We start from the raw sequence: 62699 nt of genomic DNA on the forward strand, positions 1-62699 counted from the left end.
CCTATGGAACATTGAAAATCACAGACACAGCTCCCATTTGTGGCTGGCAGTTGTGTCTCTCAAACTAGCTCTAATGGACAGTGCTGGTCTGGGATCATGCCATTGTTTGTCATGAACAGGCTGGGGAGGTTGGATGCCAACACACACACATACACACACGGACTTATGCACACTCAAGATTTCAGGACAGGGTAAGGAGTGGGCAGCACGTGGACACACTCCCTCACCTTCTCATCTTTCTCCTGTTACAGACCTGCCTCTGAGCCATCATCAACTGTTGCAGCCTCCGGAACCCAGAGATCTGAAATCAGGGACATGGTGAGAAGTCCTCAAAGGTAGATCTCTGAGTCATAAAGCAGTAGGGTGGGGTGAGCGTGAGTCAGTACCGAGCCCTTAGTCATCCAGGTTCGGTTCTAGAAACTTCTGAAGCTACAGCTTCTGGGGACCTCCGGGTAACAGCCAAAGCTGTGGTCTTCAGAAACTCACTATCCTTTTCACCAAGCCTGTCTGGACAAAACAGGTAAAAACACAAAGGTGTTTCATAACTGCGCTTTCTAAAGTACTGATCTTTTTCTATTGGCATTTGTAGGGCTCATTGTATCTTGAAACCCTTTGTGTCCTCACTCCCTGCCCTATTGAGGGGGACAAAGGGAGTACTCACTCCGAGGCCACAAGTTAAAATCCTACCAAACTGAATTACTTGAGGTGCCTAATTGTGAGTTGCTGATGGGGCAGAGTTGAACCCCTAAAATCTAGCCACATTCTGCTACTTTGCCAGTTCTGGTGAGTTCCAGCATCTCCGAAGTGGTTTGAGTAGGCATGTGTTCCATATCTCTGGGTTCCAGCTAGGTTAAGGTGTTTGGTGTCATGGCCAAATAGATAACATTTTTGGAGAGATTCCACACACATTTCTACAAACTTGGAACATTCTGGAATTCACCTTTTAGTATATGTGCTGCTGAAGCGAGCACTGGAATTCACCTTTTGAGGCTGCTTTCCTGAGCCTCGCAGTCACTCAACAGGCATTATATCATTTTGTGAACCTACTATGCCATATGCCAACTGTGGAATACAGATAATTTTCACTCCCTGCTCACCTATAAGAAGCTCATTGAAAGGCAGGTCCCAGCCTCCAGAGGAGAATTCCTGTTTTTTGGCGAGTGTTGCAGGAGTAAGGACACCTTGTTGGCTTCATCTGGCTTCCAGTAGCCAGGCTGTCAGCAGAAATCAAATCCACCCTCAGCGTGAAGACTGGCCACTTTGTTCAGCCATTCATGACACTGTACTGTAGCTCAGTCTGTGACTATCACTGGGGACAGCTAAATCGTGCTTGTATCCTCAGCATCGCCAACACAATTGGCTAATTCATAACAGTGACAAGTAACAACATTTGGTGTTTGCTGAGCAGACTGTAACAAGCCCCTGAGAGCAGTTTCCAAAGGAAAAATTCCAGAAAGGGGTTGCATTTGGCAGTACTGAAAGATAAGGGGTGCCTCCTGGGTCTTGGATTTGGAGGACCCCACAGTCGTTTGTATGTCGAAGATCTGGTGTGTTCTGTTTTAGTCAGCTCACAAGCTCCTTTTGTACTTCCCACACGTGGTAAGGTAGGATCTTGATTTTTACTAGAACCCGGTTTGGCTGGTTTTAGGGTACATGATTGAGCTGATTCAGAGTGTGTGAGGGAAGATGAACCTGAGAACAGACAAGCTGAAGCTGGTTAGCAACTTTCTGGTTGGCTGTGTCAGGCGCCCCAGAGAGAACTTTCCCAAGCCCTGCCCTGTTTTGCCTTTTTTATTTTTAGTGTGAAGCCCACAGGATGTTTTTTTTCTTTGTTTTCTATTTATTTTTTTATCATGTTACCAAAATGTGTGTTATAGAGAAGAATTAAGGTATATTTTTGGAGTAGTGAGTAAATACGAGTAAGGCCACTTCCGTAGATCATAGCTGAGTCAATAATAACAACAAAAATAGAGTCGATTCACTATATTTGGGCCATAATCTCTATCAAATGATTGTAAGGATGTATAGTCAGCCCTAGAAGGCTATTCATTCATTGACCACACATATGTTGAGTGAGTTCTAGGTGCTAGAGTTGTGCTGGATGCCAGAGCTGATAAAAATAAGAAAAAATACAGGGATAAATGGCATTGCTAGAAGGAGTTCTCATGCTTTAGTAGTATTCTTTAAATCAGAATAGCATTATGCTTATGGTAATTCCCCTAATTTTTAGCTGTCATACAAATTGTGGTCTCAGGCCGTTATTTCAATCTGAATACAATATACAGATCTAAATTTTGGTTCTCAAGGTAATTCTCAGTTCAGAACACCTGGAATTCAAGGTTCTCATTATGGATTATCATACAATACCATGGAAGAAACAACCAGTTTATCACTAAGCCTATTTTCTCCTCTTCCTGACTACATAGTTAGTTACTACATAGTTAGACTACATTTCCCAGCCTCCCTTGCAGTTAGATATGGCCATATGACTGAGTTTTAGCCAGTGGAAACTACCCGTAGTGATGAGCACCAATTCCTTTTCCGGGCCACAGACATCTCTCAGGAGCTTTCCTCTATGTTCTTCCTCTTTGTTTTTTATTGAAGTATAATTTACATACAGTAAAATTCACCTTTTTCAGTATCTAGTTCTGAATACAGACAGTGGTATAACCACCACCAGTGGGGATAGAGAACATTTCTATCATTTCAAAAATTTCCCCCGTATCCCTCTATAGCAGATCCCAGCCCCTGGCAACCACTGATCTGCTTTCTGTCCAATACTTTTGCATTTTCCAGAAGGTCCTATAAAACAGCATCACACAGTATATAGTCTTTTGAGTCTGGCTTCCTTCACTAACAATGTAGTTGAGGTTTGTCTTCATTGTTTCCTATATCGTAACTTATTCCTTTTTATGGCTGAATAGTATTCCATTGTGTGGCTAGATCACATTAGTTTATCCATTCACCTACTGAAAGACATTTAGGTTTTAATGGCTGTCAGTAATTACGAATAAAACCTTGATAAACATTGGCTCATGGGTTTTATGTGAACATGGATTTTCATTTCACATGGGTATTCTACTAGGATTGGGATTGCTGGCTCATATGGCTGTCATGATTTTGAAGGCCTTTTTAATAGTAAGAGTTGAAAAGAGTGGTGATGCTTTTTCTTTAAATTAAGGTTTTATCATCATCTGAATCACATCTTGCACTTACCAGAAGTACTCAGTGTGCCAAACACTGTACACTTAAAAGCATTTTACTCCCTGGGTGGCCTCAGGCAAGTCACATGACCTCTCAGAATTTCAGTTTCCCCACTTGTAAAATGGAGGTAACACTAGGCCAATTTCCTAGGATTATTGTGTGTTAATACACACTGAGCTTGGAGACGGCTTGACACACAGTAGGGTCATATTCATGTTAACTGTTATTATAATGTGCATTTCCTGGTCCCTCAATTTCATCCACATAGCAACCCTGGGAGATAAGACCTACTCTTATCCTCATTTTATGGAGGACACACCTAATGCTCCAAGAGATCGAACAAGTTGTGCAAGATCTCACAGATAATAAATAAGTAAACAGTGGGTCCAGGATTTCAACTGAGGCTGACTGATGCCAGACTCACCCGCTTAGTTCCTGTATCAGCAAGGGGTCTACCAAAGAAATAGAACCAGTAGGCTGTATGTGTTTGTGAGTGTGTGTGAGTGTGTGTGTGTGTGTGTGTGTGTGTGTGTATTAAGCAATTTATTTCAAGGCATTGGCTTACACAGTTATAGGGGCTGGTGAGGCAAGTCTGAAATCTGTAGGGCAGACCAGCAAGCTGCATACTCTTGGTCAGGAGCTGACGCTGCTTCTTCAGGGAAACCTCAGTATTTGCTTTTAAGGCCTTTCAATATTTGCTTTTAAAGCCTTGCAACTGATTGGATGAGGCCCACCCTCATTATCCAGAGTCATCCCCTGTACTTAAAGTCAACTGATTGGAGATGTTAACCTAACCACATCTACAAAATACCTTTACAGCAACACTTTGATTGTTTAATTGAACAACTAGGTACTATAGCCCAGCCACGTTGATGCATAAAACTAACCATCACATCTTCTCTGGTTGAGAGCTGAAGCTCTGCTGAGGTTTCTGGAAGTGGAAGCCACTTTTCCAGTAACATTCTAAAGTGCCCAGTGAGTGTCCAGGTCAAAGAATCCTAAAGAAGTGTTGGAGAATTTTTTGTGGGGTTTTTTTTTGGGGGAAGGGTGGTTAAACAATGAAAACTTCCTGAACATGAGCCACGTTTATTAAAGGAAAGGGGAGGCCCTAAAGTTGCCCCCAAACACAACAACACCCAGAGCCATGTGAAGATCTTTGAAGGCCATCACATTTGTTAACTCGAAATTAAGTTTATCCTGTAAAGTAAATACTACCGTGTTTCCCTGAAAATAAGACCAGATAATCAGCTCTAATGTGTCTTTTGGAGCAAAAATTAATATAAGACCCGGTCTTGTTTTACTATAAGACTGGGTAGAATATAATATAATACCGGGTCTTATATTAATTTTTGCTCCAAAAGACACACTAGAGCTGATTGCCCGGCTAGGTCTTATTTGTGGGGAAACACAGTAGCATGTAAGTGTGACGAAGTCCACAAACTCTGAGTTTTTCTCCATGATGATTCTCCTGCTGTCTATGTACGTCACTTTTTAAAAGTCAAACTCTCTCCCTTCTCCATGACTGGTTCAGGACCCCTGCTATGCTGTGCCTGTGGACACCCATCCCACACTCATCCTCCCAGGTTGGCCAGTGTATATCCTAGTCTAGAGTCCTTACTGACACGGTTACCCCAGGGTCAGTGAGTGGCCACAGAGGGCCGGAGTCCTTCTGCTGGACTGCAGGGAAGGCCTTGGTTGTCTTCCTCAGGAGTCCCAGCCTACACAAGGGCAGCAATCACTGGACTTTTTGCTGCCCGGAATTCTGCCAGGAATTGGGTAGTTCAGCAGCCCCCCATTCAACAAGAGGGTTTAGTTACCCCTCTGAAAGTGCTTCCCGGACCTATCCCAGGCACTTTACAAATGTTGATTTATATCTACTTCGAAGGCCTACGAAGTGGGTACAACCACTACCCACATTGTACAGATGAGGAAGCTGAGGCCCTGAATGGCTCAGTAATCAGCCCAAAGTCACACTGCCAGGAAGTGATGGAACCAGAACAAAACCAGGCTGTCTGACTTCAGAACTAGTGTCACACAGCCCTGACCTCCCAAGAAGTACCTCCAAGAACCACCCTCCTCAGCAGCCACCACTGCCTATACCCCCCCTTTCCTTACCCCCTTCCCAGGTGGTACCCCTTTCTGAGCCTCCTTTCCCAATCAGCCCTGTCCTTGACCACAGGCACCTCAGACTCTCAGAGCCAGAAGGAATCATGTGCCCCATAGAAGAGGAAACAGAGGCCCTAGAGGTGTAGGACCCACCCATGTCCCCCCAAATCATAAAGGTAATGGAGAAAAAGAAGCAGGTGCATTCAAAACAGCCAGAAATATTTATGAAGTGTCCACTGCAACTGGGTGCCAAACACTGGAGGTGGGAATCACAGGCTGGGAGGCAGGTGACATTTAGCATGAAAACCACGGAACAAGATAATTTCAGATTTTATTGGCAGGTGTTCTTAAGAAAACGGTGAAGTGAAAGGCCTGAGGAGCGCGACTGGGAAGACCTCTCAGGGAAGTGACCTTTGGTCCCTAGTCCTCAGCTCGCTTTACAGAGGGACCTGTCTGATGAAAACAGGCATAGTCCTAGGACTCCCAATTGCACTCTCCCCATTGCAGGGACAAGAAGGCGGGTGGGTATTTTTATTCCTAGAAGGGGGATCTGGGACAGAAAGACATTCACCAACTTGCCCAAAGTCCTTGGCCGGGGCCCGACCCTGTGAGATGCGAGCCGGTAGGTACACCTCCTCCGGGGAAGGGGCGGGGCCGCCCTTCCCTAGCAGTGCGTCGAAACCTCTTGATCCACGCAGGGGGCGAAGCGCGCGGCAGGGGTCATCCCGGCCATCCCGGACAGTGCAACCAGGTCGCGATTGGCAACTCGCGCAGGGTGGGCAGGGCCTTCGAGGTGCGCGCGCCGTGGGGAGGCGTTGCCGAGGACCGAGCGGGAAGGGGCGTGGCCACGCGCGGACAGCCGTTGGCGGCGCGGCCCCCTCCACGAACGTCAAGCGTCGCGGGCTGGGTGGCGACGATTGGTCGGTGCGGTGCAGGGGGCGGGGCGGAAGGCTCTGGAGGGGGCTGGCGGGCTCTGGAAGCTTCCGCCGGACGGGTATATAGAGTCTGGGACGGGGCGGCGGCGGCGGCGGAGCTTGGGGACGGCTACAGCTGGGCGGCGGACCGCAGGCGTGGGCCATGGGCAAAGACTATTACCAGACGTTGGGCCTGTCCCGCGGCGCGTCAGACGAGGAGATCAAGCGGGCCTACCGCCGCCAGGCGCTGCGCTACCACCCAGACAAGAACAAGGAGCCCGGCGCCGAGGAGAAGTTCAAGGAGATCGCCGAGGCCTACGATGTGCTCAGCGACCCGCGCAAGCGCGAGATCTTTGACCGCTACGGGGAAGAAGGTGCGTGCGCGCGCGGCCGGGGGCGCGCCCCCGCCGTTTGACAGGTGGGGAAACAGAGGCACGGCGGCAAGGCTGCAGCATCCCGGGGGGGCGGGGGGTGGCTGCCCCAGGCGGCGAGCATCCCCCGCCCTCTGGCCATGGGCGCCTCCGTCCTCGGATTGGCAGCCGCCGGATGAGAGGTGGAGCTCTGGCCGTGCCGCTGGCGCAGAAGCTTCTAGCATGTCAGAGGCTGCCCCTCCCTGGATGCTTCCGCCCACGTCCCCGATCGCCCCCGGGTGCGGATGGAGAAGGGAACGGAGGCTTCTTCAGCTAGTGGCGCTGCGTACCCCTGGCCCCAGCTCACCTGGGAGAGGTGCGGGGCCCCGCCACGCAGGGGTGCAGGACGAGGCCTTTGGCTGATAGCCGGCCACCACCTGCGTCCAGTGAGACTGCAAAGGGGACCGCCAGTTGTCCCTTATCTCCCTCGTGGGCCCCTGGAGGGCAGAGTGAGCTAATTCCTGTAAAGTGCTTACCCAGCCCCGCGCCGGGGAAGCAAATGGCTGCCAGCGCCCACAGTGGCCGTCCAGGTGCAGGGAGTGGAGGGGACCCACTCTGCCCAGCCTCGTAGGGTAGCTCTCCTCAGGAAAGAAAAAAGGAGCTTTCCTTTTTGTCCAATTGCCCGTGGATGACTCACGCTGGCTTTTGGGCTTGGTGTTAACAAATGAAGTGACTTTTCACATAAGGATAATGGCAGCGGTGCCAGGGTGTGAGAATTAGAAAGCTGAAAGCTGGCCCTGGATGTGCGTTTTTCATCTGATCTCAGTGAATTCTTTGTTAAGTCTTTGTATTATTGTCGGGAGGGTAGGTCAGTGAAGAAGTGGCAGGATGTGGGTGGGCCCTAAAAAAAGTCATGTCAGAGCTTGAGCTCCCTCACCTCTGCTTTGCCATACTGAAGTACTTGGATAGGGAATCTGTCTCTGCTGCTACTGTGGGAGGTAAAAGCTCAGGTTCTTCCTTGTTCTTTACTGAGAGGCTAAAAAAATTTCTCTTCCAGTGACCCCCAAGCACTTTTCCCTTAAGGAAAGCTTTTGGCCAGTCCTCTGACTTCTTGGGATTTTGTCTTTCAGGCCTAAAGGGCGGTGGTCCCAGTGGTGGGAGCAGCGGTGGTGCTAATGGTACCTCTTTCAGCTACACATTCCATGGAGACCCTCATGCCATGTTTGCTGAGTTCTTCGGCCGAAATCCATTTGACAACTTTTTTGGGCAGCGGAACGGGGAGGAAGGCATGGACATTGATGACTCATTCTCTGGCTTCCCTATGGGCATGGGTGGCTTCCCCAACCTGAGCTTTGGACGGTCTCGCCCTGCCCAAGAGCACACCCGAAAAAAGCAAGACCCCCCTGTCACCCATGACCTTAGGGTTTCTCTCGAAGAGATCTATAGCGGCTGTACCAAGAAGATGAAGATCTCCCATAAACGTTTGAACCCCGATGGGAAGAGCATTCGCAATGAAGACAAAATCCTGACCATCGAAGTGAAACGGGGGTGGAAAGAAGGGACCAAAATCACCTTCCCCAAGGAGGGAGACCAGACTTCCAACAACATTCCAGCCGACATCGTCTTTGTTTTAAAGGACAAGCCACACAATATCTTTAAGAGAGATGGCTCTGATGTCATTTACCCAGCCAGGGTCACCCTGCGGGAGGTAAGGCACTAGGTGGGGCAGTGTCTGTGGAGGGAGATAGCAGATAGCGCTTTTTGCAGCAGTTTGGGGTTTTTTTTTCATATCTCTCTTAATTTTTTTTTTTTTTGGGTAACAGTGTTTTCTGCAGGACCCATGAGCTCCAAGCCAAGTTGTTGTCCTTTAGTCTAGTTGTGGAGGGCGCAGCTCAGCTCCAAGTCCAGTCGCAGTTTTCATTCTAGTTGGGGGTGGGGGGGGCACAGCACACGGCAGGGCCCTCCTTCAATTCCATGTGGGAATTGAACCGGCAACCTTGTTAAGAGCTTGCGCTCTAACAAACTGAGCCATCCGGTTGCCCAGCGGCAGTTCCTTGTCTTTAATGTAGTTGTGGAGGGCATAGCTCACTGGCCCATGTGGGAATTGAACCGGCAACCCTGTTGCTAAGAGCTCATGCTCTAACTGAGCCATCCAGCTGCCCCGGTATTTGTTTAACAGCTATTTCTGAGTGTTTGGTGCCTCCAGACTTGGGGGTGCGGCAGGAGCAAGGCTGGCCAGGACTCTGTTTTTCAGGAGCTTTCATGCTGATGACCTGGGTAGATCTGGAGGGCAGGGCCTAGCTACAGAGGTCTGATGGCTCTTACTCTACCCAGATAGTTTCTGGGCAGGAGTGGAGCTTCCTAAGGTAATCTCCATCTAACACTGTCACTTTGCTTTCGAAGGCTCTGTGTGGCTGTACTGTGAACGTCCCCACTCTGGAAGGCAAAACCATACCCGTCGTGTTCAAAGATGTCATCAGGCCAGGCATGCGGCGAAAAGTTCCTGGAGAAGGCCTCCCCCTCCCCAAAACACCCGAGAAACGTGGGGACCTCATTATTGAATTTGAAGTGATCTTTCCCGAAAGGATTCCCCAGACGTCAAGAACCAAACTTGAGCAGGTTCTTCCGATGTAGCCACCTCCGTTCCCCAAGGACTGACCAGGGACCTTTCCAGAGCTCAAGGATTTCCGGACCATTCCACCAGTAGTGGACCCATGAGACAGCGGGAGGGCCCAGGGAGGGCTTTCGTCCTGCTGAATGTTTTCCAGAGAATATATTACAATCTTTCAAAGGCGCGAACTAGACTTCAGTGATTTTTCGAGCGATAGGGCAGCAAGTGGTGGGAACAGCAGAAGGCTTCCAGTCTGCCCCATAGGTCCTGCAGCCCTCCTGGGATGGGCCCACCCCTCCCCGTCGAGGCCCTGCTCAGGACCAGGCGCAGCCCCACCACTGGATTTGAGCCCTCTGTCGTCCCTTTGCTTGTGACCGTTAGGTGATGTCAGTCTGCTATCCTGCTTACCAGACCCTGTACTCTCTTCAGTTTCTGTTGTATGACCAGTTTATGTTTTATTCTGTATTTGTCTCCCACATTTTGCTCTTCCTCTGAAGAATCCCATCTTTTGCCATCTCAAATTGAGAACCTAGACTATTTTTGCAGAACTGCCTGGCCGGCACCCACAAGCAATACCTCGTTTCCAGCAGGACCAAGGAAGCCAGGCTCAGTGAGTGAGAGTGACTTGTGCAGCCATCTCTCCCTTGTGGGTCAGGGGCCCTCTCAACCTCTGGCTCCCGGGGCTGAGTACGCTCACTTACGGATCACTCTTTCCTTTCCTATGAGGTAATCTTTGGTACACTGGGGCCTCCCAGTGGCCCAGATCATTTTTTGTTTCATGGACTCTGGACTCTTTCAAAGGGATCTGATCCTTTTGAATTTTGCACAGCCCTAGATATAATCCCTTTTGATAAAAGGGTCTTCACTCCTGATTACAGGAGCACTGTGGAACGTCTGTAAATGTTTTTATAACTCTGTAAAGTTCGTGTACACTCAAAGCAGTCCACGGCAGCTGCTGCTCTCTGTACAGGCCCATGATGGAATTCAGGAGGAACTTGGGAGTGCGGGGGTTGGAACCAGTGTCTGTTTCCTGCAGGCCAGTCTGGTGCTCAGACTTTTAGACTCATTGTAAGTTGCCACTGCCAACACAAGACCAAAGCGTGTGACTTGTCCTTGTGCAGCCTGACAGCATTAAAAACTGATGCTAAACCTCAGGGGAGAGGTCCTGCGACTCTGTTTGAGGGTTCTGCTGAATGGGGCTGGAGCGGGGCTTGGGCATTCCACCAAAGGCAACCTGTGAGAGAGAGAACTCTTCTCTCGTTTGCTCAATGTGGGGTGGGGGACGTCAGCCCACCTGGACTTTTGGATCCAGTCATCCAGAGACCCCAGTGCATTCAGAGCCTGTTTTTTTGTGAAGGTTGGGGCCAAAGTTAAGCATGTTTCCTTCTGGTCTTCCAGGACCTGGTGGCAGGAGCCCAGAGGCGGGCATGGTCTGCCCTCTTAATCCCCCTCCACTCCTTTCTTGCTGGAACAAGCTGGCTAGCAGGCAGGCCCTAGCCAAGCTGGACAGTGATTCCAGCCCAGTTCTGGTGGTACCCCCCCCCCTCCCGCCCCCAAGAGGGCGTTTCCTGCCCTCATTTCATTTGCAGGCCACTGAAGCTGCTTTTACTTTGTAACTTTTTTTAAGGAACTGGTTTTATTATAAGGTAAGTAATTACACAGGCTGTAAGCAACATATTGCTACTTTGCTACAAAACATCTTAAACACCATATTAAAGTGAACCTAGGAGTGGCTTTCCCTTCCCACTTGAAACAATTTAACCACTGAAAACAGTCTAGGGGTAGTACTGTCCAAGAGAACTTTTTGCAGTGAAGGGACTGTTGTCTAAATGGAAATTAAGATTAAATAAAATTAAAAATTCAATTTCTCTGTCATTTCAGCCACATTTCAAGTCCTCAGCAGCCACACGTGGCTAGTAGCAACTATAGGACAGCATAGAACTAGAGAACTTTGCACTCAAATCTCAGACACCAGTCTAAGACGGGCAGAGACATTGAGTCATTCTGTTTTGGATGTGACTCCATCTATCAGAACCAAAAGAGACTCATCACAAGAAATGTCTACTGAACTGCCTCAGGTATCAAGATGACATTTACTGCAGAATTGGCCCTGGCTTCAGTTGGGGTCACAGATCCCCAGGGCTGCCGTTCCTCTGCCCCCAGTCTCCATTATGTAGCAGGTCCCTGTGAACTTCGTGTCTAAGTGCCATGGGCATGAAAGTGCACAAAGCCTGAATGTGCACAGTAAGGGGAACTCACAGAAATAACCTACTGAGGGCACGGGGGGCAGTGTGATTGTTCAGGGAAGTGGCCGTGGTAAAAAAAGACAAGACTCAAGTGGACAGAAAGCCTGCCTCAAATGCATATTTTTTGCCTACACTGGGTCTGGTTGTGTGTGTCCAGAGTTGGGTGGGTCTACGAGCAGACCCTTCCTTTCTGGGCTGCCCTTTGTTGGATTCCTTCCCTACACTGCCTCTCACAGCGCGTATCAGAGTTTCTTCCCTGTCAGTACGTGCAGAGCTGCCCCTTTGACCCATCTTAACGCATTGCATCAGCAGTGTCACATTTTAACAGGCTTTAAACATAGTACAAAAGTCAAAAGTGTACATCCAGCTTGTTGTGAGAAGTCGAGTGGCCTCCCACCTCGGCCTGCAGCTCTTTCCTTCTGTGCCAGGGTAGACAAGCCATGGCATCAGAGATGCCCTTTATATTTTTTCATTTTTTGTGCATCCTCAGGGAGTGCTTATGTAAGCACAAGTATAATTTCTAAATTTTCAGTTGAAGTTGTTGGCTGTGGAATCGCAGTACCAAACTTCTAACGGCACATAGAGGGAGAATCCCCACTCCACTATTCAATCACCCACAACAAATGTTCCCAGTGTCTCCTGTGCTTTTCCTGAGATGTACAAATGCAGTTTTCTGTCTTTACACAAATGGTACATATTGTACACTCTGCATTTTGTTCTCTCATATTGTGGAAATAAAGAGCTTCCTCATTCGTTACTCGACACCTTTATTCTGCCACACCTACCCAGGTGGGTGTGAAGATCCAAGGCAATGGTGGCCCATTTCCCTCCCCTAGCCATTGTTCTCACTTCCAAGTTTGAGTCATACAGTTCAACCACTTTCTAGCTGTGTGACCTTGCGCAAGTGACAACCTCTCTGTGCCTCGGTTTCTTTGATTGTATAATGGGCAAATGATACAGTAGGTACTCACTTCTCCAAGGTTTCACTTTCTATGGTTTCAGTTAACCCCAGTCAACCATTGTCCAAAATATTAAATGGCAAATTCTAGAAATAATTTCTGTTTTAAATGCCATTCTGAGTAGCTTGATGAGGTCTCCATCCTAGTCATTCCTTTGTCCAGCTTGTCCACACTGTATGTGCTCCCTAACCCTGTCCCTCACTCCCCACCTCCACCCCCACCCCCGTTACTCAGCCATCTCTGTGATCAGATCGACTGTCATATCTCAGTACTTGTGTTCAAGTAACCCTCATTTTACTTAACAATGGCCCCAAAGCACAAGAGTAGTGATGCTGGCAATTTCGTATATGCCAGAGAAGCTGTAAAGTGCTTCCTTTAAGTGGAATGGTGAAAGTTCCCAATAAGAAAGACCACGTTCACATAACTTTTATTACAGTGTATTATAATTGTTCTATTTTATTATTGTTAATCTCTGCTGATTTGTAAATTAAACTTTATCATAGGTATGTAGAGAGAAAAAGTATATATATGTATATATATAGTATATATAGGGTTCCATACCGTCTGTGGTTCAGGCATCCACTGGGGGTCTTGGACCGTTATTTCCCACGGATAAGGGGGTACTGCTGTAGAACCCCTTCTAGGGTTGTAAGGACTTCCACATACAGATACCCACACCCGAGGGCCTGGCGTAGAACCAGTACTGTGTCAGTTACTAGAATACTATACACCCTTACGTGAAGCTCTCTCGGCCCACAGCCCTTAACCCCAAAAACCAGGTGTCCCACATTTTTTAGGTCAGTGCTCTCAGTCAGCTTCAAAAACCAAATCCCCAGATGAGCTGCTGAGACCCTCAGCTCGAGCCCTGGACCCCGCCCAGCCCAAGGACACTCTACCTAAAGCAGGCTCACTCCCCAGCTGTCTTGAGACAACCTGCTCACTCAACAGAGGTAGAACAGCGAGCTGTGGGGCTGAGCCGCCCTGGCTCTGAATCCTGGATCTGCCACTGCTGCTGTGTGTCCTTGAACAAGTGACTTCACTTCTCTGAGTCTCAATGCCCTCTTTTGAAAACCAGGGTCAAGTGAAGGTACAGACTTCATAGGGGTGTTATGAAAACTGGGAGAGGTAATGTATCAGGAGGCAAAAGAATATGGTGTTAAGATCTTGGCTTCTGGAGGGTGGCTGTGCTGAGTTCAAATGTTGCTCACTGGGTCCCCCTGAGCAAATGACAAAACTTCTCAGAGCCTCAGTTTCCTACCATTTGAAACAGGACTAATTATAGCAGCCACCCCTCTTCACTCCCCCAGGGTGAGAACTCAGACAGCGAACCCCCAAGGAGGACTGTACACAGGCCTGGCCCAGAGCAATTAACAGGCAGCATTTCTAAAGCACTCAGCAGAAAACCTGCCCCAGGTCTCCTTGAATATTACTTATTCTCATTAGTTACTAATTATTGAAGCACACAGTATGGTGCCTGACACATCATAAGCACTTGTCCATTCAATAAACATTTATTTAATACCTACTGTGTGCCCAGCCCTGTTCTTGATGCTGGGGACACAGCAGTGAGTAAAACTGGACAAAATCCCTGCTCTTGTAGAGACAACAGTTGAGTGGGGTGGGGGAGAAAGAAAATAAGAATAAATACGTAAAGCATCTAATATGCTAGATAGTGATGAAAGTGATGAAGAAATATAAAACAAGCGGGTAGAGTGTTGGGTGCAATTTTAGGTAACAAGGTCAGTAAATGTGTCACTGAACAGGTGACATTTGAGCAAAGACTTAGAGGTAAGGAGGAAGCCAGGTGGATAGTGAGGGAAGAACATTGCAGACAGAGGGAACAGCCTGTGCAAAGGCCCTGAGGTAGGAGCATGCCTGAGTGGTTTAAGGAACAGCCAGGAGCCCAGTGAGGCCAGAGCAGAGTGAATGAGGGAAGATGAGAGGAGGGGAGATGGGAAGCGATGAGGATAGGGGGGTGATGGGACAAATGGCACACGGCCTGGTGGGCTGCAGGGAGACCTTTGCCTTTTCCCCTGAGTAAGGTAGGCGCTTGTGAGCGTTTTGGTTTTGTCTTAATATTCCTTCCCCGGGGGTGGAGAGGTGGAGTGTCATTTGATTGTAAGAAAACTTCAAGTTCCTGAAATCTGTCATCATCAGTCTCTGGAAATTTCAATGCACCAACTTTCCATCTTAAAATAGCACAACACAAACAACAAGTGTCTATATTTTCTATTAAAATCTAGTCCTTAAAGTACACTTATTCTTGTTCCCTCTCACAGACCTGACAACATTTTCACAGTCTGCTGATTCCATACTTGTCCAAGATGAGGTGGGGGAGGGAGTCTGTAACTCTGATTATTCAGTCAGACATCTTCCCTCTTTGTCATGAAGGGAGGAGAGACAACCTTAGGAACACTCCAGAAAGTACCCCTTCAGAGCAATGGAGTTTCCTTGAGGTCACCCACCATCTTTGCGTCACCAGTGCCCAGAGTGGTGCCTGGCCCAGAACTGACTCTTTTGAGTGTTTGTTGGATGAATCATTGAGTGACAGATGTGATTCAGACAAGAGGTCCTGTAACATTCGTCCTATGACCATGTCAGGGAGTGTGCAGAGAAAAGACAACCCAGGCCAGAGGTCTGCCGTGGTCCCTCCGGGAAGGGCCCCCCACACACACTCCACTTCCTTCAACTACCTGGGACTGGACGTTCTCTCTGGCTCCAGGAAAGCCCCTCTTTCCTGGGGCCCTGCTCCTATGTCATAATTCACGTATTCGTCATTGGGCACAGCTCCTGAGGGCCAGCTCAACAGTAGGCACCGGGGCAACCGAACCCAGTGAGCAGCAAAGACAGCAATCTGGGGGTCTTCACAGTCTTCTGGGAAAGACTGACCTAACTATGAAACAAAGGTTTCAGTTTCTTGCAGCTGACACATCAAATTACCACAAACTGGGGGGCTTAAAACAACAGGAATTTATTCTATCAAGTTCTGGAAACCACACCCAATGTATGGGCAGGATGGGTTCCTTCTGGAGGCTCTGAGGGAGAATCCATCCCAAGACCTCGCTCCTGGCTGCTGGTGGCTACCAGCCACCCTTGGCTTTAGCTGCATCACTCCAATCTCTGTCTCCATCTTTACATGGCAACTCTCCTCTGTGTGTCTCTGGGTCTTTGTCTTATAAAGAAAGACACAATGTCATTGGATTGAGGGCCCACCCTAATCCAAAATAACCTCATCTCGAGATCCTTAATTATGTCTGCAAAGACCATTATTCAAACGAAGGTCATATTCGCAGGGCCGGGTATATAAATGTTTCTTGGGAGGAGAGGGGGTGCACTATTCAGCCCATTGCACTGGGCAGGGCCCTTCCTATGACCAGAGAGGTTGGAGAACAGAGGCCTGGCCGGCCCTGGGCACACAGGCCAGGGGTCAGGAGCTCGTCAGGGTTCAGTGATGAACCACTGGAGCTGAGGCCCATTGGAGGAGACCCCTAGGCAGATGAGGGGTGTGGACCCAGAAAGCCTAGGGAGCATGAGGCCCTAAGGCTGGGTGTGGCAGGAACAGAGAAAGCGGGAGAGTAGGGTGAGGCGTGCCCAAGAGTAAGACAGGCTAGGCATCAGGGCCCTGCTGAGACAGGCCTGGGAGCCTGAGGTGGAGGAGAATCAGGCTGAAAGAGTTTTTGAGTCAGGAGAGACATGGCGTGATTTGCTTTTACCTAGAAGTTCGCACTGGGACCTGGGCGATTTGTTTCACTGGGGGCCCAACTTTCCTTAGGAAGGTTATGCTGGACATCAACGTGGCCTGGCCTGACTCCAGATGAAATACTTCAGTGAAGGGTATTTTGAGGACACATGGACGCATGGTGGGGTTGGGGGAGGGGCATGAGCAAAGAAGGAGGGGACCTGACTCGGGTGCTCACGGGCACCCTCTGGCTGCTATGAGGGGAACAGATTTAGGGTGCAGCAAAGGCAGAGCTGGGAGACCAGAGAGAGAAGTCGACTGCTGGAGATGATGGATCTGGACCAGGTGGGGACCAAGGTGGTGGGAAATGACTGGAGATGTATTTTGAAAGGCAATATGCCATCGGCACTCCAGAAAACAGCACTGCTGCTATGTTTTATCGTGACTTCCTAAAATCAAATAGCCAGGGCAGGTGCCCCAGCCGGTGCTCTGACCTGAGGCCACAGGACCTGGGGCCACCTTTTCTGCTTCCCCTCCAGGCATGTCCTGCTGAGTCTAGTCCTGCTGGGCTATAGGGGGAGCCCAACCTACAGGCCACAAAGCCAGGCAATCAAACTCCAAGATCACTCTGGCCAGGGTAATGTCCCTCCTCGGTCTGGCCTACTCCCCACCTCTCAGAGTCAGGCTCCGAATTGAGGAAGGTGAAATCCACAACCCCACAGGGATATTACATGTGCTGGGGTTGGAGCTGAAGCCTCACATTCATCAGTTGCTGTGCCACTTTGAGCCAGTGGCTCCCCCTCTCTGAGCCTCAGTCTCCTCCTCTATATAATGGGGACCATATCCAGTGGGATTACTCCTGAAAAGCAGCTAGCACAGGGCCTGGCACACAGTCAGAGCTTAATAAAAGTTTCTATTTCTATCATGTTTCTATTATGACATACAGTGTTTATTCATCCTGTGCTCTCAGTGCAGTTGAATGATAGCAGCTGGTGTTCACTGAGTACTTCCTATCTGCCAGGCATTTGACACAGAATAGCTCATTTCATCCTAATATAATGGTAACAACTTTAGAATTACTATATCCATTTATTATGATGATGATCCCCATTTTAAAGATGAGGAGACTGTGGCACAAGGGAGATGGGGTTCACCCAGGGGCACACAGCTGGCAAGCAGTGCACATTATGAAGAACTATAACTGTACGCTACCCCACAACCCAAAGTGGACTAGAGATGGAATAAAGACACAGGGAAAGTAAAACCATTGAATGACTAGGAGGAAATGTAAAAGAATATCTTTGTGATTGAGGAATAGAAAGGCCCTCCTTAATGAAATTTCATGGGCACAAACCACAAAATGGATAACTTCTATTACACTGAAATTAGGAATTTCCTTCCAATGAAGAATATCACAAACAAAGTGAATCATCACATGACAGAAGGGGAGACTATATTTGCAAAGTGAAACACTGTAGCTACCTCACAGGGTCATTAGGGGAGTTACATGTTTTAATAAATATAAAATTCTTAGAACAGTGTTTGGCATATAGGAAGCTCTATCTAAACATTATCTATCATTGTTGAAACTGACAGGGCTCAATATCCCAGCTTTATTCAGTAGAACTATGCAAGAGCATATATAATTTTAAGTTTCCCGGTAGAGATATTAAAATAGTAAAAAGAAACAGATAAAATTAATTTGAATAATACATTTTCTTTAGCCCAAAACATCCACATTATTATTATGATGACGTGTAATCAGTATAAAAACGAGTTAATGAGATGTGATATTTTACATCTTCTTGTCTTTCTACTTAGTCTTAGAAATCTGGTGTGTATTTCACACCAACAGTATATCTCAATTTGTATTAGCCACATTTCAAGTCCTCAATAACTACATGAGAGCGGAGCATTCACGTTAGACAAATCCAATTGGACAGTCCAGATCTAAACTCTGAGGAACTCATGCAAATAGACAAGAAAAGATAGTAAGCTCAAGTGCAAAATGGGCAAAAGCTATGAACAGGCAATTTACAGAGGAGGCGATCCAGAAGGCCATCAAGCAAACGAGGACATGTGCAAAATGATTAGCAATCAGAGAAATGTAATACAAGCAATGGTGATGTCACTTGACAGTGAGTCAGATTGACAAAAATTAGAAAGCTGGAAAATGCCAACAGCTGGCAGAAATGTGGGGATATGGGACCCTTCCACACTGCCAGTGGGTGAGATGGGGGCAGCTAGTCTGCGGGGAGGGGGGGCACTCAATAGCAATTGAGTGACTCAGCATCTCTGCATCCAGGACTCTCTCCTAGAGAGAATCTTACCAGGTCCCTAAAGGGCAGGTCCATGGCTGCCCACTGTGGTGTGGAGATCTGGAGGCTGCCTGGAGACCAACCTTGGGAAACAAAAGAGTAAGATACGAGGGATGCATCTCATGGAGCATCAAGCATAAGTTAGAAGAAAATAGTCAAAGGGAGGCCGGATGGCTCAGTTGTTTAGAGCGCGAGCTCTGAACAACAGGGTTGCTGGTTCAATTCCCACATGGCCCAGTGCAGTGAGCTGTGCCCTCCACAACTAGATTGAAGGACAACGACTGGGAGCTGATGGACCCTGGAGAAACACACTATTCCCCAATAGTCCCCAATTTAAAAAGAAAAGAAAGAAAAGAAAAGAAAAGAAAAGAAAAGAAAAAAGAAATTAGCAATACCAGATGGATCTTCAAGGTACAGTGCAAAACAAGCAATACTGTGCTGAGTGTAAAAAAAAAGTAAGAAGCCCAATACAATAGAATGCCCACATAAAACAGTGCACATTTTCAAGGAAAGACACAAACACAAAGGTGCACATTTTTAAACCCACTGGAGGGTCACTTCTGGGGATGGGAGGGAAATGGGAGTATTTTCCCCCAATGTTTATTTTGAAATTTTAAAAGCTATAGAAAATTTAACAAGAATAATATAATGAATACCATATACATGTACCACTCTCCTGGATTCAGTGGCAATTGTTACTATTTTACCACATTTGCTTTCTCTATGTATTAATACTAATGTATACCATATTTTATTGTATATGAAATATTTTATACATATATAATTTTTTTCTGAACCATTTGACAGTTGCAGCCATCACAAATTTACCACTAAATAATTCAGCCTGTAACACCTAATAAGACGATTCTCTTATGTAACCACAATACAATGCTCACCCTCAGGAAATTTAACATGGATACAATGTTATTATTTAATATCCAGTCAACATTGAAATATCCCCAATTATCCCAAGAATATCCTTCATAGCTGGGTTTTTTTTTGTTTTTTGTTTGTTTGTTTTGTTTTGACATTTTTATCAAGGATCCAATCAAGGATCACACAACGATTTTGGTTGTCATCTCTCTTTTGTCTCCTTCAACCTAGAACTTCTCACCAGACTTTTATTCATTCATTTAATTAAGGGATTGATTTTGCCTTTTATGACATAGATCTGTTTGAAGAGTCCAGGTCAGTGCCCTTCCTTCCTTCCTTCCTTCCTTCCTTCCTTCCTTCCTTCCTTCCTTCCAAATGTCCCTCAGTCAGGATATGCCTGGTTGTCTCTTCATGATTAGATTCCAATTAACCACTTTGGGCAGGACTAAGTACTTTGCAGGTGATGTTGTGTCCGTCTCAGTACCACACAGCAGGGGGCACGTGACATCAGCCGGTCCCATCACTAGTGGTTAATTTTGATCACTTGGTGAAGGTGGCGACTTCCAGGTTTTCCCACTGGTACCTCTTCCCCATTATAATTAAAAAGTAATCCTGTGGGCTGGTCCTTTGAGACCAAATATTAACTTCCTCATTGATGAGCCTTGCCTGAATTATTTATTCCTCTACTGGCTGCATAATTCCTCTACTGCTGTGATTTTCTAATTCAACCTTTCTTTCTGCATGTATTAGTTGGCATTCCAGAACTTGCTTTTTCCAGAAGGGCAGAGGCAATACTCAAATCTGAGCTCCTCACCAGCTGGGTCTCCCAGCCTGTTTTCAGGCATGCCTCTTGAGCTCTAAAATAGGGTAGGAGGAGGTGCCTGACACTGCTCTGTGCCCTTGGGTAACCCCCTCACCCTTTCCTGGGCACGTCCTCATCAGTCAACAGGTGGATTCAGGCTCAGGACTGAGCTGTCCCCGCAGCCCTCCATCTAGCCTTCTCCAGGTGTATAGGGGGCAACTCAGATGCGGGGTCCAACCAGGGCGGTGGGTACAGTCCCACAGAGGGCACTGGCCCAGCTGAGGCAACTGATGACTCAGTGAGGGTGGCAGAGGTCAGCAGAACAGGAAGTCAAGGACAATAGCTGAACCTGTTGCCGTGGTGATCTCTGTGTTTGCCAGCTGGGTGGGGCCAGCCACGCAGCCCGCATTAGCTAAGCCCAGGGCCGGTACTCCGCTTTCACTTTGCTCCTCTTCTGGACCTGGTGGGGCTGGGATTCACAGCAGCTCACCTGGGGACTGCAAAGGCGCAGTCATTCAATGAGGCTTGAGAAGGGTCGCAGCAGTTAGAGGCCTCCAAGATCTACAGTTCCCAGAACACAAGTGAAGTCCTGGTCTAGCCCCAGCTGCCTGAGTGGTCAGCTTTGAACTAGCACAAGGAAATATCATCTATCCTGGGAACGGAGAGTCTTGGCCTGTGTCTTGTTTCTTGAACCTGCTCCTGCCTGAGAAATCATGGTTACAAGCCAAACCTAGAGATCGTGAGATTACCTGGTCGTTTCATCCACACACATGTGCTCTGTGGGGAGGGGGGGAGGGAGCGGAGAGGGAAAGGAGAGGGGCGGGCTGCAATCAGATGGAGGAGACAGACTCTTGAAAGTTCAGCTCCCTGAGGGCAGAGGCTTGGGTTGCGTGGGTACCCACTGTAATCTAGCACTGAGTATGAGCTCAATAAATATTTGCTGGTCTAACGAACAAGGGAACAAGGGAACAGGGCCTCTCGCCCTCGTCTTCCGTTTCACTGCCCCCTTTCACACTGCTTGGCTAGCGCCTACGATATTGCATTATCCTAAAATGTGCTGTATATCTCCGTCTGGCCTCCAGACCTTTGCAGGCACTGTTCCCTCTACCAGGAACACATTCAGTTTACTAGCCGGTGTGTCTGTAGAGATAAGTCAGAGACTGGCACCGAGCAGGGGCACATTAAATATTTGATGAGTGAATGAATGAATGAATGAATGCCCTTGTCCATTGTACACCCCAGGAAGCAGGGACACTCGGGACCCTCCCTATTCATCTCAGTCCCCCTCCCGCCAGCCTGGAATGAATGCATCTTTTTATCCGCTCTGAGAATTGCCAGGCTTCGGCAGGGACAGGCGGGGCGGAGGACTGGATTGTGGGGCTGCCCTCGGCCCCTTCTCAAGTCTCCTAAAGGGTCTGCTTTTCCTGACGTTGGGAGTTTGCATCCTCTCCCCGAAACTCAGCCTTGTCACCTGACTCCCACGGTCAGCCCCTCGTCCCCCACCACCCTGTATCCCGGGTACCGACTCTCAACCAATAGCACGTGGTTCAGAGTCTGCAGCTTCCCATTGGTCGCTGGTCTCCTTTCTTCCCCGCGATTGGCCGAGGCCCAGCCGCAGCTTCCCCCCTACCCGCAGCCCTGCGATGGTACAGCCCGCCGCGGCTTAGGCGGAGCGGGAAGGTCCACTGCGCTGCGCCGCGGGGTGTCGGGAAGAGTCGGGAGAGGCGGAGGGATCCCTCTGGAATGTTTCCGTCTGCTCCACCCGGAACGGGGATGAGAGGCAAGGATTGGCCGCGAGCTGCAGGAGGCCGTTCCTGATTGGCTGGGAGCGGGCGCCGACCCCGCCCCCCGGCCCCGGCTGCGGGAGAGGCCCGGACCAGAGTTTGCGGAGGGCCGAGCTGGGCGCGCGCAGGGCGGCGGCGGCGGCGCAGGTGAGTTTCACGCGCGGGCGAGACGCGGCTGGAGGTCTAGGCTGGGCGAGGGTATGTCGGAGGCCTCCTCCCAGCTGGGCGCCTCCCTTCCTGCTGGGGGTAGGGGGCCAACGCCTCCACCGCCAGGATGGGGTCTCCAGCCGCACCCCTGACTCCTGCACCCCTTTGGACAGCCCCCACTCTGGCGGGCACAGACGCGGGGTCTGTATTTCTGAGCCCTATCTGGGGCACCTCCCCGGAGCTGGCCTCACCTCAGTCTTCCAGGGTTTAGGGAGGCTTGGGAAGGACCGAGGTCCCGATAATAACAATGAAAAAAATCGTCCTCACTAACATTGATTGAACACTTTTGTGTCAGGTAATTACTATGAGGATCGTTGAATTTAAACACCTCATAGGAGCTGTTACTTCTTTTAAGAGTGAAGCAGCAGACCCAGAGAGGTAGAGTGACTTGCCCAAGGTCACACCAGCTAATAAGTGGCAGATCTGGGACTCAGTCCCATTCCTCAGAGTGAAGAACTGGAGTCTCAACCACTAGACTACATGTCCAGTGGCTCCATGGCTCAGATGTTCCTGCACAGCTCCTCAGCCTACTGCACTTTGTGCTACCCTCTCCCTCCCCACCCCTCCACACACACACCATACATACCATGTGGGCCACACCTGCTGGTCTTTGCTTCTCTCCCCGTGCTCTTTCCCCCGCCAGAGGTCACCAGACACCAGCAGCTCAAGCAATAAACTGCGCCCGTATTCCTTCTCCCTTGAGCTGGAAGGCAAGGCTGGTGTACCTGGGTCCTGAGAAGAGAGTGATGTCTTCAGGGGACATAGGCAGGGAGCCTGGATGCTGGGGTCCTGTGCCTGCCAGGCCCCCCTAGGAAGCCTGGGCCCAGGCTGGGGAGTAGGCGTTCTCTCCGGAAACACCCAGGAGCCGGTTTTTCAAGACTGAATCAGAGGCCGCCCGCCCTTCTCTCCAAAGCATTCCCCTGTTGGAAAGGGGAGCCTGGGTGTGGTGCCCCCCCTCCCTGAGAGATTGTGTGAGCTCCCAGGAACCCTCTGCCCCTCTTCCTGCTTCCCCGCCACTGCCATTCTGTGTGGCTGTGGAGTTGCCCTTCCCAAGGAAGTTTCAGGCCCTTCCCAAGGAAGAGAGGGTAGGGAGGCTGGAACTCCAACTAACCTGCTTGGTGCCCAGGCCAAAACTCTTTTTCTCCGGTCCCCACAGGTGAGGAGAGCCTGGGAATGTGGGGAGAGGGTGGCAGTTAGCAACTCCACGGCAGGCATGTTCTGAGGATTGGGGGATTCAGAGAACAGTCAGAATGAGGATATAAGATATGTTCATTCATTCTACAAATATATTTTGAGCACCTACTTTGTGCCAGGCACTGGCACAAGATTTAATAGTGAACAAGTCAAAACTAAGGATTTTGAGGGGGGAGCTGCCATTCTAGTGGGGGAAACAAGCAACAAACAAGCTAACAAGTAAATTAAAAAGATACCTCCAGATGGTGGTAAGTGCTATGAATAATATATGAGGGGGTGACATGATAGAAACTCTGGGCAAGGTGGGCTCTCAGAGGAAGTGACTTTGGAGCCGAAGCCTAAATGACAAGAAGCAGCCAGCCCTGCCTGCAAAGATCAGGCAGAGGGCACAGCCAGGGCAAAGGCTCTGAGGCTGGACCAAGCTTGGAATAGGGTAGCTGGGGCAGGAGATGCAGCTGAAGCAGCAATTCTGCAGGAGTCGGGGGTCACATTAAGGAGTTTGGAGCTTTTACCCCGTCAGGTGGGAAACTTGTAAGATTTGAGGCAGGGGAATGATGCGATCTGGTTTACGTTTTAAAATAGGACACGAAGTTAATAACAGCCTGAGACTGGAAGACAAGAGTTGTGCCAGGGCAACATGTAATTAAGTTCATGGGCCTGAGCCGTCTGGACCACAGGGGCAGTTCCAACAGGCTAAGGCAAGCCAGGGAGGCTTCCTAGAGGAAGTAACATGGAGTAGGCCCTGGCAGGCAAAGAGGACTGGGATGTTCCTGGGCAGGGCAGGGAGGGAGGCAATATAATGACTAATAATACAAACAGTTTCCTTAAATTGCTAAGGAAATAAAATGCTGAGCAGGTTGCATGCATAATCTCTTTGAATCCCCATAAGCACTCTCTGACAGACAGGAATTCTACCTATTTTTCAGATGAGGAAACTGAGGCTTCGTCAAATGAAGTGACTTGCCTACAGCCACTCAGCTGGTAAGTGGCAGGGGTGGGTTTTGAACCCAAGCCATTTTGCCTTTTCTGGCCTGGAAGGCAAATTCATTAATTACCCACTTTCCTCACCATCGTTATTCCTGTCCCCCCCAGGTGAGGACTAGGCAGCCAGCCTGAACCAGGGCAGCAAGTGTGGGCAGAGGAAATAAGGAGGTTGGGAATTGGTGATCGGGATGTGGGGGCCCTGCGTAAAAAGAGGAAGTTAGTATCTTCTGTGTTTATAGATGGAAATAGTAATAATCACCGACATTTATGGAATCCTCATATCGTGTGCCAGGAACTGTTCCATGCATATGTATGATTTCCTTAGAACTCGAAGAGCTTAAGACACTTGCTCAAGGCCACACAGCTATTAAGCGGTGAAGCCAGATTCCAGACTCATGTTCTCAGCATTCTGCCTCCCAATGTATGATGAGGGAGGGGACCCAAGGGAGGTGATAATGAGGATTTTTTTTTTTTTTTTTTTTTTAGTATCATTGAGCGTAATGAGATAACCGGAGGAGGCAGTACTCATTTATTCATTTAGAATTTATTTTTTGTCTAATAGTCAGTGAGTGCCTACTGTGTGCTAGATCCAGTGATGGGTACTATCGATAGCCATAACCAATAAAAGACTAGTACTCAGAATATATAGTATTAGTGTCCAGAATATATAAAGAGTTCCCACAAATCAATAAGAAAAAAGATAGGACGTGCAATTTTTTTAAATGGGCGAAGAAGACTTAAACAGGCAAGTCACAAAAGGGCAAATCCAAATGGTTAGTAAATGTATTAAAAGGTTTTCAGCATCATTGATTCTCGGGAATGAAAACTAAAACCACAGTGAAAGGTGAGAGAGATACAGTCCCTGTCTCCGTGGCTGGATGAAGTACCAGCCCTGTGCCCAACAGGGATAAGGGACCACAGAGGTGGGGCTTGTGCTTTTGCTGGAGAGACAAGACCCTCTTAAGGGCAGAAACTACAGGAACTGGTGGGATGGTCAATATTAGGCTCCTTCCTTCATCCATCCATCATTCAACAAGTATTTATTGAGCACCATTCTCTGCACTGAGAATATAGGTACAAATAAGACAGACAAAATTCCCTGAACTTTCGGAAAACAATGAACAGGATGAATGAATGAAATATATTTTCCACCTGAAAGAGGTGAAAGAGTGAGTTGTGTGGATACCAGGGAGCATAGCCAGTGCAAAGACCCTGAGGCTGGACTGTGCCTAGTATGTTGGAGAAACAGGGATGAGGGCAGGCCTGTGTGACTGGAGGGAGTGAATGAAGGGGAGAGTGGCAGGAGATGAGGACAGGGAGATGACGGGGGCAAATCTGTAGGGGCCTGTGAGCCGAGGGGAGCACCTTGGCTTTTACTGCGAGTGAGTTACGAGCCCTTGGAGGGGTTGGAACAGAGGATAGATGTGACATGGCTTCTGTTTTACAGGATCACTCTGGCTGCTGTGTTGACGAGAGAACGTGGGGGACGAGGGCGGAAGCCAGAAGACTGGGAGGAGGCAACTGCATTAGTCTAGGTGAGTGATGCTGGGGCTGGACCAAGTGATACTAGAGGAGGTCTTGGAGGAATAGAGGAATGAATGAATGAACAAATGAACAGATGCATGACGATGGGTGCAGCCCACTGGACTACTGAATCCAGAATTACCCCTGGAAGAGGCAATCCGAATGGAGGGAGCAGGAAGTCCCCTTGACACAGAAAAATGTAATATGGCATAATTTGATCCTCACCGCAACCTGGCCAGGTGGATAGAATGTCCCCATTTGCAAATCAAGCATCTGAAGTCCGGGAAAATGGAGTTGCTTAGGGGATTGAGCTTTTTGGTTATGAACTTGGGCTTGGGAGTCAGACCTGAGGGTGCAGCCAGTCTCTCTGACTTTGGACATGTTACTGAAAAATGAAATCCGAATTCTTTCCCCGTCTATAAGGCCCTGCACAGTTGACCAATGTCACCTCTTTTACCTTCCCACTTCATGTTCTCCCATCGCTCACTCCACTTCAGCCACACTGGTCTCCAGCTGATCTGTGAGCCCGAGTCTGCGAGTCTACTCAGAGCCTTCCATGGCTGCCACCTTACTCAGAACAAAAGCTCAAGTCCTCCCTACAGCCCACAAGGCCATGCTCCATTTGCTTGTCACCTCCCTGCTCTCACCTCCTCCTGCTGACCCCGTTATTCACTCTGTTCCAACCACATGGGCCTCCTTGCTGTTCTTCAAACATGCCAAGCATCTCAGGGACTTTTGTACTGGCTGTTCCCTCTGCCCGCAACATTCTTGCCTCACATCCTCATGTGGATGCTTCTTCCTGTCATTCACATCTCAGGTTCAGCTGCACCTGCTCGGCGAGGCCCTCAATAAAACTTTTCTTGTTCTGTTGTCTTCATGGGACTATTAGAAGTTATATTAGATACTTACACCTTCTCCTCTGGATGGCGTGCTTCTGGACAGACCGACAGAACCCCAGCTAGCCAATAGAGCACCTAGGAGTGAATTAGAAAAAAGCAGCCCTTCCTCCCGGCACATGCATCAGCATACAAGGGTCTGATGCTTTTGCACAGGGAAAAACCTGTATAACTGCACACGTGGCACAAGTCAGGGACCTTGCTTGTCTTATTGAAAGCAGTACCTAAAAAAATGTATGGACTATTTAAACATTCCAAAAATATTTGTTTGATGGGAGGGAGAGAGTGAAAGAGAGAGAGTGTGGGGGAGAGGAAAGAAAAAAAGGTATCAGTCAGGACAGGTTTTGCTGCAGGAACAACCTCTAAAATTTTAGTGGCCGAACTCAACAAAGGTTTAATTTTCTTTTCTGCTCCATGTCCATTGCAGCTAGGTGAGAAGTTCCATTCGTTGTAGTCACTCAGGGCCTGTCCTGATGGAGCCACCACCACATCAAATGTGGCTGGTCACCCTGCCAGGGAGCAATAGACCTCTGGAGGCTCTTGCTCCAGTAATTAAATGCTGCAGTCCAGACATGTCATGTGTTACTTCCTCTTGCAACTCATTGGTCAGAACTAGTGACATGTCTGCCCAGTGATAAGGAGGTCAATAAATGCCATCTGCCTATGTGCTTTGAAGGGAGAGTCAGAAATATTTTGCTCACAGCACTAATGACTGCAACCTATAGAAAAAGAAAGAAACTTAACCACTCTGATCCTCCATTTTCTCATCTGTTAAATGGGCATAATCGTAGCATAATATGATCCCTCCATCACGATGTGGTATGAGGATTAAGTAAGGCCATGGAGCAGTTAGCACAGAGTTGTAATAGATATGAGCTGCTATTCTGTACGAGTGTAAAAGTGTGGGAACTGGGATTTGAACCGAGGCCAGTCTGTTCTCTGAATATGTCATGGGGCCTGTAGCGTGCTAATGGTGGGGGAGAGGGAGCCTGGGGCCAGTGCCCAGGCCCTGAGCCCACTTTTCTGCCCTGCAGATCTCCTGGGCGCACACCCTCTTTCCGCTGCTCATGCCGCTGGGACTGGGGCGGCGGAAAAAAGCGCCGCCTCTCGTGGAGAATGAGGAAGCTGAGCCAGGCCGCGGTGGGCTGGGCGTGGGGGAGCCAGGGCCACTGGGTGGAGGTGGAGCAGGAGGGCCCCAAGTGGGCTTGCCCCCTCCTCCCCCAGCCCTGCGGCCCCGTCTCGTGTTCCACACCCAGCTGGCCCATGGCAGTCCCACTGGCCGCATCGAGGGCTTTACCAACGTCAAGGAGCTATACAGCAAGATTGCTGAGGCATTCCGGCTGCCAGTTGCTGAGGTACCCACCAGGGAGCAGTGGGGCCCCGATGGTGGCCTAGAGACCTGGCTAGGCGTGCCTCCTGGTCCTGAGCTGGGGGCTCAGGTGCTGAAGCTGCAGATACTGAGGTCTGTGCCCCAGTGAATTATGGGGAACTGGAGGCCCGGACTGGGTGCTGAGTTTCCATCAGGCATTGGGAGGCCTGTTCCCCAGTGGATTATGGGAACTGATGGTCAGGACTGGATGCTACATTCCCACCATGTATTGTTTGCACCCCAGTGGATTTTGGGGGCTGGAGGTTAGGTGCAAGATTCACTTCTGCATGATGCATAGGGAGGCAAACCCCAAGGACTTTGGGAAATGAAGGGAGGCCAAGAGGACAACCGGAGGATTGAGCAAGAAGTAGCTACAGGGGTATCAGTATGCCTGGTGGGTGTCAGTGCCCCTTTATTCATTCCACAAGCATTTATGGAGCACCACAGTGAGCCAGGCTCTGTGCCCTGCAACCAGCAGGGAGTATTTGCTAGGACAAATCCCAGTCCTAGCAGAGCTGACATTCCAGTGGGGGCCCTGCCTTGGCGTGGAGGTGATCAAGCACGGGAGTGGGGACCTTCAGGCCTTTCCCTTCTCTCTTCCCCCTCAGGTTGGGGCTGCAAAGGGCAAGGGAGGAAAGGTGAGGGTTGAGTGTGTCCCACCTCTGCAGGTGATGTTCTGCACCCTCAACACCCATAAAGTGGACATGGACAAGCTCCTGGGGGGCCAGATTGGGCTGGAGGACTTCATCTTCGCCCACGTCAAAGGGCAGCGCAAGGAGGTGGAGGTGTTCAAGTCGGAGGAGGCTCTGGGGCTCACCATCACGGACAACGGGGCAGGCTACGCCTTCATCAAGGTGCTTGAGGTTAGGGCGGGCTATAGGATCCAGGGGCGGAGCCACGGGGCTGACAGCTCCTCTCCCCGCAGCGTATCAAGGAGGGCAGCGTCATCGACCATATCCAGCTCATCAGCGTGGGCGACATGATCGAGGCCATCAACGGGCAGAGCCTGCTGGGTTGCCGGCATTACGAGGTGGCCCGGCTGCTCAAGGAGCTGCCCCGAGGCCGTACCTTCACGCTGAAGCTAACAGAGCCCCGCAAGGCTTTTGGTGAGGGTCTGCCGCCTGAACTACCATAATCACCCTGTTTACTTGGGTCCAGGCTGCAATGTCAGGGGCCACCAGCAGGTGGCGCCCAAGCACAGCTCGCCAAATTAGACAGGGGCAGCTCCGCCCTACCTTGGGGAGGGGGTGCTGGCTCTCCGCCCAGCCTGGGAGGAGGGTGGGGGCAAGGAGGAAGTTGCCCCCACACCCAGCTTCCAGGAGCCATTAGCCCAGCCAAGCGCCCCCAGCCCTGGCCAGCCCCCCACCCTCAAGAAGCCAGGCTTGGCTGCCCTGTGCCAGGCCCCCCACTTTTCAGTCTGGCTTCACTAACTCTCAGGAATGAGCTGGAGGCCCCTGGGGTTGGGGTGGGGGTGGGGGACTCTGAAACACTTCCCCAGGCAAATAGGGCTGGTCCTTGGCCCAGCAGCTTATACCCCCTTGGCCTTGGGGAAAGCAGCTAGAGACGGAGGCCCCACCCCCTTCCTGTCCCTCAGGCCCTGGGAGCAGATGTGGCGGCTCCAGTCTCCCCTCCAGCCTTTTTAATTCCCAGCCCCTGGGTGCCCCTTCCCCATCTATGCCAAGCCTGAGTCAGAAGACCTGCCCTCCTAGAGTCACCTTAGCCCCCAACTGCCCCTGGAGCCTGCAGAAGCTTGGAGAAGGTAGAGGGGGGTCTAGAGCCAGCATGCCAGGGTTCCTGCCCAGAACATGCTGGAATTGGGTTTTCCCCACCCTCACCCCTCCCCTGCCTCCCACAGACATGATCAGTGTGCGTTCAGGGGGTGGCCGCCTGGGCTCTGGCCCCCAGCTGGGCACTGGCCGAGGGACCCTCCGGCTCCGATCCCGGGGCCCTGCCACAGTGGAGGATCTGGTGAGTGTTCCAGCTGGGCCTGAGCCCCCCTTCCCTGCACATTCATAGGTGGCAGCGTCAGCTGATAGCTCAGGGGCTCCAGGCACTGGATTCAAATCCACCTCTGCCTCCCTCTAGCTCTGGGACCTTGGGCAAATGGGCCTCAGTTTCCTCGTCTGTAAAATGGGGGGATAATAATACTGACATTGTCAGAGTTATCGTGAGGACGAACTGTGGGTTAATATACATAAAGTGGCAAAAAGAGACCTGGCACTTAGTAAATACAATTACAGTTACAGTCACATTATTATAATGCCACGGTCCCTTCTCTCCCCCATCTCTAGCCCTCGGCCTTTGAGGAGAAGGCGATTGAGAAAGTAGATGACCTGCTGGAAAGTTACATGGGCATCAGGGACACGGAGTTGGGTGAGTAGGTGGTACTTCATCTGGGTAGGAATGGGATTCTGGGGGAGGGGGCTTCTAGGTCCTGTGGGCACCTGTGCATCTGTGCCTCCATTCTGCTCCCTGCCCCACCCTCCAGCGGCCACCATGGTGGAACTTGGGAAGGACAAGAGGAACCCGGATGAGCTGGCCGAGGCCCTAGACGAGCGGCTTGGTGACTTCGCCTTCCCCGATGAGTTTGTTTTTGACGTTTGGGGTGCCATTGGGGATGCCAAGGTTGGCCGTTACTAGGCCTTCTGGTGGACCTTGTGATGACCTGGGCCCGGCCTGGTGGGAGCTCCTGGGGTGGGGACACCACAGCCCAGACTCCAGTGTCTGGCTTTGGCCTGGCCCAGCAGCTCCAGGACAATGCAGCTCGGAGGTGGGGCCGAGCCCCTACCCCAGCCCAATTGGTACCACCCGCTCCCTGGTTCCCAGCCTGGCTGGGGTCCCAGCTGCCCCCCACCTCAACCCCCATTCCCCACCTACCTCAGCCGGGTCAGGCGTGGGGAGGGATGAGCCAGATTGGACAGCCAGCTCCCGACCCTAACACTTTCCACATCAGCTGCCAAACTGGCCCCTCTGTCTCCCTGGGGCCTCAGGTTCTATTTGGGGGTCCTGGCCTCCCTGGTTTCCTGTTGCAGGGAATTCAAAAAGGGGGCTTCCCCTTCAGCAAATGCAATAATACCCTCCCACTATCCCCCTCCAGAGGAGCCCCCTACCTCTGCATTGAAACACAAGTCTGCTGTGAACCCCCAACCTCCCCACCCACGCCTGTGTTTCTTTCAGCCCAGCCTCGGACAGACTGGGCGGGAGGGATGATGGCGGTGGGCTTTTGTATCTGAATTTGCTGTCTGGAACATAAAGACTCTATCTGCTGTTGGACCTGTGTGGTGACTGAGGGGTGGGAGGGCAGGGTGGGCCTGGGCTGGGAAAGAATGTAACAGCTGAAATCCATCCTCCTCTGGCTTCAAATTGAATTAGGAGCTGGCCTGGGCCGCCTGCCCCCTCCCACCCGTTCCGCCTGATGAGGCTCCTGGCCGTCGGCCACCAGGCTTCCAGGCAAGGCTGCAGCTTTGGGCCTACTGAGGGTTCAAGTCCTGCTCCCTTTGGAGCAAGGCCTCCAGCCCTGTGGCCCTATGTGAACAGTGGGGCCCAAGGCTGCTGGCTACAGCCCAGGGTTATGGGAAGCACCAGGGCCAGGAGGTTTGAAAGCCTGGCTTGGAGAAAGATGGGGGTGGAGGCAAACAGATCCTTGGATCTGCTGGGGCAAGTGCTATGGGGAAGAGTCCATCCCTGACGCTGAGAGAGCAGTCATGATGTGGCCCCCAGCTGATTGGACATGTGGGGTCTATAGGTACTTAGGGCAGGCCATGCTGTATACTGCGTATAAACCCAGCCGGCTTGTTTTGACAACCTACTTCATCCTTGAGGATTGAAGGGGGATCAAGGAAGGGGGGGGCGGGACCCTGGCCAGACCTGGAGGGGAGAGCCAGGATTGAAAGGAAGGGAGCCAGCCAGGCCAGAGGTCCCTGCAGGAATGTTTGGGGGTGAGCTGAGAGGAGAAGTGTGAGCCCAGCCCACTCCCCATTTCCACTGGGTCAGAGGTAGGCCTCGGGAGTGGAGGAGGTGGGGGACTGCTGGGTTGGGGGTGGGTGCGCAGCCTGTGGCTGTGTTCTTGGGATAGGGTTGGGGTGGCCGATGTCAGGGTTACTCTGCATCCCTGGGCACCTGTGGGTGCTTCATGTGTCTGTGCCAGTAGATGGCTCCGGTTTGAAGGGTGCGGTATGTGTCTTGATATTGAGAGTAGGACTGTGTGTTATCAGAGTTTTGATGGTTTGTGACCATGTTGAGGGCTGTAGCTATCTGTTGAGGGAATGGGGTGCAACAACTATCTTTGTGTGCCAGGGTGTTTGTGGGTGTGACTGGTAGTGTGCCTGGAATGTGGCCGTGTGACTGCATGACTGTGAGAGTGTGTGTGTCTAGATGTCCCTGTTTCTAGGGTAGGGGCATGATCAGCTAGATCTTGGGGTGTCTAGGGTTGCCATTCCTTGTGTCTTGGGTGTGTGGAGTCTGCCTGTGGAAGTTGGATTGTTGCAAGGTGTCTCCGGGTGATTGGATATGGCTGGAGGACTGTCTCAGCAGTAAGGATCTCAGGGGCCTGTATTTCAGGGTGTTGAGAGAAGTGGCCCATGTTAGACTCTGTAACTGGGCACATCTGGTGCTAGGGCTGTGACTGTCTCAGTGAGTTCAGGGGTTTGACAGTGGCTGACCCCAAGATGTGGCTGGCTGGGGACAGGTTGTGATGGTGGCTGGTGTCAGGGTATTAGGGGATATGATCGTGAGACTGTGTCCCTACTCAGGGCAAGAGGGGAGGCCGCTGCTGTGTGTGGCTGTCTTTGTGGCGTGGGATGTGTGATGCTCACCACATCCTAAAGCATGATCTAGGAGAGTCCCCTGGTCAGCGGCCTCCTGCTCCCCCCTCCAGGGGTATGACTTCTGTTGCCCTGGCTTGGGCTTTAAGCCCCTGTGTAAATAGTGGGCGGATCTCCTGGCTTGCCTGGTCCTGACCCAAGCTGGTCCACCACCCAAGGCACTGCCAACCACCGCCCACCCAACATCCATGAAGGCTCTAGCAGAGTCAGGGGATGCTGCTCCCTCCACAAGGGCTAGACCCCTAACGTCACAGCCCCAGAGGGCCAACAACACCCCCTGCAGCCACCCCAGCCTTCCCTGGGTGACGCTCACATTTTCCAGTGTTTAGATTTTATCCGCCTTATTAATGAGGCAGGCAAGAGGCCCGCGCCAGGGGGGAAGGGGGTGCTCCTGCCCCGCCAGGGCGAGGGGCTCAGGACAACTCCCTGGGAGCTCCCCTTCCTCATAGGGGTAGCTGGGACCAAGAGTGGCCCCCACCTATTGCCAGGAACATAGAGAGGGGGTCTCTGCCACCCCAGGCCCCCTGTGGGCTGGCGCTAATTGGAGCGGCCCCTGGAGGCCTGAGCAGGCAGCAGGAGGAGGCAGGGAGCCGAGGAGCCGCCCCTGGAGGAAGGGAGGGAGGGAGCGGCCTGCGGGAGAGCTTGGGCACAGCAGGCGCGGGTGCCTCGGACAGCAGGAGCCAAGAAGCAGGCGATGGGGACCCAGTGTCCCATGGACCACCCGGTAAGGCTAGGGCTCGAGCATATCGGGTGGGGCTGGTGGGCGCTGAAGGATGGGGCCATGGTTCCCTCTTTCCTGTGTTCCTTGACTCTCAGCCCAATCTGTCTGTCCCTGTTGCTCTTACCGTCAGTCCATCCTCCCTATCTGACCCAGCGGGCAGTTTTGCGCCCTGCCCTCACCACCAGGGTATCAAGCTGGCAGGAGTTCTGGAACTGTGGGCAGAGTTCTGGAAACGCAGGGTGAGGCAGCGGTGGTCGGGTAGGGCCTGGGTGAGACGGCAATGGAGCTCAGAGATGGGAATGTTGGGGACAGGGGTGTGGCTGTGGGGACAGAAATGCAATCATGGGGATAAAGATATGGCCATGGGAACAGAAATGGGACCATAGGGACAGAGACAGTATAATGGGGAAAGAATGGGCCCACAGTGGCAGAAGTGGGGCTCTGTGGGCATCAAGGATGGGACTGAGAACAGGTGACATGACTGTCAGAGATGGGGCATTGGGGTCAGGTGAGGGCCTGGGGTCAGAAATGGTCAGTGAGTATCAGCTGCGGCCCGCGTCCAGGAATTTGCTGTGGTGTAAACGGGACATGGGTCCATGAGGCCCAGAGATTACAACAGACGCACAGGCTGGAGCCACGGGAGCCACGGGAGCCACGGTAGGCAGAAAAGTAAGCAGTGAGGACAGAGTGAGTTCAGGGTCAAGAGCTGGGATGGTGAGAGGCAGAGGAGGAGGAGGAGAAGGAGTCAGGAACTGGGCAACCAGGGTCATTGGAGTTGCTGTGAGCTAACACGGGCCCTGCTGATCTGAGATGGGACCACCGGCTGGTCTCAGACAGACTGTGGTTGCTAGGTCCCCGGCCAGCTTCATCTTCCCCTCCTTCCCAGCCCCACCCCTGGCACCTGACATGAGCCCTTGCGGGCCCCTCAACCTGAGCCTGGTGGACGAGGTGACCACGTGTGCGGCGCCTGGGGCCCCCAACGCGTCGGCTGGGCCGCCGTCGGGCCTCTCAGGCGGGTCACCAGCGCTGCCCATCTTCTCCATGACGCTGGGCGCCTTGTCCAACGTGCTGGCACTGGCGCTGCTGGCTCAGGCTTCGGGCCGCCTACGGCGCCGCCGCTCGGCAGCCACCTTTCTGCTCTTCGTTGCCAGCCTGCTGGCCACCGACCTGGCCGGCCACGTGATCCCGGGGGCGCTGGTGCTGCGCCTGTATGCAGCGGGGCGTTCGCCGTCCGGAGGCGCCTGCCACTTCCTGGGCGGCTGCATGGTCTTCTTCGGCCTGTGCCCGCTGCTGCTGGGCTGCGGCATGGCCGTGGAGCGCTGCGTAGGGGTCACGCGGCCCCTGCTGCACGCTGCCCGTGTCTCGGTAGCCCGCGCGCGCCTTGCTCTGGCCGCACTAGCCGCCGTGGCCTTGGCTGTGGCGCTGCTGCCACTGGCGCGCGTGGGCCACTATGAGCTGCAGTACCCTGGCACGTGGTGCTTCATTGGCCTAGGCCCGGCAGGCGGCTGGCGCCAGGCCCTGCTCGCCGGCCTCTTCGCGGGCCTCGGCCTAGCTGCGCTTCTCGCAGCGCTCGTGTGCAACACTCTCAGCGGCCTGGCCCTGCTGCGCGCCCGCTGGCGCCGCCGCTCTCAACGGCGCCCCCCGACCTCCGGTCCCGACAGACGCCGGCGCTGGGGGGAGCGCGGACTCCGCTCAGCCTCCGCTTCGTCCGTCTCGTCCGTCGCTTCGGCTTCCGCCACCTTCAGAGGTGCTCCAGGCTGTGGCTCAACGCGAAGAGCCCGCGCCCATGATGTGGAGATGGTGGGCCAGCTAGTGGGCATCATGGTGGTGTCGTGCATATGCTGGAGCCCGCTGCTGGTGAGGGGCACACCCGCCCCGACACCCATGCTTCTTCCAGCTCCTGCCTTGGCCTCTCAACCTTTCCATCGTAGGATACCTGGGTCCTCTCTCCCTTGCGTGGCCAGGGTCCCGCCCCCTCGAGGACTCCCTTCTTTTGCCCTCTCTCTCTGATGTCCCACCTCTCCTCCCGGTCCCTTTATCTTACTCCTCCCAGGGGCCTTTGTAGTTTACCCCAAAGCACATAAGCCTCCTCCCCAGCCTCACCTCTCTAGGCCCCGACACTTCATTCCCTGGCCCCTTCACCTCTCCCACACCGTTTTTCTTCTCCCCCTCAGACCCCTGCCTTTCGGAACACCTGGGACTTCTCTCCTTTCTGGACCAAGCCCCTACCCAGTGAAGGCCTTTGTTTCTGCCGCACCCTCTAAGGCCGTCTTTCCACAGCTCCTTTCCAGGAAGACCCCCATTTCTCTCTCTGTGATGCTCCTGCCCCCTTACCCTCCAGCCATGCGCCCATCCATCCCAGCCATACCCTTCGCCGGTACCCTTCCCTTACACCCACCCCACCGCTCACACCCGCTTCTCCGGCAGGTGTTGGTGCTGTTGGCCGTCGGGGGCTGGAGCTCCAGCTCCCTGCAGCGGCCGCTGTTTTTGGCCGTGCGCCTAGCCTCGTGGAACCAGATCCTGGACCCCTGGGTGTACATCCTGCTACGCCAGGCCGTGCTGCGCCAACTGCTTCGCCTCCTGCCCCCGAGGGCCTGTGCTAAGGGCAGCCCCGCTAGGCTGGGCCTAACCAGGAGCGCCTGGGAGGCCAGCTCGCTGCGCAGCTCTCGGCACAGTGGCCTCAGCCATTTCTAGGTACGCCCGGAAGCCTAACAGCCAGCCAGACCAGACCACAGTGGAGCCTTGGGGAATAAAGCCATTTTGCAGACAAGTGCTGGACGGTGCGTCCCGTTGGTGCTGCAGCATCCATTTGACGGCGCGAGGGTGGGAGAGGCACAATGTGCTCCTATGGGTGCAGTTCCAAAACTTGCCACTTGGGGGCGCAGGGACGCCCAACGCGGAGGTGGAACCGGAGCCGCAGGAGCTTGCGCTAGCTGGGACCCCCGGGACAGCAACCCCGGGACCGCGGCTCTGCTGGGAGCAGAGTGAGAGGGTTGGGCGCTTCTTGCCCCTCTTGTTGCCAGAACTGACTCCCGCAGCCATTCGCTCATACGGCCCTGAACTCCCCAAACATAGCCCCAAGGCCGTACCCTCAAACAATAGCCCATCATTGCTTCTGCCGACATCCCCGAACAGTTCCGAAACCCCTCCCACCGTGGCCTGTCCAGCTCCTCACCAAAGCGACAGCCCCAAGTCCCCACCCTCCCTTGGCCCTCTTCAAATAACTCCTCCACCATAACCCAAGACGCCTGCCCATGACTCCCAAAGCCCTCCGCCACTCTCCCCACCCCCGATCATCACCCCCATTCCTGCACACAAGAAGCCGGGGATGCATGGAGGGGGGTCAAACCCCAAAGGCATTTTTAAAAACTACGAACAGCTGGGCAGGGGCAGGGGAGAAGGCTAGCAGCCCCCAGCCACGAAGTCGAAGTCCCGGAAGGCTGCCTGCTCTGTGGCCGTGAGGGGCCGCGCGTCGCGGGGCGGGCTCAGTGTGGGGGCCTCCCCTGTGAACTCCTCATCGAAGTTGCTGACATCCGTGTGGCCTGACAGCGTGGGCACAAAGGGCGGTGTCAAGCGCCGGGCCAGCAGGGCGTCCCAGCCCAGGGTCTGTAGGGAGAGAAGGGAGAGGTCAGGGTGGGAGTTGGGGCAGACCGCAGGAGGGACAAGCCCCGTGTGCCCCATCCAGCCTGGGTCTGTGGGGATCAGCCTAACGAGTCACAAGATAGAGGAGAAAAGTAGGGGACTGGGAGCTCAGGAAGGCTCACGGGGTGAGCATGGGGGCCCTGGTGGTCAGTGGGGGGGAGGGCCCGGGCTTATACAGAGAGCAGTGCTTCCCACCAGGCCAGCCTGGAGTAGATGTGAGTGTAGGAGTGTCAGCAGGGGTGAGGGAAGGAGACAGAAACGGGGTGACAATGTTACAGGTGAAGCAACAAGGTCTTGAGGGGAGGTGGCCAGGCCCTTGCTGGGGGGAGGTCCTCACCCTGAAAAAGGGCTGTTTCTTTACATCCTCTGCATCCCTCTCGCTGGACCCCAGCCTGCGCTCCGGGTTCCTCCGCAGCAGCTGGGAGGAAGGGGGCACTGTGTCAGTCTTCCCCTTCTGGGCCCCAGAGGCCCTCCCCAGCCCACCCCAGCTTGGAGGGTCCTCACCCTGCGCATGATGCTGATGGCTTCAGCTGACAGGAAACGCGGGTAGCGAACCTCATCATTGACAATGCTGTCAAAAACTTCTTCCTCATCATCCCCTGGGAACGGGGACTGGGGACAGGGAAAATGTGGGCAGAACCCGAGAACCAGGTGCATTAGGCCCTTCTTCTGGCCACACCACACCCAGCCCCACCTGAGACTTCTGCGCAGCTTCACACCGGAAGGTAGTACCCCATTTTATAGATTCCAAAATTGAGGACAGGGAGGCAAAGCCACCTGTCCCTGATCACACACGTGGTGGAGGCAGATTCTGATCCCACCCCTGGGCACACAGAGGTTCCAATGCCAACCCAGGGACAGGCAAGGTGGGGCAGCCTGGAGTCTCACCTCGCCCACCAGCATCTCATAGAGCAACACGCCTAGTCCCCACCAGTCCACCGCCCGCGTGTACGATGTGTCCGTCAGCACCTCGGGGGCCAGGAACTCTGGGGTTCCGCAGAATGTGCTGGTCCGGTCCCCATAGCCCATCCCTGCGACAGCAGGGCCATGAGAGATTATTGGGGTAGAGGGTGTCCCAGCTCTAGCCCAACTCAAACACTGTGTGGTCCAGCCAGCCCTGTCCCAGGGTCAAGGGTGGGGGTGTGAGATAACCTGGGTAGGGTTGGGGACTCCATTCCTTTCCCCACCCCCTGCCTAATCACCAGAGGCCAGCCCATCAATCCCGGCCCCGCCCCTCACCCTCCTTGCAGAGGCCAAAGTCTGCAATCTTGACATAGCCCTCGGTGTCCAGGAGCAAATTGTCCAACTTCAGGTCCCTGTGAGAGGTTGGGGGAATGTAAAGATGGATGAGTGGGGATCGGGGCCCTGCCTGAAGCCTGAGGGCCCCGCAGTGGGCAGAGCACGCATGCACGAGCGTGTGCACGCGCACGCACACACCTGTAGACAATCTTGTGTTCATGCAGAAACTGCAGCCCCAGCACCACACAGGCCGAATAGAAGCTGCAGAGAGAAGATGGTGTGAGGGAGTTGGGCCTCCCGACAAGACCTGGCTGCCACATCCTCAAAAGCTCACCTGTCCCCCCAAACTCCAGGAACTGGGGGGAGGTGGGGCCTGCAGGGGGAGGAGCGGGAAGGGGGCTGAGGCATCAGGGTGCAGGGAGCGGGGGGGGGGGGGGGGGGGGGGGCTGGGCTCACACAGCACGGGGCTCGGAGAAGACATCGCTGTGGATGTGTAGCATCAGGTCCCCACCGGCCGAGTACTCCATCACGAAGCACACGTGCTCCGGTGTCTGGAAACAGCCAAACAGGTTCACCAGGAAGGGGTGTCCTGCATTAGTCACTGCTGCCAAGATCCGCTTCTCACACATCAGGCTAGGCAGGATGGGGGGCAGGGGTCAGAGAGCACAGTAGATCCCTACCCCTGACTCTCACACTCCCTAGAATCCTCAATCATCGGGTATTTGTTGAGGGCCTCGCAAGGCTGTACAACCTTGGACAAACTGCTTAATGTCTCTGAACCTCAGCAGCCGTGTCTGTTAAATAGGCACCTAGAATCCATCATCCCAGTAACATTCCCCCAACTTCCCTTTGGAGAACTGGCAGGAGTGGGCTGATTGGAGCAACCCATATTCCTGGCCAGGAATTGGTTCAGGAGTGAGGAAGCGGAGCCAGTGGGGCTCAATCTCAAGATTCCTGCTGGAATTATTAAAGAATGGCTAAAGCTGGTGGGTGAGCCTTAAACTGCCGGGGTGGGGGGCATCTCTTCCTCAGTGAGGGGACTGCAAGCAAAGCCCATACACAGGAAAGCAGCACTGACAGACATCACCTGAGCACTTGGATACAGCCATGCCTGAAGGCAGCCACCCCTGGACTTTTCTGATCCAGAGCAAGAAATTCGTCTATTTGCTAAGCCTGTCTGAGTTGGGGGCCTGATTAACAAAAGGATGTCAGGAAGTTTGGGGACAATCTCAGTGCCTCTCCTGAGCATTTACAGGGGGACAGGCATTGTGCAGACTCTCTCGATGCAGCCTCTCATTTAACCCACCTGACGACCCTACAAGAAAGGCATTATTATTCCCCTTTTATAGACGGGGAGGCTGAGGTTCAGAAGGGCCTCCCCAGGATTTCTAAGCATGTCTGTGGCAGAGGTAGGATTTGATCCCAGGGCCCCGACCCCAAAGCAGAGGCAGTGCAATGGTGCCATTAAGAGCACAAGCTTCAGGGTGGCTGGTTAGCTCAGTTGGTTAGAGCGTGGTGCTATAACACCCTGTAGGGGCCACTGTGAGCTGCACCCTCCTAAAAAAAAAAAAAAAAAAAGAGCACAGGCTTCAGAACCTGTGTTCTAGGTTTGAATCCTGGGCCTGCGGCTTACTGGCTGCATGACCTCAGGTAACTTGCTCAACCTCTCTGTGCCGTTAGCAGAATGGGAACAATAACAACAGTATTTACTCCATAGGGCTGTCATGGGGAACAAATAAGTTAATGAATGTAAAGTGCAGAGTGGGTGTTTTCTAAGAGTTATTATTATGCATTGAATACTAGCTTAATAACTGTGAGAGGAACTGCTTTGTCTCCCATTTCCCAGAAAAGAAGACTGAGGTTCTCAGAGGATCTGAGCAGGGTCCCCACCTCTCCACCTCGTCTCGGGCCACAATGTCCCCTTTCTTCAGAGCCTTGATGGCAAACAGCTCCCCGCTGGGCCGGAATTCAGAAAGCAGCACCTGGAACCGCAGTGGGCAGGGTTGGCCTTAGCAGTTAGCCCAGGGACCCAGGGGTGTAGACTGCCAGCCCTCCAAACTCTTGCACGCCATCTCACCTTCCCAAAGTGACCCCGACCCAGCACTGCCAGGAATTTGAAATCTTCTAGGGTCAGGGGTGACTTCCTGAGAGGGCTGTGGAGAGAGGACACTGGTGGGGACGGGGATAGCAGGCACGGGTGGTGGGTGGTGAATGGGGGAGGGGTGTCACCTGCACAGCGCGGGGCCTGAGGTCTCCGGGGTCTCTGAAGGCAGCACAGGTGTGGTGGTGGTTTCCTGGATTGGGGAACTCTGTGGTGGAGAGAGGGGGTCAGAGTGAGGTAGGTCAGAGCATCCCATAACAAACAGCCACTAAGATTCCTGTCACCTCTCCAACCCACCTCCCCTCCCACTCGCCCCCCTGCTCACTCCCCTCCAGCAACAACTCCTCTCATTGTGTCCTGAATACACCAGGCATTTCTCCATGGGCTGTTCCCCCTGCCAGGAACTCTCTTTTCTTGACACCTGCACAGCTCCTCCCTCACCTTCAGGCCTTTATTCAAATGTCATCTTTGCAGGCAGTCAGCTGACTACCCTATTAAATAACTAACAGGACCCCCCAATACCAACACTCCCCGTCCCCCTTCTCTGCTTTATTTTTCTCCCCAGCCCATTGCATGCTGTAAACATAATTTATTATTTACCTACTTATTCCCTTTAATGGTATTAGCCCTTTGGAGCCACTTTTATACCACATGTATATGTACTAAAAATAATCAGAATTAATATTTTTATGGGGAAAAGAAAATCACCTACTGGTCCATCATCCTTCACTAGAGACACAGTTCTAAACATTCAATCAGTGCAAACAGGTTGACACATTTCCCAGCTGCCCTCCCCAGAGCCAGCCACTGGGAATGATTTCCTGGGTATCTTTCTAGATATATTTCATACCCACACAAACCAAAGGGCCGGGACAAGCTCCAAGTTTTTCTTGCATCCACTATTGACAATATTCCAACCTTGCCTCTCCCACTGGACAATCTGTCTTGGATCATTCTATGCCAGCACACGAGACCAGTCTCATTTTCACAGCTGCATACTATTCCATTTTGTCATTTGTTTAGCTCTGGTTCCCATGGATTGACCCTGAGGTTGTATCCACTCTTTAGCCCACACAAAGCTGCCACAGTGAACATACTGGTGCATTTGTATGAAGGTCCAGCAGAGATGTCAGCAGTGGGATTTCTGGGTCAATATAGTGTCCAATTTTAACTCATCCAGCTAGGCCCTCCCAAGGGGACGCAGTGGTTGGCACGCCCCCCACTGGCTGCCTGTTTTCCCACATCCTTTCCACCCATTGGTGTTATTAAACTTTTGGATTTTTTTTTTTTAACTAAACTCATCTCATATAATGAGGTATCTCATTTAGTTCAATGCCATGAAGCACACCCTGTTTCCCCGAAAATAAGACCTAGCTGGACAATCAGCTCTAATGCATCTTTTGGAGCAAAAATTAATATAAGACCCGGTATTATTTTACTGTAAGACTGGGTCTTTATAATATAACAAATATAATACCAGGTCTTATATTAATTTTGCTCCCAAAGATGTATTAGAGTTGACTGTCCGGCTAGGTCTTATTACGGTATATTCTTTTCATTTTTAAAAAAAGAGATCTAAAGTGCACTCAGTGAGGTAGGTGAAGGGACCAGCTGTCACATATGTATCCATCCGGGTCCCCATCACCTAGGCAGGGTGGGTAAATGCTGTTTTTTGTATGGCCTGCAAGCTAAGAACGGTCTTTAAAGGGATGGGAAAACAATCAAAACAATATTTCCTGATCTATGAAAATGACATGACACTGAAACTTCAGTGTCCATCAGTAAGGTTTTCCCAGAAACAGCTATGCCTATTTGTGTATGTAAGTATCGTGTGGCTTGCTTTCTACAATAGCAACGTTGAATAGTTATGGCTAGAACTCTCTGGCTCACAAAGCCGAAAACATTGATTATATTGCCCTTTATGGAAAAAGTGTGCTGACCTCTGACCTACATGCAGTACACTCCCACCACCAGGCAGGCTCCCTTGTGTCTCCCTCCTGTCTATAACCAACCCTTCCCTCCCTGCCCAGAGAAAACAACTATCTTGATTTCTATCATCCACATGAGTTTTAAACATGCTCATTTTACAGGGCACTGAGCACAGAGAGGTGAAGCAGCTTGGCTTGGATCACACAGCTAGGAGGTGGCAGAGCAGGGATGGGGACCCAGGAGGCCTGTTCTTGAGCTCACATTTTTATCCAGAATACAAAACTGGACCCAGGTCCTGCCAGAGGTGTGCTGTGTGACCCAAAGAAGTTCCTGGCGGTTTCTGAGCCTCGAGCTGGGAACGAGGCCCCCTGATGCTGCCTAGCCAGGCTGAGGGGGAAGGAGGGGCAAGCTCACCAGACTCAATGGGCTGAAAGGAGGGCCCAGAGGGCTCTTCTGGGGGGAACTGTCTGAGTCAGCCCCGAGGTTCAGCTTCTCCACGGATATGTCACTGCGGCACAAAAAAGGAGGGTGTGTCTGGGACCCAGCACCCTGGGAAGTGACCCCCAGGACCTGCCCTCCTTACCCTGTGGACCGGGCCTCAGGTCCGGGAGAAGCCCCAGGGCTGAATGTGGCTGTGGTTGTGGCATTGGGGATGAGTCTTCGAAGCAGCCGCACCCACGTGGCCACATCAATGTTCATCTGCCTAGCGCGCTGGAACGCCTTCCCTGGGGGACGGGGCAGTGTCATCCTGGCCTCACCCTGGTGAGGAGACCAGGACCCCTGGCCTCTCCCCTGCCCGGACCCATCCGTTCACCTTGCTGCTTGGAGAAGATTTTTTTCTGCCGTCGGAGCCGGGGTATCCTCTCAATGATAGGGTTGCGGAAGGTGACCTGTGGAGAGGGGCCAACGGGTGAGGACCCTCGCCCACCTCCAGGCAGCTGGGTGGGGAAGCCCTTAGGAGCACAGGTGTGCACAGCCACGTTTGGCGGGTTCCAATCACTGAGGCATCACGTTGTATTCAGGGGTTATAAAACCCACCCACCACTTGGCAGGGCCACCTCCTGAAGTGCCATCTCGGAAAGATAAGCAGCAGGCACTCAGGCCCTCCTCGAGGGGTGGGAAGGGGTTCTGACCCCACAAGATGCATACTCAACTCTAGCAAACCCGAGCGTGGTCCCAGACCAGCAGATCAACATTACCTGGGATCTGCTGGAAATGCAGATCCTCGCGCTGCCCCGCTAGACTCACTGAATCAGAAACACAGCGTGGGGGTGGGGGGGCAGCGGTCTGTGTTTCAGTAAGCCGTCCAGGTGATGCTGGTGCCCAACCAGGTGGGGCAACCACTGGTTTAGCTCAATTCTCTCAACTCCAACACACCTTCCAGAAGGTGCTAACGTCACAGAACTGTGTCCTTTTATGTGCATCTATACAATCGCTACTAGCCACATGTGGCTAAAATTTAGTAAAGTAAAATTTAAGTAACATTAACACTTCAGTTCCCCCGTCACACTAGCTACACTACAAGTGGCTGGCAGCTATTATATTGGACGACGTCAACATAAAACATTTCCTTCTACAATAGAACACAACTATGGTCGGCTCATTGCAACAGAACTGCAGAACGTTCTACTGGATGGCGTTTTTGGGAGGCATAAAACAAAATCAAATTCTAGAGATAAACCTAGAAGGCTTCAAAAGTTGCCCCCCAGGGCCACCCACCACCTTCTCGCTTGGTTGTCGACAGTTTCTAATGGAAGAACAATTTCACGCCCCGCCACTGAAATCAGCCCTTCTCTCCCCTTTCTGGCAGTGGTCCTGGATTATGAGATCGCGTAACAATTTCCACATAGGGAAATGGATATGGGAAGATACGTATATATACATAAAACAGGACATGTGGATATGTTAGAGGCAAATTTAAAGAGATTTTGAGGATAACTGTGGCTAAATGAAGGGACCAGTGACTGTCCTCTGCCCCTCAGCTGCCTCTTGTCAGCTGTGCATTAGGATTATTGTGAGGATTAATGAGTTAATTAGCGAAGTAATTAGAACAGGGCGTGGCTCATACGACCAGGGATCAGCTCGGAATGTTGTTCAGACTATGGGCTCCCGAACCGGGGATACTGGCAATCTATGGAGACATTTTTGGCTGTCAAAACTGGGGGTGTGCTACTGGCATCCTTGGTGGAAACCAGGGAGGCTACTCAACATTCCCACAGTGCACAGGACATCCCTGCAATGGTGAATGAGCCAGCCCCCAATGTCTACAGTGCTGAGGGTGAGATACCCTGATTTGAACCCTAACACCATTGCGGATGGAATCTTTCTCTACTCGACTGTAGCTCTGGTAGCATATGCTGCCATGCACCATGATGTGTTGCCAAGTTTTGTTTTTCTTTTCTGGCTTAACAAAATTTTGTGATTTTAATTTATTTTTATTTTTTATTGTTTGAATTTTTATAAGAGTTTATTTGAGCCAAAACTGACAACAATTGCTGGGAAGCAGGATCTCAAATGCTCCCTGTTTTTTTGTTTTGTTTTGTTTTTTATTTTGCATCAGAACAAAACCAATCCCAGCTTAAGTTGTCACTGAGGTGTCTAATTATATGTACTTTTCTACCAAGGTTCTGAGACCAATGAAAAACACAACTTCCCTTTCTATGAGAGCAGGAGATGCAGGAACATTTTCTCAGGGTCAGGGGTCGGGCTATACCTCGGCCACCAGGCAGCCCTGGGGTTCCATGTCCAGCTGGACCTCATGCCTCTCGTTGTCCAAGAAATCCTCCAACTTCAGGAATTTGAGGGCGCACAGGCCCCGCTGGTCCCGCCAGAACACAGCCAATTCCAGTTCCCGTGCCTCAAGAGAGAAGAAGAGGGCCATCACTTGGGGTGCCCAAGGCCCAGAATCCCCCTCCCTCCATGCCCCGTCATCCCCCAAACTTGCTCACCCTCTCCAGCTCCAGGGAGAAGCTCTGGTCCCAAGCGTTAGGGCCACATGGCTTCCAGGATGTCTGACCCACCACTGTGTTATCCAGCTTGAGCACCGTGCTAACCTCGCCTGGAAAGGGGTGGGGGTGGGAGGGTCAGGAAATGCTGGGGCGGGGGGGATATCTCTGATATCTTATTACTGAAATCTTCTTTTCTATCATAATATTCTGCTATGCAATCTTGACAAAGCTTTATGGTTCTGCCTTTCACATTAAGGCCTTTAATCTACTTCTAGTTGATTTTTTGTGTATGGTGTGAGGTAGGAATCCAAATTCACTTTTATTCTACACGCAAGTTCCAGCAATACACTCCTAAGTATTTACCCTAGAAAAATGCATGCAGATATACATCGGAAGATTCATAAATATAATGTTTATATTACGACCCCAAACTAGAAACAGCTCACTGTCCACTAACAGAATTAATATATAAACCATAATACAGTCTTATTAGCTGAAGCACAAAATTGCTAATATTCAACTTTTTTTTTTATCTAGAAAAACAAAAAAGACAACAATTGGATATGGCTCAGTTTAACAGAATGGACTATTAAACAGGAGTAAAAATGAATGAACTACAATTTCACACAATGATGTGGATTCGTCTCCCAAAAAATGCTGAATGAAAGAAGCCACAACCATGCAATATATTCTGTATGATTCCACATGTGATGTCTTAAAATCAGGCAAAATTAAACTATATTGATTTGAAATGCATACATGGGTGCTAAAACTACAAAGAAAAGCAAAAAACCATAAAAGTCAGAGGAGTATCTACTAGGACAGAGAAGGGGACTGGAATTGGGGAGGGAATCTAAGGGGGCTTCCAGAGAGTTCTATTTCTTGACCTCTATCATTATTCAACTTTGATACATACATTTTTGTACATATGTATTAGTTATTTTTTTTATTGTGGTTGACTCACATAAAATTTACCATCACAAACATTTTAAAGCGTACAGCTGAATGATATTCAGTATATATACATAGTTATATGACCATCACCGCCATCCATCTCCAGAACTCTTTTCATCTGCTCAAACTGAAACTCTAATATATGGTGATGGAAAGAGAAATGACTCTGGGTGGTGAACACACAATGTGATATATAGATGATGTATTACAGAACTGTACACCTGAAATCTATGTAACTTTACTAACAATTGTCACCCTAATAAACTTTAATTTTAAAAAAAACAACCAAAAAACAAAAACCAAAAAAACCCTGAAACTCTGTCCCCATTAAACACTAACTCCTCATCCCTACCCCCCGGTCACTGGGAACAACTGTTCTTTCCATCTCCATGAATTGGACTACTCTAGATACCTCATATGTGGAATCACACAGTATTTGTCCTTTTGTAATTGGCTTATTTCACTCAGTATAATGTCTTCAAGTTCATCCATGTTGTAGTGGGTGTCAGAACTTCCTTCCTTTTTAAGGCTGAATAAAAAGGTGTATCCATTGTGTGGATACACCACATTGTGTTTATCCATTCATCCATCAATGGACAACTGAGTCGCTTCCACCTTTTGGCTATTGAGCCACGCTGCTATGAACATAGGTGTGCAAATATTTCTTCAAGACCCTTCTTTCAACTCTTTTGGGTAGATATTCAGAAGTGAGATTGCTGGGTCACGTGGCAATTCCATGTTTAATTTTTTGAGGACCTGTCATGCTATTTTCCACAGCAGTTGTTTCCCGCCAACAGAGCACAAGGGTTCCAATTTCTCCACAGCCTCCCTAACACCTGTTGTTGTATTTTGTTTCGTCTTTCGTATCCATCCTAATGGGTGTAATGTACTAATGTTTTTGGTGTCACAAATGTGGGGCATCCCAGGACCCTCCCACCCCACCTCATCCCTCCAGGCCCATGATGCCCACTCACTGGTGTTCTCAGCTTCTGCTTTGAGGCTGCTTCGACCACTGAGGCTTCCACTTCGGCTGTAAAGGCCCCGGGCTGGGCGGCTCAGGAAGGGGGTTCGGCTGTCAGGGGTTCCAGGCCCCCCAGTCGAGGGTAAGTGGTTCCAGGGGATAGTCTCTTGAAGGTCCCTGCAGCCTACGACACGCACCTCCAGGGTCCCTGAGGGAGCATCTGGCTCAGAGGGGACCACATTTGGGGCAGTCCAAGGTGAGGGGGCCACAGGTGAAGTGGGCATGTACAGAAGTAGCCAGCATCGAGTGGGAGTTGGTGAGGAACAACCAGGGTGGGGCAGGGGGTCTGAGGCATGGATGGATGGATGTACCCAGAAATGAGAAATATGGGACAAGGGGGAGGGGGTCAGGCTGAGGCAGGCCAGGCTAGGGAGGAACTCTGGATGCTGGGGTTTAAGGACAGAACAGAGGTTCAGGGCATAGGCCGGAGGTCCAGGCAAGGAGGAGCAGAGTCGAATTCAGAGGCCTGATCTGTGGTCTGAGGCAGGGACTGAGTCCAGTGAGGTAGTAGCAGAGGGATCTAAGAAGGGTGGGGCTGGCTGGCCTGAGGGGGCAGGGTCACAGGTTCAGGGCTGGGGGTTCTGAGTGAAGAGCTAGGGCACTATGGCTTCAGGAAAAAGACAGGGCCAGGTGGGGAGAGTGGAGAAAGTGAGAATGGAGGATTCGGGTCAGGAACCCAGAATCAGAGGACAAGATAAGGCGGGAAGTCCAGGTACTGGGGAAACGGGGCGCATGCTAGGGGGCTGGAGTGAATGGAGAAGGGAGGGAACCATGGGGTGGGAGTCTGGGTTAGGGAACGCTAAGGGGTCAGAAGTCCAGAGCTATGGGGATGGGTTTGTGTGGGGAAGATCAGCACCCACCTGTGAGCGGCGCGGGCTTGCACAGGGTGCTGTAGTGCGTGGCAGGGAAGGGCCCTGCCAGGCGGGCACTGAAGGCTGCAGACGAGGCAGCAGCGAGCTCCTCGCGCAGCAACCGCCCCTTGGGGTGGTCGGCGGGCAGCTCCCCGAGGCGCCTCTCCAGCGCCTCCCGAAGGAGCCCCAGCTTCTGGTTGGACTCTGTCAGCTTCTCCTGAGCCTGCAGTGGGAGGGGAGGGACCGGGCTGGGGCGCAGCTGGGGGTACCCCTCCCCAGACTAAGTCCCACCTGGGATTCCTTCTCCCTGGAGGTCCCAAAACCCAAACCATCTTGGTCCTACTCCAGAGTTCACCGAAAACTAGGCCCTGCCCCACCGAAGCACTGCCCCTTGGTGAAGCCCCATCCCTCACCGTGGCTCAACTGGGTCAAGGCTCCGCCCCTTCATTGAGCCCCCCCCACCCCCGCAACCCCCACCCTCTATGGGGACGACCCACATTTTGCCAAAGGGCGCGCGCACACACACCGAGGGCCCGCCCCTCACCTCGCTGACCGCCTTGCGGTCAGGGGCCTTGGCAGCGCTGAGCAGGCGCAGCACGTTCTTGGCGCCCTCTGCCACCGCGTGCTCAACTCGGAAGTGGTGCCGCAGCTCCTCAATACGCAGCTCCACGGCCCCCAGGTCCGGACTCCCTGTGGGCGCGGGACACGGGGCCGTGAGGCCATTCTGGGACCCAGGTCCGACTACACCAGCCCCAGACACACAGCCATCCACAAGAACAGGCAATGGCCACACACACTCTCACCACCAACAGGCATCAAGTTTCTTTCTCCCAAGGTGCGGTCACAGTGCCAGTCACACTGTCACCTGCAGGAAGACAGCAACACTTCCACCCAGTCTTTTATCCAAATACTGCACCCACAAGGATGGTCCCAGGGACAGAGACTGTCACCCCAGGGCAGTAATGTCATCCACACAGACACGCTGTCAACACAGGCTCAGGGACAGACATGTCGTCAGGGAATGTCACGGGGACACCATGGACAATTGGACAGCCACAAGGATAGTCACACGGACACAGGGGCACATTCTTTTAAAAAGTAACTTTTATTCATTGCTGATGGGAATACAAGTTGCCTTCCAATGGAGGCAGTTTGACCATACGGTATCTGTCAAAATCATAAATGTATTTACCCTTGGATCCAGCAATCGCATTTCAGGGACTGTATCCCATAGAAACACCTCGGCAGTTGACATACGAATATAGTTATTCATGGCAGCCTTCTTTCTAAGAGCAGAAGACTAGAAATAACTCAATTTCCTCCAGCAAAGGGACACTGTCACAGGGGCCGAGGAACATGATCACAAGACATAAACACGTATGGGACACAGTCACACCATGGCGGAACTCCCAGGACTCTATCTCCAGCCCGGGGAGAATCACAGGAACGTAATCACACTGCCACGCAGACAAAAAGCACAGAGACAGAGAAATGCCATCACACTGTCACACAGGCAGGGCAGTGTCACCAATACCCACAGACATGAAGACCCAATGTCGAAGGGAACCAGGCTGGCTGTCACACTCAGTGTGATGTCACAGGAACACAATCATAGCCTGACACAAGACACAGTCAGTCACCCAATGGCACCGGGATAGGTACAAGGACATACTGTCAAACAGGTGTAGGAAACTTGTCACCCAGAGGCACAAGGTCATGGTCACACTTATCCACAGCTGTAGGTTCCAGGGACAGTCACACTGACACTTCCCTCCCAAAGACATACACTCTCTTCTAAGTTACAAGCCTCACTGCTACGGCCTGAATGTTTATGTCCCCCGCAAATTCAGATGCTGAAATCCAACCCCCAGTGTGAGGGTATTAGGAGGGGGGACCTGTGGGGAGTGACTAGATCACGAAGGTGGAGCCCACATGAATAGGATTAGCGCCCTTATAAAAGAGACCACAGAGAGCTCCCTCGCCCCTTCGCCACATGAGGACACAGTGAGAAGACACAGATGGTCTATGAACCAGGAAGTGAGCCTCACCAGACACTGGAACTGCCAGTGCCTTGACCTTGGACTTCCAGCTTCCAAAACTGCGAGCAATAAATTTCTACTGTTTATAAGCTACCCAGTCTGTGGTGCTATCATAGCAGCCCAAACACCCTAACACCCACCAACAGCTGACACTCCTCTATCTGTCATGGCAACACAGAAACTACCATAGTTATGAATACCAGGGCATACACACAACTGCTGGTCCCCACAGCCAATGTCACATTAATACTGACTGACATTGTTAGGACAGACACAGTCACACCTACACACAATACATCAAGACCCGGTCACAAATTCAGGTTGTCAATTGGGTTGAGACACTCCCAGGCATTCATACAGAGACACACACGCTGTGGACACCCATGGTTCTATACAACGGGAGCCAACGTGACAAAGCGACCACTTGGTCCAGGCGTCTGCAATTTTATTTTCTACAAATAGCCAGGGAGTAAATTTTTGGCTTTGCAGACCCCACAGGCTCTGTTGCTACTATTCAGCTCTGCTATCCCAGTGTAAAATCCTTAGATGATAGTAAGTGAATAGGTATGGCTGTGTGCCAATAAAACTTTATTTACAAAAAAAAAAAAAAAGACAGCAGCAGGTTTAGCCTGTGGGCTGTAGTTTGCCAATACCTGACCTATCACAAACTCTGAGTGGAACACAATGGGAAACGGAGGCCCTGAGAGGGTTGGGAATAGGTTCCAGTCACAGAGTGAGTGACAGCACCTACTCCCTGCCCCACAAAGGGATCCCCCCATGGGGCTGGGGGCTGAGCTGTGCACAGCGGAAGGCAGGCTAGGCTGTCTTAGGGCGAGGGGCTCACCTTGGGTCTCATCTGGAGCTGCTTGGCTTTCCAGCTGGCAGGCCTGCAGTGCCCGGCGGAGCTGCATGCGGATGATGTCAATTTTGGTCTTACTGTCCTGTAGCATCTGCTGGGCTGTCAGCAGCAGTTTCCGGTCCTGGAGGCAGAGATGGATCATAACGGGAGGGCTGGGGTCCCACCACCAGCCCTGATGTCCACACCCTGCAGGCCCTGAGCAACTGGGTAATAGTGCTTGTATCGGTGTGTTTCTGGATGTAGAGGGGTGATGTATGTATCCTTGCTTGAATCCTTGAATCCTTGCTCTGCCACAGCTATGTGACTTCAGGCAAGCCGCTCAAACTCTCTGGGCTTATTTCCTCAATCTGCAGGAATAGGATCGGTACTAGGAGCACCGACTCCATTGGGCTGAGGATTGAAGGAGCTGATCTATATGTAGAGCTCAGGGCCATGACTGGCACCAGTGAGCACTGTATTTGCCTCAACTGTCAGCACGTAGGTGAGTGGTCCCCATGGCAGGTGTAGCCCTGATTGTAGCCACGTGGGTAAGTCTCCAAGGGTGACTGAGTGGGTGTGGGAGACAGTCTGCTGTAAGTGTGCATGGGCGTGCATGCGCGTGGAGGTGCCTCCATGTGCCCTCACCTTGGTCCTACCGTTGCTGTATGTCTGGATCATGTTCCCCGCCCCCTGCTCCAAATGTTTCTGTGCAGTTCAAGGGATGGCAATGACTGGGCACAGCCCAGGACCCCGTGTGTGCACAAGTGCTGGAAACTGGTTGTGGATTTTTCCACTACTTTGTGCTGCGTTTCAAAACCAGACAAAGCTAACCTGTGGTGATGGAAGCCTGGGTATTGACTGGAGGGGGTAGGAGGGAAACTTCTGGGTGACTGGAAAAGTTCTGGATTTTGATGGGGGTGGTGTGTACATAGGTAAAAATTCACTGGGCTGTACACTTAAGTTTTCCGCACGTCATGTCTGTATGTTACAGCTCAATAAAAGGTAGAATAAAATAATCTGTATGTTCTGTGTCCCCACACGGAAAGTCGTGTTTGTGCACACACACGAGCATGGTTGCTCTTCCAATAGTGTGAGAAAGTGTCTCTAGCAGCAGATCTGACTGACTGTGCTTGTCTGTGAGCATCTCTGGGTGTTGGTGCAGAACTGTGACGTCCCCTGTGGTGGTATGACTGGGCTGTGTGTCCGTGCGACAACTCCAATCTTTGGGTGTGAATTTAATGACTGTGTGGACATGTGCCAGAGACGACACCAGCAACAAGTGGCTGCATGCTGCCCTTAAGTCTCCAGGGGACGACTAAGTGTGGGGAGACAGTCTCTGCTATGTCTGTCTGACAGCACCCCAGTCACTCCGTTCCCATACATCCCCAGGCGCTGCCCACACCCCAGTCCTGCCTCCCAGCTTCCTGTCAGCCCCTCCTCCCCCGCCCCCGGCTCGTGACCTGCTCATGGGCGTGCCCGCAGGTGCCCTCACCTTGGTGCTGCCATTGCTGTACGTCTGGATCATGTTTTCTGCCCCCTGCTTCACCTTCAGTTCAATGGCCAGCTGCTTCTCCAGGCCGGCCACACGGCTCAGGTTGGTGGCTGAGCAGGCTGGGCCACCTTCACCGGGGAACTTGGGGGCATCTGGAGAGGGTGAGTGGGACAGAGTCACCAGGGCTCTCCCCTCCATCTGCCCGGGAGGTTCGGCCCAGCTGAGAGGATCTGCCCTCTGCCCAGCCTGGATTCTGCCCCTGGACCGGGGTCCCAAAGGTCCAACCACTCTTACCCTCACAGGGCACCCCCTCAGGACACTCCCTCAGGGCTAGCGCAGGATGAGCAGGAATAGGCGTGGGCAAGTGTCCAGGCGTGTGTGAGTCCTTGGTGTTGGTAGGACTGTGGACAGAAGCCCCTAATTCTTGTGTGGAGTTCACGGGTATGGGTGTGGTTATGTCTCTAACCCACAGGGTATTGGCATGGCAAAGCGCATGTGTGTCTCCCTAGGTGCTTGTGTAACTATGTGAGATGCCAGGTGTTAGAAGGACTGTGTGAGATTCTGGGTGCCGGGGCAACCCTATGCATGCATTTCCAACTGTTTGCACAACTATGTGTTCAGATCTCAAGCACTGGCGTGACTATACCTGAGTGTCTGGGTGTGGGTACAGCCAGACCTCTATGTCTTTGGATGCTGGCGCGACTCTATGCAACTCTCTGGAGAGTGGTGTGACTTTGGAGGCGACGCCAGGTGGAGATGTGACTGTATGAGATTCTGTGTGTTGGCTGACCTCTCTCACTATCTCAGAGTGTTGACATGGCAGCGTAGGTCTCTAGCTGTTGATATGCCCATGTGGACGGAAGGGCTGGGTGTTGGTGTAAGTGGTATTGAATCTTCAGGCCTTGTCCCATGGTAGGTGTAAGTCTTTGGCTGTTGATGGGATAGGGTACATCTGGAAGAGCTGGGCAGTTGCATGTGTGTACATCTCTGAGGGGCTAGTGTGACCACGTATGAGAATGTCTGGGTGCTGTCTGTGTACTGGTGTGACTGTGTATTTCTCGGGGTGCTCGGTGGCAGTATGGAAGTTCTGGGTGTGGTGGTGACTCTTGAGTCTCTGGGTGTTCACATGGGTCTTAGTGTCTAAGATCCTGGGTGTTTTCTGGGTATCGGTGTGACTGACTGTGTGTCTGGGTACTTGTGTGACACTGTCAGCATCTGGATGTTGTCTGGGTGTTGGTGTGACCATGTCTACCTTTGTCTGGGTATTGGTTTTGATGTTTGCTCTCGTGTGTTGAGGCTAGAGGCTGTCATAACTGAGCGTGTCTCTCTGGGGATCAGTAGGAACAGGCGTGGCCTCGTTCTGGGAGCCCGTGGGTGAGCCCCCTGGCTGTGGCATTCCCGAAATCTCACCTCCCCCAGGGAAGGCCCTGCTCACCATGGGCAGTGGCTGCAGGGTCAGGCAGCACCACGTGGGCGTGCAGCTCCTGCAGCTGCTGGTGCAGCAAGTCGAGCCGGCGCGAGGAGCCACGCAGCAGCAGTTCCACTGGCCCAAGGCTACGGCCCAGATCGGTAGTAGCCCGACGCAGGTTCTCAGCCCCCTCCTTCAGCTTCAGCTCCTTGCGGATCTCTCGCCGAAGTCGCTCCCGCTCCAGCTCCAGCTGCTGTTGCACGCTGGGGGCCGCCAGGTCGGCTCCCGCCAGGCCCAGCTGCTCCAACAAGGACCAGCTGCGGGGCTCGCTCTGCAGAGGACAGAGCATGGTCAGGAGGACACCAGATGCAGGCTGCACTCGGCCAGCCAGGCCTGGCCTCCTCCTGGCCTGGGACTCCTGAGAGAGGAGCTGCTCCACGTCCACTGACCCCCAAAACTGGGAGGTGAAACATGGCCCTGTCCCTGTCTCCTCAGACCCAGAGATCCCATAGGTGTCATCTTATCTCCCTTCATCTCTTTCTTACACAGTGGGATTCTGGAGAACAGGCCCCACTGTCCCACCACTGTGCCCCTCAAACAAGATAGGGCCCCATAGGATAGGCCCTATCTCTCTTCCACTGTCCCCCCAAACTACGTGGTCCCAAGGATAGGCCCTTGTCTCCCTTCAATTGACCACCCAAATAACAAGGTCCTGAGGGCAGACCCCACCTTTCCCCTGCTGCTCCCCAAACAAGGAAGTATCAAGGGCAGGCCTCTGCTGCCCCCAAAACTACAGGGTTAGGGTCCTGAGAACAGACTCCTTCTCCTCTTTGCTGTGCCTCAAATTAGTAGGTGCTGAGGGCAGGCCACATCTTCCTGTGCTATACTCCCAAACCAAGAGGTCTCAGGGACAGGCCCAATCTTTCTCCTGCTGTACCCCCAATCTAGGAGGTCCCGGGGACAGGCCCTGTCTCCCCTCCTCTCGTCCTCTACAAAAGGGACCCTAAGGATCAGAGCTTTGTCTCCTTCTTCCTCTATCTCTCTGACGTGGGAGCCCCAAAAGGACACAGATAGTTTCATCTTCCAAACAAAAAACCCCAACCCATTTCCTCCCCTCCATCCAAAACTGAGGGTACCGAGGGGAGGACCTCAGGCCTTTGCTGCTTGGGGTCCTTCTGCCCTCCCCCAACAGGGTCCCCAGCCCCCACCTCCAGCTCCTGGTCCAAAGGGGGATCAGCCTCCGCCATCCTGGGTCCTGGCTGAGGACCCCGCCCTCTTCCTGAACCTCGGCCCTGCCAGGGCCTCTCACCCGCCACTTCCTCTTTCCTGCTAGCTCCCAGCAACCCCTGCGCCAGGCCAGCTCCAGGGCTCTCAGGCATCTAGGGGACCTTTCCCTTTAGCATCCGTCTCAGTGAACTTGAAGGCAGGCTCCCCCAAGTGTATACAAGCTCCTGGGGCTGACTCAGGGGTAAGCACACTCTCATATACCTACAAGCGTGTGCACAGAACACAGGTGTACATGAATATGCAAATGCCCAGGAGTGTTTACATGGGCCAGCCCCCTGCCTGCAGATACAGGCCGTCCCAACTTCCGGCTTCTTCTCTGGGTGCCACTGCTTCTGACCACAGCTTGGGGACCTAGGGTGCCAGGCTGGGTTAGGGACCTCCCTGAGACCCACACCATGACCCACAGCACTGGAGACCAGCAAACTAGCAGCCCTCTAAAGCTCAAGTATGACTAGTAATAACAGCAGTTACTCCAAACTGCATCCAGGTCAACTAATTAAGTCCACGAGGCGAGTGCTATTATCACCCCATTTTCAAGATGAGGAAACTGAGGCCCAGAACAGTGTCATAACTTGCCCCAAGGTCCTACAGCCAGCAAGAAGCAGAACCAGGATTTAAACAGGAGTGCCCAGAATCCAAGTGCAGGCTAGGTTGTCAGGCCCTCTCCTCAAATTGCAAGAACCCATTTCACAGATGAAGTAAGTCTTCCTTGCTCCTGACCAACCTTGAGGGCAGCTGCCCCCAGGGAGGGTTTACTGCAGGCCAAGGGCCTCACCTCCCCCAATCCTACCAACCCCTTACTTTAATGTTGAGCAGTTGCCATTATTCTCCCCTACTTTACAGGTGAGGAAACTGAGACTCAGAGAGGAAAAATAAGCAATTTTCAACACCTGCTCACCTCTGGGGACATTTGGCAAGATAAAGAAATATTTTTTGTTGTCACAACTGGGGGTGGGGAGGGGGTGCTATTGGCATCTAGTGGGTTGAGACCAGGGATGCTGCTCAAAAATCTACAGTGCACAGGACAGTCCCCACCTCAAAGAATGATTCAGCCCTGAATGTCAATAGTGTGGAGAAACCCTGGGTTGAAGGACACAAACTCACACCCTAGGCTGCTGACCATGACCACCAGTAAAGATTTCATGGCAGTCCTGCCTGCAGAGCACTTGCCGGGTCTACATCCTCACGACCATGAACACCCTCTTAGTCCCATTTTTTTGCTGTCAGAACTGAGGCTCAGAGAGGCAAAGGCACCGGGCCCAGGACACACAGTGAGGAAGTGACAGCGCTAGAATTTAAACCCAGGGTCTTCTAATACTACTCGCTCCCAACCAGGCCCTGCCCACTGCCCAGGCCCACCCCGTCCCCAGCAGGCAGAGCAGGGGTGTACAGCCAGGAGCAGGGCCAGCTCAAATGGGGGTCCAGGCAGAGAGGAGGAGCAGGCGCCTTCGGCTGCATCTCTAGCAGCTGAGGCCTGAGAATATGCCGAACACAGGATGGAGGGAAGCCTGGCCTCCTGGGTTTTCCTCCCTGGAGTGACTCACTCCTACCCAGGGGGCAGAGGTCACCAGTGGGCCAGCAGGATGAACCTATGAATCAGAGGCCTGGTCCAGCCTTGGAGAATCCCTGCTCCCCGCCACCTCTCACTGTGGAGCAGGAGACCCAGGTTCAGAGGGCCCACCTCCCAGAAACCCCCGTTTCCAAGTGCAGCCAGGGATCTAGACCCCCATGTCCGGAGATTTCAATGCTTTGGGCGTTTCCGGAATCTGGACAGGACATCCGCTTGCCGGACACAGAACAGACAGGCACACGTTGGGACAGAGGGACAGAGTGGCAAGCCCAAGCAGCCACAAGAAAGGAATAACCAGGACGGGAGAAGGGAGGGAAGAGGGTAAGAGATAGGAAGGAAAACCAGGGCACAGGTCCAGCCTCGTTCCAGGAATCACAGCCTCCATCAGGGTCAGGTCTGGTACATACCAAGCACATGCATGCACTGGGGGATTCCTACAAAGCCCTCCCATGACTGGGGGGAGAGAAAGGAACCCTGGCCCTCCCCAGCCCCAAGGTCTGACCTTGTGTGATCTGCAACACCAGATACGCCCAGCTCCTCGGCAAGGCTGGCAGGCCATCAGCAGGACTGGGGTGGGGTACAGGGGGACATGGGGGAGACAGAGGGGATGGAGAGCAGGTGCAGAAGGAGATGAGATCCCGGTTACACAGCACCACAGGACAATGGAGGGATAGTGAGGTACTAAGTGGGCACAGGACAGGTATCAGATTTGGGTCACTGAACCAAAGGTCAGAAGTCACCCTAGCCCTGCTTGTCATAGCCAGGGGAGATGAGTTTAGGACTGTAATGTCCACAAGGTGGCACAGGGAGAATCTGGCTGGGCGGCAGGTTTGCACCAGTCACCTGTACCTGTGTATGTGTATGTGTATGGGGGAGAAGGGGCTGACCCCGCGTGCCACCCATGCCCAGGTAGGATTCCAGGGCCGAGAGAATCCCCAGCCTATTGACCCAGACACTCCCCAACTGGGATCGGGTTCCACCTGACAGCCCGGAGGGTGGCCGTGTGGATCCCCCGTCCCCAGACCTAATGAGGTGACTCGGGCATTTCCGCCAACAGGTGCCAATCTGGGTGGCGTCGACCCTCATAAAGCTCAGTCTGGAGGCGGGGACCGCTGGAGCTTTGTTGTGCGGGGGAAGGGCACGGGCCGGGCGGCCTCCTCGCCTCCTGAGGCACCGTGCCAGGCACCTGCACCAGGTGGAACGGCACCTGCCGGGAACCGAACGCTGAGGGGGGGGCGAGTGTCGGGGGCAACAGGCACCGGGACGCACAACCAGCCTCAGAGACCCGAAGTCGCGCCTCCGCTGCGTCCCCCCGAATTGTCGGGGAGGGGCGGAGCTTCATGGTGCTCGGGGGATTCCGGGACCTCCCCGCTCCCCACCGTGAGTACCTCCACCTGCCGAGAAGTGGGCCGTGCTGGGGCTCCACGGTGCCGGCCCCGGGAAGGAGTACAGGGCGCTCCGGAGGCCCCCCCCCCGCCCTGGCGTCTGGGGACCCCAGAAGCGCGCGGGCGGGGTTCCCCGGTGACGGGCGGCCATGGAGCTTTGCGGACGCAGGTGCACCTACCTGCACAGCGTCGCTGGCCATGTCCTCTCGCCACCCGCCAGGGGTCCCCGCGCGGAGGGAGGGGCGGCTGGAGGAGCGCGCGTGCGCCCCGTGTGGGGCGTGGAGGGAGGGAAGGGGGCGGGCACGGCGAGACCCAGGCCCGGCGTGCGGGCCGCTCCGGCCTGCTAGGCTCCGACCCTGCCTGGCCTGGCCGCCGCGCCCGCGCGCCTCGCCCTCCGGCCCCAGCGGCCGCCGGGCCCGTCACGTGACCGCCGAGGTCGGCGCCCGGGGAGGGGGCGGGGCCAAGGGGCGGGTCTCCCAGCGGCCCCCGGGGCTGCGGGGTCCCGCCTGCCGGGCGGCCCCTCTCCGCAGCCACCAGTACCTCGTTTGCTCCCCGCGCCCTTCTGGATCCGCACTCTGTACAGAGGTACCCCAATTGAGAGCGCGGGAACCCGAAAAGAGTGAGCCCGGTTAAAGCAGGGAGTAGCGGAGGCATTTGGGCCTCCTGGGACCCCTCAAAAACCAATTTCTCTCTCTGTATTTGGAAACTCAGGCCCTCTAGACCCATTCGGCCTACGGGACCCGGGTTAAAGGGCACGGGAACTTCCCCATTGCCTATAGACAAGCTCTGGGTAGATCTGGGTTCAAATCCCAGCGCCTCATGCCTTGGGGGGAGCCCCAAACCCCTAAGAGCGCCTCGTCTATGAAACAGAATTTACCTGCTCACCCCTCAAGTGTTGATAAAATAAGATACTGCAGACCTAGTGCTCGATACGGTAAGCGCTCGATCAGTGTTAGCTGTCATTTTTATTATTGCCGTTATGAAAAGGAGGTTGAATAGCAACTCCATCACTGACTCGCTGTGGGCCACATGGATCCTGTGGCTGCTGAGCCTCAGTTTTCCTCGCTGTAAAATGGGGATCAGCCTCTTCTTTGGGCTGCTGTATGCAAATAGTGCTCCATAAATGCAGACTCCTGCTCCATAAATGCGGAGGCAGAGGGTGGAGGCCTCTCAAGGGTCTCCGAGAGTCTCTGGAGTGTGCAGCTTGGCTCGTGGCCCACCTCAAGACTCCCTTTCAAGCGGGTGACTGGACCAAACCGCAGTCCCTGGGGCGCGGGGCGGGAAGCGCTCCCTTGCGGCGTTGCCTGCACTCTGGCGCCCTCCTGGGATCCACCAAAGTGCAGGGAGCTGCGGGTTCCTTGGTGTCTCATGGCTGTGCGTGGTTTGCGTTGTCCCAGAGACCAGGGCACGATGTTTTCTCTTTCCCTTTTTCCTTTGTGCGACTCTTGGTGGAGGGGGTTAACAGAGAAATAAAGAGAAGGAGAAGGAGAAATTATACCAATCCAGAATCTGCCCATTTCTCTCCCCTCCCAAGGCCCCCACGGGATCCAATTGCAGTCTTCCTTCACCTGGACCAGTGCAGTCGCCTCCTCCCAAGTCTTTCAGCTCTGCCTTCAGCCTCATAGTCTGTTTTCCCCCACAACAGGCCAAGTGCCCCTGTGAACACCTGTGTCAACTCACATCCCTCCTCTGCCTAGAATCCTCTATGGCTCACACCTTCAGAGTAAAAGCCAAAGTCCTAAGCACGACCCCCTTCAACTTTCCCCTCTCCTCCCACCTCCCACTTACTTGCTCACTTCCTCCAGCCACATTGGCCTCCTGGCTGTTCCTTGAATATTTATAGATTCAATGAAATAACCCTTTTGACAGAGTTCTTTTGCTCCAAATTTACAGGTGAGGAAACTGAGGCTCAAAGAAAATACCCTAATCCCAGTTATGGAGCCAGGATGTTTATGGCCCTTGCCCTGAGGAATAGGGTGTCTTCCTCTAATTCTAGCCTTACCCATTTTACAGATGGGAGGATGTGGCAGAGTAAGGATCTGAGCCAGCCCAAGACTGGGCCACCCAGTCCAGGGATGGGCCCTCTGCTGCCTGCCAGGTTCCAGGCTGCCTTCCCGGATGGAGCTGGGGACACCTGCCAAATTCTCACTCCAACCTTCCGGCATTCGTTTACTCAGCGACTATTTATCAATGCCCGCTGGGGACATTGGTGGCACTGGAAACAGAGTCACCCTCCAGGCTTGAAACTTGGAGACGAAGGACTAATTGTACAATTTCAACCAGATATGATAACTGCAGCTGCTCTGGCTCCTCTCCAATCTGCTCTGGGGCCTTGGAAACCCTAAATCATACCCCGTCTCCTACCTCTACCTGCTGGAAAACCTGTTCCCAGCTGGCTGGAGCTCTTAGGAAAAACTTCCGAACCCTCACCTGGGCTACAAGGTGGTCCTGTCAGCTCTCTGCCTACCTGTCCAGCCACATCCCCACCACACCCCTCACCAACACACCGCCATTCAGCAACACTGGCCTTCTCTCTCTTCCCCAAATATTCTTACCTTCCAAACTCAGGGCCTTTGCACTGGCTGTTCCCTGGTTTGGAATGCCCTTCCATCACATCCTCAAGGCTGGCCTTTCTTTATCATTTAGATTTCTGTTTAAATGTCCCCTCCTCTGAGAACTTCCCAGAATACCTCCATGCCCTGTCATATCTGGCTCGTGGCCCTGTTTTATTTATTTTAAATGTAACTTTCTGAAATTGCCCAGTGTCTGGCCTATGCTCGTTCAGTCTTTGTGGAATGAGTGAGTGGACACAGTGTAAGATGTCAGGAGAAAGGTATTCCAGGCCTGTGGTGGCTTTGAGGAGGCAGCCACCCTACTGTGGAGGAGGCAGAAAGGATGGCAATGAAGTTAAGTTGTGAAAGACAAATTGGGAATTTTCAAAGTGGGTAAAGAGGAAAAGGGCGTCTGGTGGAAGGAACAGCAGAAGCAAAGGCCTAGAGGTGAGGGAGAACCTGGCATGTCCTGATTCCTCTGCCCTCATCACCCCTCACTCACTCCTCTCTGGCCTCACAGCCTCTTCACTGCTCCTCAAACATGCTTATTCCTGCCTCAAGGCCTTTATGCTGGCCATTTCTGCAATACTTCTCCTCATCTTGGCATTCTCTTCCTCCGTTCATTTCTATGTTTACTCAAATGTCTTCCCTGACTGCATCTCCACCTAAAACAAGCCCTACCCTCCCTACCAAACGCTACCCCTGGCATAACTTGATTTTTGTTGCAAATTTGACTCTAGTATTTTCTTTCTGATTTGTCTTGACCAGGAAGGTGTCAGCTCCCAGAGGCTAGGGATCATTATCTGTCTTGTTTACTGCTGGGTCTCTGGCTCCTAGTACAGAAAAGATGCTCAATAAAGAGCGGCTGGATGAACAAATGGGTGAATAAACCTGGCATCATAGGGCATGGCTAGGGTTTCTGGTGCTGATGAACCTGGAATGGAGGGCAGGCTCCAGATGTTGCAGATGGTGGATATGGAGTTCAGACTTGACCCTGAGAACTGTGGGAGCCACTGATAGATTCTTAGCAGGGGAGAAACTGAAAGAGGATTGTTTTTCCAAACATAAAGCTCTTTGCAAACCAAGTCTCCACCAGTAGGGGCCAAAGAAAGAAATGGGAGTAGATTTATCTGACACCAGAACTAAATGTGTCAACAGAGTCAAAAACACCTCCTTGAGTAGGATAAAAAAGCAAGTAGAAAAAATGATACAGTTTGAAACTGTTGATATCAATTACTAAAAAAAAAACACAGAATGTGAAACTATCAAGTCTGTGGTAATGTATGGAGTAGTGTGATTGTAGTGTGCCTGGCATCCCGGCTGAGGAGGGTCAGGCTACCTGGGTTCAAATCCTGGCACTACCACACACTAACAGTGAGACCCAGACCCAGTTACTTCACTGCTCTGTGCCTCAGTTTCTTCATCTGTAAAAGGGGATGATAATAGCAGCACCTACCGTGTTTCCCTGAAAATAAGACCTAGCCGGACCATCAGCTTTACTGCGTCTTTTGGAGCAAAAATTATTTTATAAAATAAGACTGGGTCTTATATTAATTTTTGCTCCAAAAGACGCAGAAGAGCTGATGGTCTGGCTAGGTCTTATTTTCGGGGAAACACGATGCCTCAGACGGTTGCTGAGAAGCTTAAATGAATTCTTATAAATCACAGAATTGGGGTGCTGTCATTGTTCAATCTCATTTTTATTGAGGATGTTTATGCGATTTGGGAGGGGAATGGAGTTGGGGAGGTGAACACAGGTGATTTCCACTTTAACTATAATGTGTTATGTCTTTTATTTTAATTATTATTTTGATTGAGGTACAGTTTACCTATGGTAAAGTACACAGATATTTTGGTGTGAGGCTCCGTGAATTTTTAT

At 52.3% G+C, this 62699-nt stretch overlaps 4 protein-coding genes across 8 annotated transcripts; 3 read left to right on the forward strand and 1 right to left on the reverse strand.

Moving 5' to 3' along the window:
* Positions 1–6276: 6276 nt before the first annotated feature.
* On the forward strand, positions 6277–10339 carry DNAJB1 (DnaJ heat shock protein family (Hsp40) member B1). Of its 2 annotated transcripts, none has more exons than XM_033134508.1 (3): positions 6277–6598; positions 7705–8282; positions 8978–10339. In XM_033134508.1, the coding sequence occupies exons 1-3, from the start codon at positions 6388–6390 to the stop codon at positions 9206–9208; spliced, it is 1020 nt and encodes a 339-aa protein (XP_032990399.1). In that variant the 5' UTR covers positions 6277–6387; the 3' UTR covers positions 9209–10339. The 2 variants fall into 2 exon arrangements, with proteins under 2 accessions (XP_032990399.1, XP_032990400.1); XM_033134509.1 differs by having other exon boundaries at positions 6505–6642.
* An 11455-nt stretch (positions 10340–21794) lies between these two features.
* On the forward strand, positions 21795–31294 carry GIPC1 (GIPC PDZ domain containing family member 1). The gene is made up of 9 exons (XM_033134513.1): positions 21795–21993; positions 24174–24228; positions 25679–25766; positions 27686–28006; positions 28689–28874; positions 28946–29126; positions 29876–29988; positions 30312–30393; positions 30509–31294. Exons 4-9 carry the CDS (start codon positions 27719–27721, stop codon positions 30658–30660), a joined length of 1002 nt encoding a protein of 333 aa, XP_032990404.1. The 5' UTR covers positions 21795–21993; positions 24174–24228; positions 25679–25766; positions 27686–27718; the 3' UTR covers positions 30661–31294.
* Positions 31295–33447: 2153 nt separating this feature from the next.
* PTGER1 (prostaglandin E receptor 1) lies at positions 33448–36262 on the forward strand. 2 transcript variants are annotated; one of them, XM_033135361.1, is made up of 3 exons: positions 33448–33567; positions 34451–35421; positions 35992–36262. In XM_033135361.1, the coding sequence occupies exons 2-3, from the start codon at positions 34471–34473 to the stop codon at positions 36256–36258; spliced, it is 1218 nt and encodes a 405-aa protein (XP_032991252.1). In that variant the 5' UTR covers positions 33448–33567; positions 34451–34470; the 3' UTR covers positions 36259–36262. The 2 variants fall into 2 exon arrangements, with proteins under 2 accessions (XP_032991252.1, XP_032991251.1); XM_033135360.1 differs by lacking the exon at positions 33448–33567 and having other exon boundaries at positions 34093–35421.
* A 631-nt stretch (positions 36263–36893) lies between these two features.
* PKN1 (protein kinase N1) lies at positions 36894–58687 on the reverse strand. 3 transcript variants are annotated; one of them, XM_033135354.1, is made up of 23 exons: positions 58448–58676; positions 57386–57450; positions 54054–54357; positions 52619–52770; positions 51133–51268; positions 48794–48939; positions 48259–48472; positions 47352–47546; positions 45424–45533; positions 45189–45332; positions 43290–43365; positions 43059–43200; positions 42890–42983; positions 40675–40754; positions 40523–40598; positions 40336–40427; positions 38902–39078; positions 38644–38706; positions 38446–38522; positions 38095–38237; positions 37711–37818; positions 37544–37624; positions 36894–37170 (listed from the first exon to the last, which is right to left on the reverse strand). In XM_033135354.1, exons 2-23 carry the CDS (start codon positions 57440–57442, stop codon positions 36967–36969), a joined length of 2871 nt encoding a protein of 956 aa, XP_032991245.1. In that variant the 5' UTR covers positions 57443–57450; positions 58448–58676; the 3' UTR covers positions 36894–36966. The 3 variants fall into 3 exon arrangements, with proteins under 3 accessions (XP_032991245.1, XP_032991246.1, XP_032991244.1); XM_033135355.1 differs by lacking the exon at positions 57386–57450 and having other exon boundaries at positions 58448–58687; XM_033135353.1 differs by lacking the exons at positions 57386–57450; positions 58448–58676 and adding an exon at positions 55235–55347.
* Positions 58688–62699: the final 4012 nt, after the last annotated feature.

The sequence above is a fragment of the Rhinolophus ferrumequinum genome, chromosome 18 (assembly GCF_004115265.2).
Source record: "Rhinolophus ferrumequinum isolate MPI-CBG mRhiFer1 chromosome 18, mRhiFer1_v1.p, whole genome shotgun sequence".
Lineage (NCBI taxonomy): Eukaryota > Metazoa > Chordata > Mammalia > Chiroptera > Rhinolophidae > Rhinolophus > Rhinolophus ferrumequinum.

Excerpts from the sequence above, each read along its gene's own strand:
- PTGER1 (XM_033135360.1), top strand. The coding sequence starts at position 34,375 with ATGGGACCACCGGCTGGTCTCAGACAGACTGTGGTTGCTAGGTCCCCG. Across the intron at positions 35,422-35,991 it reads TATGCTGGAGCCCGCTGCTG|GTGTTGGTGCTGTTGGCCGT; the intron begins GTGAGGGGCACA and ends CTTCTCCGGCAG.
- GIPC1 (XM_033134513.1), top strand. The coding sequence starts at position 27,719 with ATGCCGCTGGGACTGGGGCGGCGGAAAAAAGCGCCGCCTCTCGTGGAG. Across the intron at positions 28,007-28,688 it reads TCCGGCTGCCAGTTGCTGAG|GTGATGTTCTGCACCCTCAA; the intron begins GTACCCACCAGG and ends CCACCTCTGCAG. Across the intron at positions 29,127-29,875 it reads AGAGCCCCGCAAGGCTTTTG|ACATGATCAGTGTGCGTTCA; the intron begins GTGAGGGTCTGC and ends TGCCTCCCACAG.
- PKN1 (XM_033135354.1), bottom strand. The coding sequence starts at position 57,442 with ATGGCCTGCCAGCCTTGCCGAGGAGCTGGGCGTATCTGGTGTTGCAGA. Across the intron at positions 52,771-54,053 it reads CCCTGCAGCCACTGCCCATG|ATGCCCCCAAGTTCCCCGGT; the intron begins GTGAGCAGGGCC and ends CACCCTCTCCAG. Across the intron at positions 38,523-38,643 it reads GAACACAAGATTGTCTACAG|GGACCTGAAGTTGGACAATT; the intron begins GTGTGTGCGTGC and ends AACCTCTCACAG.
- DNAJB1 (XM_033134508.1), top strand. The coding sequence starts at position 6,388 with ATGGGCAAAGACTATTACCAGACGTTGGGCCTGTCCCGCGGCGCGTCA. Across the intron at positions 6,599-7,704 it reads TGACCGCTACGGGGAAGAAG|GCCTAAAGGGCGGTGGTCCC; the intron begins GTGCGTGCGCGC and ends TTTGTCTTTCAG. Across the intron at positions 8,283-8,977 it reads CCAGGGTCACCCTGCGGGAG|GCTCTGTGTGGCTGTACTGT; the intron begins GTAAGGCACTAG and ends TTGCTTTCGAAG.